At 40.9% G+C, this 72,089-nt stretch overlaps 2 protein-coding genes and 2 long non-coding RNA genes across 11 annotated transcripts; 3 read left to right on the top strand and 1 right to left on the bottom strand.

Annotated features, from left to right (window-relative positions):
• Positions 1-1,332: 1,332 nt before the first annotated feature.
• Positions 1,333-14,868, top strand: ifngr2 (interferon gamma receptor 2). 2 transcript variants are annotated; one of them, XM_036003825.1, is made up of 9 exons: positions 1,333-1,473; positions 2,640-2,748; positions 3,928-4,097; positions 5,513-5,658; positions 10,463-10,474; positions 10,563-10,704; positions 12,440-12,585; positions 13,685-13,842; positions 13,904-14,868. In XM_036003825.1, exons 1-8 carry the CDS (start codon positions 1,434-1,436, stop codon positions 13,781-13,783), a joined length of 864 nt encoding a protein of 287 aa, XP_035859718.1. In that variant the 5' UTR covers positions 1,333-1,433; the 3' UTR covers positions 13,784-13,842; positions 13,904-14,868. The 2 variants fall into 2 exon arrangements, with proteins under 2 accessions (XP_035859718.1, XP_035859719.1); XM_036003826.1 differs by lacking the exon at positions 10,463-10,474 and having other exon boundaries at positions 1,335-1,473.
• Positions 14,869-19,368: 4,500 nt separating this feature from the next.
• On the top strand, positions 19,369-28,365 carry LOC116043198. Its single transcript, XR_004103420.2, has 4 exons — positions 19,369-19,784; positions 19,837-20,482; positions 25,947-25,951; positions 28,354-28,365. It is a non-coding gene; the product is annotated as an uncharacterized LOC116043198 (long non-coding RNA).
• Positions 20,115-41,528, bottom strand: LOC116043194 (transmembrane protein 50B). Of its 7 annotated transcripts, none has more exons than XM_036003827.1 (8): positions 41,354-41,528; positions 40,264-40,509; positions 37,588-37,700; positions 36,498-36,565; positions 34,354-34,446; positions 22,823-22,880; positions 21,146-21,207; positions 20,115-21,105 (listed from the first exon to the last, which is right to left on the bottom strand). In XM_036003827.1, the coding sequence occupies exons 2-7, from the start codon at positions 40,360-40,362 to the stop codon at positions 21,162-21,164; spliced, it is 477 nt and encodes a 158-aa protein (XP_035859720.1). In that variant the 5' UTR covers positions 40,363-40,509; positions 41,354-41,528; the 3' UTR covers positions 20,115-21,105; positions 21,146-21,161. The 7 variants fall into 7 exon arrangements, with proteins under 7 accessions (XP_035859720.1, XP_031145571.1, XP_031145570.1 ...); XM_031289711.2 differs by having other exon boundaries at positions 20,115-21,079; positions 21,124-21,207; XM_031289710.2 differs by having other exon boundaries at positions 20,115-21,079; positions 21,118-21,207.
• A 9,248-nt stretch (positions 41,529-50,776) lies between these two features.
• LOC116043196 lies at positions 50,777-58,113 on the top strand. The gene is made up of 3 exons (XR_004103418.2): positions 50,777-51,005; positions 54,815-54,907; positions 57,589-58,113. It is a non-coding gene; the product is annotated as an uncharacterized LOC116043196 (long non-coding RNA).
• Positions 58,114-72,089: the final 13,976 nt, after the last annotated feature.

The following is a 72,089-nucleotide window of genomic DNA, read 5'->3' on the forward strand; positions in this document are numbered from 1 at the left end:
CTTTGTTTTTGAGGCCAATTTAGAAGTAGAATAAGGCATGGATACCCGACCCAAGCCCGACGGGTCCCGACGGTACCCGACGGGCCGGGCCGGGTTCGGACAGATATTTAGAAATGATGGTCGGGTTCGGGCCGGGCTCGGTCACATCAGCGCGATAAGGCATTTGTTGTAAAATGGTGCTACGGCTCCTTTAAGAGAGCTCAGTGTGTGTGTAAAGTGGGCAGAAGAAAGATAGAGAAAGAGTAAGCAGACGTGTAGATGCGACTGGAGCAGAGTTGGTGAATAAGTTGAAGTTTTGTACACAGTGTGTGTGGTGTCTGAGATAAACTCCAGACTGAAAACTAAGTTCATTCATCTGCTCACCAGAAACGGGATTTTAACCCCGACGTTATATAACGTCGGCCCTGGAGGTAACGAGTCTCCCCTGGTTTTCTGATCACGGTCGGAATCGAAGCAAGCAGGAAAGGTTAACACATTGAACATTTTAAATTAAACAGCTTATTAACGTGCACTTGTTCCCCCGTGTGCGCTGATGACCATCTGTTGACATTTCCGAATGCCTTCCAGTTGCTTAATAAAAGCGGGCTTTCCACACAAACAAACGTACATGTGTCATTAGTATGAGAAAAAAAACAACGAGATTTTAACTGTGTCAGGCATAAATATCATAATGCCTGACGGGCTCGGGCCGGGTTCGGTCACGGCTCTGTCGGGCTCGGGCCGGGTTCGGACGGAAAAATTCGGCCCGATCCAGGCTCTAAAGTAGAAACATATTGAACTCACTGTAGAGCACTTGTTGCTGTAAGAAATAAATTGTGCATTGCACACGTCTTTCTGTTCTGTTTCCTATTATCTGAAAACTGTGTACAGCAATGTTTCCTGTTTAAGTTTGAGGCAAATTTATTTTAAGTGTATTGCACATTATTTGTATACAGTTCTGTGACAAAAAACCTTCCCAGCCCTTGTCACATGACCAATTAATGTTTCCACATATCCAAATTTTTGCCTTAAGAGCCCACTGAAAATGTGTATTCTATTTGGATATACAATTTGTTGAAAAAAAAAAAAAAGTTAAATTAATAATGAATGTGATGTGTTTTATTTAGCAAAATTGAATTGTGTTATTCTATCCTATCCAAAATGTACTATATTTCTAAGCAGATTTTCTATGCTGTATTCTGATAAAATCCTCTGGGCCCCCCCTGACTGATTATTGGGCCACCCCACTTTATAAATCCTGGAATCGCCCCTGTTTTCGTTAAGGGGCGTTTCAGGAAGCTACCAAAAAAAAGGAACTTCCCAGACTGTCGTCAATTCCCCTCTTATATACTGTCTATGGTCAATTCCAGGTTTCGGGGAAGTGTTGTCTTATTGTTCAACAGACAGATAAACTGCTATGGTGTTCGGGGACGCTGTGAAATGACGGTCTTACGATGTTTTTCAGCGTCCTGTTCGTTCTAGTCGTCGTCCAAGGTAATTAGTTATCCTTAACAGTTGGAGTTTGGTTTTTAGCTAACCTAAGGTTACCTCTCGGTGCTAGTTGTGAGGCAATAGTCTGTGTGTGGGTGTCTGTGAGAACTTCTCCCAAGCTAACGCTCGCTAAAAACCATAGACTGTAAATAAAACTAGCTAAACACCCACACTCAACGTTAGGCTGCTAACGTTACCATTATAATGTATTAGTCTTATACATAGCCGCTCTTTATTATTATGGAAACAGCTGTTTAGATAGCAGGCAGACTCAATTACAAATGTTATAGTTGATTCATAAAGGGCATTGTGAATCCATTAAACAACACTTAATGTCATTAAAAGTTGAACTCTTTGAGTAAAACTATAATCTATATGCTTTTTGAACTGTTTGAGGACCACAATGGAAATAAGTCCTGGACTTTATTGTGTTTTTATCCTCGATTGTATTTGATGTAAGGCATTCTTGATACAATATAAAAACATAAATCAAATCAAATCAAAAATCAACAACCTCATGCTTGACTGGTCACCAACTACGCTTCACACTGGGGTCAGTAACTCTTAACACTTTGACACCAAAGTATCCGAAATGTCATTCCTAAGTGTCTAAGGCCTGTAGTGCTCCTAGGAAACAGAGATGGTTGATCTCTCCATTTGTAGTTTGACAAATCACACACTTTTCTTTCTTTCTAATTTAGTAAAACAAACGCTGATTGTTGCATCTCATACGGGCGAAAGTTTAAACACACACAAATGGCACTATAACAGCTCATTGGTTTAATTTATTCTGTTATATTTGTATAGTGTTATTGTTAGAAGATGACGCCCTTAATTATGCATAACTTTAAGCCTCACTATAATTAAATATAAAGTTGTCATGAAGGGTGAACCTAAGTTCACCTACAGAGACGAACCGTTTTGTACTATTTACAAACCTGTTAAGTTGAGCATTCTTACAGGGGGGGGGGGGGGGGGGGGTCTGTGGGGATTTAATCCCTTTTGGAGCCAGCCTCAAGTGACCACTCGATGACCTGCAGTTTTTTCTTTCGGATTGTTTTAATTTTCCAGCACCGGAGGTTGCTGCTTGGTATTCAAGCATAAAGTGTCAACAAATCAATCATATTCTCATTCGCTGCTCTATCCATGTCCATTCCCATCTCTCCCAGCACTGTCTGAGTCGCCACCGGCTCCACAGAACATCCATGTTGATAACTGGCTGCTGACATGGACTCCTGCCTCAGAGGGAGATACCACCTACACTGTTCAGTACAGCCGGTGAGCTCTTGATGCTGTGGTGCCTGTTGCAGTGTGGGATTCTACAACCTGCATGAGAAGAAAGACTTCCTTTTTCAGTGATTGTGAACATACATTTGGGTATCTGGCCTGGTAGACCTGCACGATTCGGGGGAAAAATATGAATCACGATTTTTTTAGCTTAGAATTGATATCACGATTCTCTGCCACAATATTTTTCTCACGAAGTGTAATGTTTATTGGACACGTGAACCATGACAAAACAAAACAAATTGGCAGTACCAAACATAGATTTTTTTGGCACCTATAGCACATTGCGCATCACCACAAGCCTGTAAACATAGAGGCTTCAATGAATAAAGAAAATATAGTCCATACTGGCCAATTAAGTACAGTAGGCTACCAAAAATACTGACATGTAACACATTGACCTAAATATGGCCCTGATACAGGCTCTATCTGAACTCCTTGAGCATGTCTTTACATCATTAAAACATGTCAATGTCAAATGCTTTCAATAAATTAATTGAAGGAGAGAAAAAAAAAAAAAATCGAAGTCATTTAAAAATTAAATCGCGAACGGGTGAATCGAGATTGCGATTTAAAGTGCAGGCCTACTGCCTGGATCAGAAACCATGGCAACAAGCCATTCAGATTTGGCTCCTCTTCCTACGTCCCATGCAGGCTCATTAGAAAATACCGCCTCCCCCATCTGAGTATCTCCACCCATGACTTAAGAACTACCTTTGCAAAGGTGCGCCATATTTTCCTCGCAAGTCAATCAAGAGTAGGCTGGGCTTTTTTCGGGAGGGGGCCTAAAAGACACAGTGCTAAAACTGAGCGTTTTCAACAGAAGGTGAATACAGGTATATTCAGACAGACAGTATGAGGGGGAAAAAAAATAAAAAATCAACATTAAATCATGTAAACATGTTTTTGTAGAACCCCAAAATACAATTCCGAAGCTGAAAATAAGCATGATATGTCTCCTTATGTTTTGTCTGGACATATGCCAGGCAATTATTGCATTATCTTTCCCTTCTGTAGCATTTTCATTTTTGCTTAGAGTAATTATTAATAAATGGTGACACAGCTCACAGACAGTATTTCCACACTGAATTGACATTTTAATGCAAAAATTGTTATTAACATCATGACAGATTGTGGACTGATTGTAAGTCTCCTGTTCCTTGTCCTCAGCTTTAACAACCGCAAGTGGACAAATGTGTCATCCTGCGTCCACATATCTTCAAATTCCTGTAATGTAACTTCCACCAAAGCTGAGGCCGAGCACGGCTGCGTCAGGCTGCGTGTGCGAGCAGAGAGGCGTGGGCTGCCCTCGCCACCAGTCGAAGCCTGTAGCAGACATGGTGAGAAACAATGAGCTGCCATGGCAACAGCCTGTGCAGCCTTTCATAGTTTGTGCAGACCTTTACAATTTAATGTCAAGGATGTGCCTTTCTCTCATGTAGTGTGATTCTAGGTGTTAACCAACCTAACCATGGTGTCAACCACAAGGTGTATGAACCACATCCATACGTCCTCTTCTCTCTCTCTCTCTCTCTCTCGCTCTCGCTCTCTCTCTCTCTCTCTCTCGCTCTCTCTCTCTCTCTCTGTGTCTGTCTCTCTCTCTCTTTCTCTTTCTCTTTCTCTCTCTCTCTCTGTGTCTGTCTCTCTCTGTGTCTCTCTCTCTCTCTCTCTCTCTGTCTCTGTCTCTCTCTCTCTCTCTTCTTAATGTTAAACAGTTATATGTACATATTTGTTTCTGTATTTATTGTTTGTTTATTTCATATTCATGTTTAATATATTTATGTATGCAGAAAAAACAAACAACAGAACTTACAACGGAGGACTTCGGAGAACTTTTAAACTTTCTTTTTTTTCAAGGCAAATTCCTTGAAAGTGTGAGAAGAAAGAAAAGAAAAGAAATCCCTTTCTGATTCTGTGAAGTGTCAAAAGCTAACAAACCCATAGCAAGCTTTCATAACTTAAGTAAAATCATTGAGTATGTTTACATGCACAATAATATTCCACTATTACGCTGTAAAGGCCAGTATTCCAAATTTGATACGGGTCATGTAAACAGCATATTCCGTTTGGATATTCTTTTTCCACATAGCATTTTCTGATTAAGACATGTGGGATATGGTGGTATTATTAGTATCAGTCAGGGTTTTTACAGCAGTTTGTGACAGTTTACAGCCTCTTGCCTGTTTACGGCTTACGGTCAGCTCTGTGCGTTGCTATGGTTGTTGTACGCAAACCAACCAGCCGACAGTTTGCAGGGTTGCGGTAAAGATAGATGGGCAAAAGAAAAGCCCACATCTTTGGTCCGGAGGAGAAACACAGCTACTTTTAAACATGACGAAAGACTTGGATATCCACAGGTTTTTGGATATGCAGAAAAACATCACAACGCCGACCTTTTCGAGAAGCTGGTTGAAGGAATAAAAGAAGGAGGCTGTGTTCTCACGGTCCAACAAGTCCGCCACCGTTGGAACAATTTGAAAAAATCCTGTTTTGCGCGGCTGCATGTTAACGGCAATATTTGTGAATTATTCACTTTCATTAGCCATGTAAACAGCTTAGTCAAAATATTGTCTTTTTCGGAATAAGGGCAAAAACAAGAATATTATGCGTATGTAAACGATTTGTAAGTTGAGGTATACAAGGTTTATTTTAGGTCCGAAAAGTTGTTTTTGTTGGCCATACTGTATCTCACAGATGGCTTAGCCCCCCCGTCCTGATAGTGTCAACACTCAGTATATGTGTTCTGCTCTTCCAGGTGACACCTGTACTCCTGACTTGAGTCTGATGCCAGGGCCCGGCTCCCTCACGGTTTATTTGACTATGAACCACAGTTTGGCCCAGGAATATGGACGCCATGCAAAATACAGGGTTTACTATGGCAAGGAAGGAGAGCCCCTGCTGGTGAGAAACCTCCCCCTCTTCTCATTTCTCATTGTACATCCTCGCCTCCTTGACTCGCGTCCTAGTCCCTCCCACCTGAGATGTTCGCCCTAGTTCACTAATTTTCGCGATACTAAATATGGCTGTTGTTGTGTAAATATTTTATGTTAGGAAAGGAAAATATAAATACGTTCTGCTTGATAGGGCTGCAGCTATCAATTATTTTAGTAATCGAGTATTGTACCGATTATTCCATCGAGTAATCGGATAAGAAATACTTTTGTTTTATTGAAGAGCAATAATGTACAATAGTTTGGTTTAATTTTCGGAAAAAGCAACATTTGTATTGCCTTCATTGCTTACAATATCATCTCTCAAAAAACTAGACTGTGGTCACCACTACGTATTTCCTTGTCTTTGTTTTTGGTAGTCGTCGTGTTTGGTGTAGTTTCATCATCCATACGACTCTGTGATTTACTTTTGTCAGGTCCTCTTCGTGGAATGGATGATAAGTTAGACTCAATGTTTTCTGTTGAGATGCTGAAGCACTGACGTCGTGCTATTATTGTGGTACGCTAGTTCAGTTTTTCAGTAGACACACTGTACAGAGTTTTCGTTTTAATTACGTTTGAACTGATTCCAAACTTTGGACCCTTTCTGTGGTTTTCTCCAGCCTGTCTCTTCTCTTAACCCCTTACGCTCTTTCTTCATTTTGTAATCCGTCTTCATGACGTGTCGCCAGCAGCGTCAGCCCGGTGTGCGACAGTAATAATCCTCCGTGCGGAAACACCGTGAGGGATACAACGTTGGTAACATTGATTAAACGAAGCTTCGAGGCAAATCATTTAGCATCGAGGATTTTTAGTAATCAAATTATTCGAGTTACTCGAGGAATCGTTTCAGCCCTACTGCTTGACATTCATAAAACTCCCAAGTGATTAGTCGAAAAAAAAACAACGACAAAAGATTCAGGCAGAGAGAGCAGAAATAATGAGTGGTTTGCAGGGCTACTATTAGCATAAGCAATATACAGGCTCAATAAAGTGTTAACGGTTCTTATTAACAGTCAGTTAGTCAGTAATACCCCGGTAAAACATTTAGTTAACCTAGTCCAACTCCAGCAAAGGGTATGGTGTTATTTTATAAGTTTTTACTGTGACTTATACACAGTGTTGTGTACGTGTTAACAGACAGGAAGCTAGATGCTGCTGTCATCTGCTTGCATCAAAACGGGAAGGAAGTGGTAAAGTAGTAAGGCCCGCCTCTTGATGCTTGCTGCTTCAGCATGACATGGCGCACAAACATGTAATCAGACAACATAGAAATGAGTTGAATAGATGGCTCCATTGTCACCGATACCCGATTCAGCCGTTGAGTCAGTCAGTATCAGCCCGATATCCAACATCAGTATGTGATTAGTGCGTCCTCGCTCATAGCTCCTCCTGCAAGCCTTCTCTCCTGGCTCCTTGAGATGCATTTTTAGGAATTGAGACATCCTTCAAGATGCCGCATGAGATCAGTTTTTCGGGTCACAGACTGGAGGACGGAGGAGAGAGGAGATAAGTTGAGGAGGCACATAATGGAGAAATGAGAAGAGCCCCTTGTTAGTTTAACACAAGTACACATGCTGTTGCTTCCTGTTGAATGTTTACTGTAAGTGATCCAACACTTTGTTCCCACTAAGTTTGTTCATTTTGGAAATGTGTTACTCACCAGCATTGTCAGGTCATGTTTGTAACCGTCTCCTAGCGTGCTAAACAAAAAGCAAAATCTCTTCTTCTAACTTTCATTTAGTCGGCAAACAACAAACCCGTTGATCACAGGCAACATGTGGGCGGCTCTGCCGGTTAAACCTCTGTTCAGTCTCTTCCTGCTCTCTGTAATAACCTACATTCATAATGTTAATGGGTCAAAGACGAATAAGGATTTAAAATTTGAAAATAAAAGTGTCAAAAAATGCCAACTCAAGCAATTTCTATTTTCATTAGAGTGTTCTATATACATCTCAACAACAGGAATTTAATTTACAAATGCAATTTAATTTTTTTTGATGAATCATGTGATTTATTCCATGAAAAATGTCCTTCCTGGGTAACGGGAATGGATTTAAAAAATATTTAAATGTCTACCTTTTTAGCATATAAATGTTTAGGCATATCCATAGTTACAGCTAATCAAACGCACACTGTTCAAAAAAACTAAGTTTTTAACACAATTAATATGATATATTTGGGTATTTATAATTAAATGGGCTCATCGTTTGATTTTGGTCACACAATATTCCATGCCAAAAACAGAAAAATTATGAAAAGAAGTCTTAAAATGCTTTACAGTAAAGGTTATCAGGTTATTATTGTATACTCAACTGAGGAAAACATGATTGTGTAATATACCATGAAAATCTGAGTTTAAACACTTGACTGTGTCATTGTTACTCAGGATGACATCCTGTTAGCCAGGAATGACATAATGCAAAAATGCCATAAAAGATTAAAGAAATACATATTATTTTATTAATATAATCTAACATTATCAACACAATGCTTGAAACGTGATAGATACTAATAAAAAAACTATTTTCATTAACATGTCCAATCTGGATAACAGAAGATCTTCGTTATCCAGGAAGGACAAAAACGTGATTTTCCCACCAAAACTCTGTCAAACATGGCATACTCAGCTAAAATATATCTTAGCCTTTAAAACATTAATGCCATATTTCACATGAAATAGGCATTTTTTTAAATATCAAAACATCAAATATGTTTTATTAGCGTTATCCAGAAAGACACATGATTTTTGGACATAGTTCAACAGTGACCGAAAAAGCAAAATATAAAAATAAACCAAAATCTTCTTTATGATGTAATATCATATTTCATGACTATGCAATTGCATTATGGGTAATGTATGGAGTTTAAGGTCTGTTACCCAGGAAGGACATTAGGGAAATCCAAAAGTAAGGACAAAAGTATTTCTTGAGTAACATTTTAAATAAGGGTAGGATTGTTACTATATTTGTAGGTATCACTGCAAACATCAACACAATTATGCCAAAGTAGATAATTAATGCTCTTATTATTATTATTGACATTTTTGTCACATTTTTATACTTAGATTTTAAGCCCGGACGTTACCCAGGAGGGACAGTTTGGTACTTCTGAGCTCAATAGCTCTTTGAATTTTATTTTTTTGCAATAAATACCTATTAAAGTGAGTAAAGAGGGGAGAGTTGAGTAATATAATGTAGTTTTTTAAAATTAATATTTATCTTTTGGATACACCAGACAGTCCAGGCACATTCTTGTGTGTTCTTCGAGTCAAGTAAAAAGAGTTTAGGGCAAAGAAAAGCACACTGACTAAAATAGAAACAGATTCTACAAGGTAAATACATTCAAATAAAATAAGACAAAAACAACTTAGTTTACAAAAGACTGCAAAAAATATAATAAATGATGAATACTGTAACTGGAGGATACAACTATGGGGGATATTGCATTTGTCACGAGAATAAATATTGTAAATATTGCACAGTAGTTCACAGTAGGGAGTAGTGAGGATTATTGCACTTTTTATCACAGTGAATTGTTCAGTGTTTTATTACGTTTTTGCCATCAGTCTGACTGGAATCCAACCAAATTCACTTTATAATTGTGAAGTCGTCTGACAAACAAAAACTTGCAAATGAAGATCAACAGCTGTATTGACTGATTAGCTCTATTGAAAAATGAGCGATCGCAGAGAGAGTTAGAGGACGTCTTAATCCATGGTTGACAGACGAGGGACCGGGTAGGTTTAAGCACCGGCATCGTTTTATTTCTGGGGCATTTTCAGGCCTTTATTCAACAGGACAGCTGAAGACATGAAAGGGGAGAGAGAGGGGGGATGACATGCAGCAAAGGGCCGCAGGTCGGAGTCAAACCCAGGCCCGCTACGTCGAGGAGTAAACCTCTATATATGGGCGCCTGCTCTACCAACTGAGCTATCCGGGCGCCCACCGGCATCATTTTAAAAGTTTTGAAAAAAACAAAAAACGATACCCAACCCTTAGCTCAACTTATCTCTACAGTATTATCTGGACACACCCGTAGCAGGTTGATACAAGTTGTTTAGCACCAAGTACATTTCTTGCCTAGCTGCCTGCATGACATGGTTTCATGGCTGTGTGGAACAAGAACTGCCTGTTAGAGTTTCAGGATGCTTCCAGCTAATGGCCAGTATTGGATGAACATATGCAATATCTTTAAAAATTGAGTTTACTTTCACGTGACAGTCCTCGCAAATCCCTAAATGTTACCAGTTAGAACAGAACCCAGTTGTAGTGTAGTGGCTTCAAATGACGACCAAAAAGCTAGTTTTTTACTGTGAACATTCTACTGTTCAATATGCTGCACTTATACACACAAGGAAGTGAACACGCTTAAGCATGACGGACATGTTTTGCATCTAGCGTCTCACGTTCATCTCATCACACAAGCTAGCGGGAGTACACAACATACAACTTCCGTGTCAGCTACTTCAAAATAAAAGCACTTCCTGTGACGCTTTGTAGTAGTACCGAATTACTGTTAAACAAATAAGGTTGTGTACTTTTTTTCCACATACATTAGCTGTAAATCAAGTACTGTAAGTAATGTAAATAGGGAGTTTTAACCACACTATAATTCAACATTTCCTTTGGACTGTTTGAAACTAAACAACACAAATTATTTATTCAAGTGACTAATGACTTTGTATGTATACATTTGTTTTTCTGTATTTGTTTATTTTATATTAACATTTAATATTTGTGTTTGTTTGTTTAATGTATGCTCCTTTCACCAAGGCAAATTCCACAGTAAGTGTACTTATTGTTGCAATAAAACCTTTTCTGATTCTAATATACATATGTTTATGTTCTCTAAACGCTTTCCCCTCTTCAACAGAAGTATGAAGATGCTGAGGCCTCCGTGACCATCTCTGAGCTGCAGGAGGGACAGCGGTACTGTGTACAGGTGCAGTACCGTTACTTTAAAAGTAGCATCGGACTGCCCACCTGTACCCAGTGTGAGCTCATCCCAGAATCAAGTAAGACCATGGTTGTCGTTTCTGCTGCTAAGAATGTTGTAGAGACATTAAACAACCAAATTAGCTGTGTTGCTCTTCTTTTTTGTTGCCTTGACACAGTCCACAATATAGAACAATATACAATCTATACAAAAGGCAGTGTGTGGCGGTCCACTCTTAAATCTTGAATATCAGACCTTCCTTGAAAGCACCAGGAAGGAAGAGATTGAAACAGTCACTGGACATGTTGGGATGTGTATTATGACCACACAGTCTTTAATTCAAAGTGAAGCTGCTTTAGAGCTGCAAAGGTTAATCAATAAGTTGTCTACTATTAAATTAATCGCCAACTAGTTTGATAATCAAGTAATCGGTTTAAGTTGTTTCAACAAATTAAAGTTCCTCAGGTCATGTTCAGACTGCAGGCAAAAGTGACCCAAATCCTTTTTTTCATGACAGTGTAAACAGCCCAAGTCACATAGCAGCCGGTCTTTTCCAGTTCTGATACAGTCATTTTTATTTCGGCGCCCATGTTATCCAATCTGTCTGTTCACACCGGGCGCGTAGCGTCCCAGTCGGCCTGCGCGCTGCAGCGATCGTTTCGCCGTCTCCTCTATTTCCCGCGCGAGACGCGAGCGTATATGTCAAGCCAGACAGGTAATCACATACAGGAAGACCACAGTGCAGCCGGGTACTTTACAAAAATAAAACACATTTCAAAATAAAACAGCTTTATGGTGATTTTGGCGGTCTTGACTTCTCACAGCGAGATCAGGCACACGGAGGGAGAGACCTCCGGACGGACAGAGAGAGTGATACACAGACACACAGACACACACACACACACACACACACACACACAGCCACATATAGGCTACAATTACCACAGTTTTCCTTACTCATCCTTTCTCTTTCTATTGGAGAGAGAGAGAGTTGAGAGGAGAAGGATCGCTTTGTGACCAGCGCGTAGAAATACGCGTCCGGTATGAATGGCCAGGCGTACGATCAGGCACGTATCTACTGTACGATTCGCGGGCTAAACGCTGACACTGACGCACACGGTGTGTTTTCACTGTTACTCGTTTGCGCATGCGGGTCACTTCTGAACGTAGCCTAATTCCACCTTGTTAAATGTGGATATTTTCTAGTCTGTTCACTCCTCTGTGACAGTCAACTGAATATCTTTGCGTTTGAGCGAGACGTCATCTTGGGCTTTGGGAAACACTGATCGTCATTTTTCACCATTTTCTGACATTTTAAAGACCAAACAACTAATCGATTAATTGAGGAACTAATCATCATGATTAATCATTAGCTGCAGCCCTAAGCTGCTTACGTGTTCCTTGTGATGGAATACTAATTAATGCAAGTTTCTATTTTTTATCAGTCAGAAACAAATTGTAGAATATATCCACAGAAATAGTCTCTTTGGAGTATCTTACGCTCACTCTAGACTTGAAATGTGGCTCTGACAAGTTGGTAGCAGCTTGTATTAAGAGCAATAAAGAGAAAAGAAAAGGCTACTTCCAAAGAAACCATTCCTGCAGCTCCTCTTCTCCCCATTGGTCTGTCTGTTTGGTTTGTTGGCACACACGATGTGAGGATTGTTTAGATTGTTTGGAGCATTCCTTTTTTTTTTTTTTTTTTAAACAGCAGCATGGTCATCGGAAGTCAGCACACGATAAGAGGTGTGTGTGTGTGTGTGTGTGTGTGTGTGTGTGTGTGTGTGTGTGTGTGTGTGTCGTACATTTCCCAGAAAAAGACTCGAACCAAACAGTGATACTAGTTGTGGGGCCCATCATGGTCCCGGTCCTCCTGATTCCTTTGATAGCCTACTTCCTCATCTGTAAGAGTGAGAGAATCAAGCAGTGGCTGCGACCGCCGTACGAGCTCCCAGAAGATGTGAGCACCAACACTGATAAACGCATTCACCACACAACACTGGGTCACACTGTGTGTCAGACAGCGCTACACATGGTCAGAGGTAAGACCGCGAGGCGCAGCGCAGGCAAACGGCATCGATGCTTCTGGAATTGGTTGCGCCTTGAAAGGTCAGCAGCAACTAGGGCTGCACGTAATATCGCGATATTTTCCGTGGCAATACTGTATTGATACACAGACGCCTAGTATGGATCTATTATTATATATGTGTTGGTCAATTTGTCTGCTTGGCAATCCCATTTTGCAGCAATAACATTGAAGTGAGCTGAACAAAGAGAGAAATGTATCTTTTTAGATAAAACAGATGTTGACAAAGTTTCCTTTTGGGGACATCATTTGAAATTGGGAAAAATCTGAAGTTGGAAAAAAGGTTATAAATCGCAATAATATCGTATCGTGACATAGGTATTGTGATGATATCGTATCGTGAGGCCTGTGGGGATTCCCAACCCCAAGAAAATGTGCCGTAACATTAAATATTGCGATAACGATCTTACTTACGATAAATAAGCCGTGTACTCAGTCACTTTCAATATTCTGCTAAAATACAACAAATTGCTTATTGAATTTAAAACGAAAGAAAGGAAATCGTTTCCAACATTCTTCTATTGAACAAATTGAACATTGAATTGAATATAAAAGGCACCACTTTAAATAAAAAAGAATGGCAGTTGCATTTTAATTTGCAGTTAAAAATTGATATATTGTGCAGCCCGAGCAGCATATGAGGTCAAAGTTGAAATAATTTGAACTTTGAGGGCAGCGCTCAGCGGCAACTCGGAGCAGCGTGCCATTCCAAGGCTAGCGCTTCCTCCGAGTGGTCTCCACAGCCCCAGAGGAAAACAGTGTTAGTTACTGCTGATCATGTGTAGACGGCTTAACACATAAGGTCAATGCAAACACAGGAAAAGGCTCACCAGCCTACTGACAGCTTTGAGTAAATATGACCTTATTCACAGAAGTTCACATGTAGTTATTAACAGTGTGCATATTGCCTACAGTGTCTTCAAGGTAACTGCTGTATGTGAATAAGGTTGACTTTGTTTCTTTTCTCCGGTAGTTCCTGGAATCATTTCCTGAGCATCACCTTCCCATCTCCAGCAGCAGCCCCACTGAGGAGTGCTGGGATGTCATTTCTTCCATTTCCCCTCAGGAGTGAAGCAACTGAAAGCAGCATCTGCTTCTGCACTACTCCTCCTGTTCGCTCTTGTTATTGTGCTGTTGTGGGAATCAGCCCTGAGCACTGAGGGAGACGACCTGCAACCAGCTGTCTACACTCCCTCACATTTCTGTCTGGTCTCAGGATAACAGACAATTTGATTTCTAGTTCAAACGTAATTGCTGGGAAGAGGAAGTCTAATTTGATCTACATCTGGCTTTCACTCTAGGAGAGAAAAGGGAGCAATGAAAAGACTGAACCACTCTCTAGATCACTCAAGTAAAAAGGCTCCACACTGTTATTACCCCCACTCTCATTTGGTTTAATATGGCCTCAAGTCATCTAGGAAATTGTAAGTAACATAAACACTGAGGTCCAAAGTTAATAAAGATTGTTACAGGAAAGTGTGTGCCAAATTGAAGTGCACTTTGCCAGCCTTGTCAGGCTATGGAGAGCCACAGTTGTCATTAATCAGCTCTTTAGAAACAGTTAAAGCCACACACAGACAGGATCGCACACAAACAGTGCGACCTCCTCTCACCTATACATTAGACCGTTCTAGGGAAGATCTCCACAGTGCCTTCCTTTGAGCCAAGAATACTGCTGAACATACTGCTGTACATTCATGTTTTATGTGCTACTTTAGTTTATTTGAAAGTGTATCACTCCCATTTCTTTTTGTTGCCCTATAGGCATTAATGAACAGTATTATAACGCTCACAGCATCAACTAAGTTTGGTTTAATAAAATAACCTACAAACACGCAGATACAATCCTTAGCTCTGTATGGCTATGAGGAGCGTTTGATAACCCCCAAATCCTTAAATGTACCAGTTGATTTAATCTGTGATCTGGGAGGACATTTTGTCTAAAACTCCTGGATATTTCTTGACACTTATGAATCAAGCCATTCTGCAGAAGGCTCCGTTCAGCGGAGGCGCTAATGTTAATTGTGTGTTCAGTGGTTCTGTACTGTAATTGTTATTCATTGAATATAGATTAGCTATAGATTTTCTGACTATCATGATGTTGCCCTTGTCCGGCTGACAATATTGACCGCATCCGTGGTTTTTCCTGACCTATGTCAACATTTGTTGACAACAAGTGTGTTCGTTTACTTCTTTGAACTTGATGTAATCCTAAACGTTCTGTGAGGCGGTGAGTTAAATCATGTGTATCAGTTAGTTTGATGTTGCAGTGGTCCTTGGACTTTTTCTGTTCTGACACTGACTCACAATAAATGACAAATGTAACGACTGAAAGCTTTGTGATTTGTCCCCATAAACAAGGATGTGTCAATTCATTGCAGGCCAGCTGGCTGGGTCACTCAGTCATCTACTTGTGTCTTTTATGAACATTTCAATGTTCAGTTTACTTAAATCACAACAAAACATTTAACCTCTTTGAGTTCCCGTTCATGTGACCTCTCCAACAAGTCCTCCAAACTATACGACGATATGGGTTGTTTATTCCTTCCCTCTAATACGACCTACGTTTTCCGTCCTCATATCTAAACAAGGCCTAGTTAAGTTTAGAAGAACTAATCCACCACCCCAACCTGCCTCCTTAGGTGGAATTTGGTGCTCTTATACTTTAATTTATTATACAGGAAAGGATTAAAACGTAACATTAAGTTACAGTTTAAACAGGCCTGACTCAGTTTATTAAAAGCTGGTTTCCAGCAGGTTCCTGTTCTGCAGAAACATAGAACACAGTTATGGCACATGAAGACAGAAATACATGTACAGGACATTAGTATGGGCTAGACAGATAATAACTAAAACAATACAGACAATCAATTAATGCTGTGAGCACCGAAAACAAGTCTATTCTCCTCCATTGTACTGCGATGCAGACCTTTCTGAGACAAATAACAGCAAAGCCCTGTAAGATAAACCTTTAATACTCCCCGAAGGGAAATGTGGGTGTCATAGCAGCAACAGCAATGAGAATGAAACAGGACCTATCCTGAGAGAGAGAACTTAACCAAGAAAATAAAAATAATAAACACTGAGCAGCTGACCCCAGATATCTGCTCTGAACAGTCTGTCAGTCTCAGTCTATCAATAGATATAAATGAATACATGAATGGGTCCACGGGGGATTCAGAAATGAAAGGTCCAAAGTAAGTAAGAGACAATGCAGGTCTTAAAGGACTCCTGTGGGGGTCAAGGTTCTGGAGCCTGATGGCTACTACTGGCACAACGGACTGGGCAAGGCGCCACGTGGTGTGGCGAGGAGGGAGGAGTCTGTGGCATTAACATGCTCTTCGTCTTCGCTAGCTTGAATAGAGGCAATAGGAGGGGTTCTCCAGGATAACGCCCAGCTTCCTGCATGGATAGATGCCACCGTACTGTAGGCGAATCAGATACTTTTTCTTTTTGTAATTTGATGAACTGTCCCTTTTAAATATATAATAACCAAAAATAATCTTTACCTTTGGGTACAAAATCATATCTACAATGTTAAAACACACACACATATTTTTATTGCAGTGGATTACATAAAAATAAATGAATTCTTAATATGTTTGGAACTGATTTTTCTACAATTCTTTAAGATCCGCCACCTCAATGTTTACAAACCTTGTTTTTGATGGAGCTACAATTGGATTGGCTACAACACTGATGCTAAGTGCCCTCTCTGTTGCATCAAATGAAGCGCTGTCTATTCACAGGTACACTGTGTAACCAATCAGGTGTTTTGAGCACACCTCTTCACAAAGGTTGTAGCAGCTGCAAGTAGGCAATTATTATTATTATACAGGCAAACAACGTGCATACAGATGACACACCAATTTTAGATAGACTTGTTTTAACCAAGCGGAAACTTCCGGGTCTGAAAAGTGAAGCCAATGCTGAAGTGCCTTAAAGCTGCATTCTATCTCATTTCCAGTAGGGGGCGACTCCACTGGCTCCAAAAAGAAGTCAGTTTCTATAGAAGTCAATGGGAAAATGACCCTACTTCTCATTTGCTTTATTACCTCAGTAAACACTTTCCTAACAAGTTTATGGTTCAATCGCTAAACGTCCTTGTTTACCTGCCGGCAAAACTTCGCTGGATGACTCGTGTCAGTCGGTTGAAAGTTACAAGTTCCCCTTGTGAGCGTTAAGGCCCAGACACACAGAGCCGATGGCCAAACATCGGCAGAAAAGGCAGTTGGACTGATCAGTCTCCCCAAATTGGTCCAAAAAATGCCTCGGAACACACCAAAGCGACGAGACGTAATACGTCTCCATAACAGCAGGCGGCGCTAATCTGTATTGTCACCCAAAAATGAAAACTGGCAGCTGATTGGACGAACGCGTCACGTGGGTCTGGTTTCTCCGGAAATTCAAAGCCAGACTGTCATGGCGGCTTGTTCAGAATACGATCTCATATTGGACTAAAATAGTTCACCGAAACGTGTTTCTGAAAACATTTTGAGAGAAATAGGCCATACAGTTGCTGAATCTGTCTTCATTTCAGATCAACAAAGGTCAGTTTAAAAGATTTTCATCAGATTTTGAGAGACTTTAGTCACGCTCATCCTGCTCCCCATTTCCGGGTTAGCTCTCCACCAATCAGATGGGTCATTTGAGTCATTGAGGGGGCGGTGATGGCGCAGTGGATATGACACATGCCTTTGGTGTGGGAGACCTGGGTTTGATTCCCACTGCGATACATCAACCAATGTGTCCCTGAGCAAGACACTTAACCCCTAGTTGCTCCAGAGGCGTGCGACCTCTGACATATATAGCAATTATAAGTCGCTTTGGATAAAAGCGTCAGCTAAATGACATGTACTGTACTGTACTGAGTCCGACTGCCGGCAGTGCCCGCCCCGCCGATTATACATGTCAAATCGGCCAAAATGAAGGCCGACAGCCCCTCGGACGGACGACGGCAGGGAACACACCGAACAGACTCGAGTCACAGATTATCGGCTCTGTGTGTCCGGGCCTTTAAGCTTAGCACAGCGCCACTGAATCCATAGATGACACCGGCTTTGATGCATCATGCATGATCCAGCTCCGCCCTTTTGTTCAAACATGGTCACTTCTGGCCTCTAAATACCAAGAAGGCGATGGCCAAAATGCAAACTTTAAGTTTTAAAATGGACTACTACTACTACTATTTTAACAGTCCATGGTTTTAACTAACTTCATTATGATTCATGTTGTATTTATTTATGTATTGGTCTCAGTAAAGAGAAGGCAGTTTGCTCATTTTAATTGGAAATGATCAAAGCGTAGTGCAATTACTTTGTTCATGATGGTGGAATAATCGTGTTACACGGCTACAAAAATGTGGACATCTATTTTTATTTTGTTCATTCAGTTGTTCTAAACTTATTTTAAAGCTGCACCAGTTAATACCTTTATATTAACAATGGATTAAATGACCATGTTTAATGTGAACATTTCAAAATGAAATGCTTCAATTGAGATTTATAAAATGCTTCCTTTTATACTTATGAGAAGCCTTTTGTCTTGGTTTTGGTTGTCGTTTGTTGGTGGTTACACAAATAACCCTAGCAACAAGCTAAGCTAAGCCTCACTAACTTATTGGCACTTTAGCTTATTCACCATAACCCCCAGAGTTAGACAAGTCCATACATACCCTTCTCATCTCCGTGCGTGCTGTAACTCTGTCTGACGCCCCCAGCATTAGCTTAGCCTAGCACAGATCACGCAGGTAACTGGTTCCAACTAGCCGACTGCTCCAAATAAGTGACAAAATAACGCAAACATGTTCCTATTTACATGTTGTGATTTGTATAGTCACAGGGTGTACAAATAATGCCATGATCACCAGTCACGTTCGCTACTAACTAGCTATTCACATTGGTTTTTGTTGACGGAAGTAACTGTGCTTTTCGGTGTTGCGCTAATCACTCCGCCCAAGTAGCAGTGCTTCCACTTTCTGAGAATATAGATCCCATTTAGTATACGGTTAGAATATGGCTGTCTCATGTGACCTTATTATTTGTACACCCTGTGACTATACAAATCACAACATGTAAATAGGAACATGTTGGCGTTATTTTGTCACTTATTTGGAGCAGTCGGCTTGAAACCAGTTAGCTGCATGATCTGTGCTAGGCTAAGCTAATACTGGGGGCGTCAGACAGAGTTACAACACGCACGGAGATGAGAAGGGTATGTATGGACTTGTCTAACTCTGGGGGATACGGTGAATAAGCTAAAGTCCCAATAAGTCGGCGTGTTCCTTTAATACTGACACATTCATTTAGAACTTCAAACAAACTCATACATCACTACCACACACCTACAGCACTACCGTAGGCATCCGGTTACCAAAGGTTAATTAATGCCTGGACTCCCAACCTGAATGTGAGACCTGTGCACCGCAATATGTGACATTTTTATTAAATATTTCACATAATTATATCCTGCCGGCAAGGAAATACATATACAGTGTGTAAAATAACAATTTTTTTGGTAACTTCAATACATTTTCCTTACTAGTAGAAAACATTTCAAAGTCATTCTGTAGATCAACAATGTGCAGCTCCAGCTGTAAGCAGTGAACACGCTATTTAAAATAAACTAATACTGTATAGAAATTTATAGGGTTTGTAAAGTCAGCGTTTCAATAGGTCATGATGAAGGGCTGACAAGAAATACAAATGAAGGTGACTGCCTGAGAGAGCCTGTCCTTTTGTTACGACAGTTCATTGTAAATATATTACAATTGAGAAAACACACAGATGCATTGGGCTCAATACCAACTGACAGCATATAGCCATGGTGTGCTTCACATTCAACTCACAACAAAAGCCCTAATGCAGTACATTCAAATAAACAATACATTTTATTTATATAGCACCTTTCATACATAAAATGCAACTCAAAGTGCTTTACAGAGAAGACAAAAAATGAAATGAAAGTCCACAAATATACTGCGTCTGGGTTTCCTCTTAAGTCTATAGAGTAGCCACTGTATTTGATCTGGTAAATTCTTTTTTACTCCTTCCAAAAACAGTACTTTAAAAACTGTACACTCTAGTGCTACAGAAGAATACATTTATAGATTTATAATTAATCTAGGATAAGGTCAATCTTATAGGTAATTTATCTCACGTTTAGTGAGATACTTTTTTGCTTTTTCCCTTTCCTTTATTGTGTTATACATCTTTTTGGTTTTGTACAGGACATGAACAGCGGTCTCCTGGGTAAAAGTCCTGTTTGTTTGACCCATCCATCCCGACCTCTTCCCTTCACAGACTTTGATTAGGACTCAGGTCAGCTGATCTGCCTCTGCCCATTTAAATCTGTGGGTCAGCGCTTGAGTACGGTCTGGCAACTTTGGCTTTTGGACAGCATTCTCCAATTAAAAATTGTCTTTATTTTTCACATTTTAAGCTCTTGATAAGATACAAAAATGATTAAAAAAAAGTTGAAGGGAAGATGGGAAATAACAAAATTCCAAATCCCCTAATTTTTCCATCGTATTTTTACTCCACCTTACAAGCTTTAGAGTAAAAGTCCATCTTATTACGTTGAAAAATTGTCTGATGCACATGTCTATATGTGATATTGTAGCAATTAGTGTAAATTAGTCCATTACAAGTCCTTTAATGCTGTTCCTACAGCAGTCTGACTTCACAAGATTTGTTCTATACTTAAAAACTGAAAATGCTACCAAAAACAATCAGAATACTTGCATTTCACTTAACACGACATGTTCTGGTAGGTGATTATCAGTTTCAGGACAAAGTACAAGAGGACAAAACAGACAATGTAAAAAAACACACTTCCTCCTGAGACACAACGACCGAGACTAATCTGTCAACTAGAAACTGACCCCAATATGAATAAGACCCATGAAAAAAAAAAAAAACTCATATCATCTGAAATACATTATAATAAAAATAAGTAGAGACAGCATGGTTCCCTGTGTGTTAAGAAGCCTCACATCCACTTCAGAATGTACTTCTATCATTCAAATCAGTCTGTCCCAAAACAAATGCTGTTTTCCCTTTCTGTTCACTACAGTGAACTTACACTGTAACCCTCAACACACTGAACAAATGCTGACATGAGTTGACACATGACACTTAAGATGCCTCTGAGATACAATAACAGTGACATGGACCTGGCTTCTTAGTCCTCGATAACAAACAAAGGAATTCCCTCATTTATAACAGATAGTATGAGCAAAACCAAAGTACGCAAATGTATCCAAGGCAAGGACAGAAAAACTATTTTCACATTAGGAAACACATGAAAAGGGATGCAGAACTATTAAAAATATCTACAACACACTATATGCCCGATGTGTGTGTGTTGGTGAGAGAGAGAGAGAGAGAGAGAGAGAGAGAGAGAGAGAGAGAGAGAGAGAGAGAGAGAGAGTCGGTAATAAGACAGACCCTCTAACCCCATAAATCTTCAGTCCGGCCGAACTTGTAGATCAGAGTGCTGGAGAGAGAGAGAGAGAGAGAGAGAGAGAGAGAGAGAGAGAGAGAGAGAGAGAGAGAGGAAGAACAGTACATTAGGACACATCTCTGCAGCACAAACAACAGAAAAAATCAATCAGGATAAGAGCTTCAGAGGAAGTGCTGGGCTGTTAGTGTGCTTGAACAAGAAAACAGGTTACTATAGTAACTGCAGTACCCTGTTTATTTATATATATATATATTATGGGTGGAACTGTACATGTATTCGTATTGAACCAAAATGGTACGGGTGTCTCGGTTCGGTACATGAATTTACACGGAGAATACACGGTATAAAAATAAATAAAACTTGCGTGCAAATGAATTAATGTAATGTGGAACTACTGTTACATACGCGTTTCTTAGGGACACCTAATCTGTAGCCCCGCCTTAGCTCTGAAGCTCCCAAGCTCCGCCTACATATCGAGTCGGTCCCTTCTTATATACTGTCTATGGTCGGTCCAGTGAGTCCACACGAAGCAAACTAGTCCCTTCCATATACAACCAAACACGGATGTACTGTAGCTGGATCCCTTCTTGCCTCGACCACAAATGGCTTCCAGGCCCATTTGCTTCGCTGTTTGCTTCGCTGTCTGCGCCGCTTTTAGCTCTGCCGTTAGCTCCGCTGTTTGCTGCTAGCTCCGCTGTTAGCGTGTGAAGCTAACGCCACAATTCACCAACTGCTCTGTGTAACCGAAGCTGCTCTTTTAACACCCCTGCTCTGTGCATTCACATACGAGAGCAGCGCTTGTCTCCCATATCACACTACTAGCTGATTGTCTTATTTTGTTTACAAGTTCCAGATGGAGTCTGGAGATGATGTGGGGTAGCCTACTTATTGTTTACTGTTTACATCTTACTTTATACACTTCAGGCTGTTGCAGCTAGCTCAGGAGACAGACTGTAGGACACTAGGTGGTACAGCCTGAGACAGCTAGCTCAGGAGACAGACTGTAGGACACTAGGTGGTACAGCCTGAGACAGCTAGCTCAGGTGAGAGACTGGATGACACTAGGTGGTACAGCCTGAGACAGCTAGCTCAGGTGAGAGACTGGATGACACTAGGTGGTACAGCCTGAGACATGCACAATAAAAAAAATTGCCTTCTGCATTTTTGTTATGCTTTTCCCTCCATTGTACCGAACCAAACCGTGATGTCTGAACTGAGGTATGAACCAAACCGTGACTTCAGTGTACCGTTCCACCCCTAATATATATATAGGAGAAACTGTGATTTGTCAGCTATATATATATATATATATATATATATATATATATATATATATATATATATATATATATATATATATATATATATATATAGGAGAAACGGTGATTTGTCAGCTTGGACCTAGGGCTGGACGATTAATCGAAAATGTATCCACATTGAAATTCTGAAGCTGTTACCAAGGTATTTTTCCCATGACGATTTGAGAGAGTGCAGTTTCATTGGGTAGACTTTTAGTGTCCAATATTGGGATACTTAATACAAGTTGCTTAAAATGCAAATGGAAAAAATTGGCTACAGACAGGCGATGTTTTAATATTTGAATACTGCTTACTAAGTTGGTTTTAGTCCAGTTTCTGGTTATACTCACCTAAAAAAGATGAAGCCGTTCTGAAAGAACACAGCCAGCCCGGGTGCCACTTCTTTCTCTAGGAATTTAACAAAACAAAAGCACACAGTCAATAACACAACAGTAACAGTAAGCAAAGGGATTTTGAAACGGATGCTCGTGTGTGTGTGTGTGTAAATGTAGTCCTTTAAGGCAGAGATGAAAGATGACCCTGTTCTGTCTGCGTGACTGAGCATTTAGCTCCTGTTGAATACGTCTTATGGGAAAAGGTAAGTCACTAGATAACCGAAGGTATCTTTGACGTGACTAAGTCTCTCAAAATCTGACGAAAATCTTTTAAACTGACCTTTGTTGATCTGAAATGAAGACAGATTCAGCAACTGCATGGCCTATTTCTCTCTTAAAATGTTTTCAGAAACACGTTTTGATGAACTATTTTAGTACAATATGAGATCGTATTCTGAACAAGCCGCCATGACAGTCTGGCTGTGAATTTCCGGAGAAACCAGACCCACGTGACGCATTCGTCCAATCAGCTGCCGGTTTTCATTTTTGGGCAACGATACAGATTAGCACCGCCTGCTGTTATGGAGACGTATTACGTCTCGTTGCTTTGGTGTGTTCCGAGGCACATTTTTGACCAACTCGGGGAGACTGATCAGTCCAACTGCCTTTTCTGCCGACAGTCGGCCGTCTGGTTGGTATGTAACTACTAAAATCCAGAGTCTTCTAAAGTTGATCTAAAGTTCAGCTAAAGCTAATATGAGGCTTCAGCAGTCAAAACAAGTTGGTGCCTTCTAAAGTTACAGTCTTTTTGTGTTTCCCCTGGACAGTGTTTCCTTGCTGAGCCAGGGCAGAGGGACACGTCCTGGTAGTCTTTGAGCGTGCCAGTGGCAGTTTGTGAGATGCGGTTGAAAGCTCAAAGAAAAGACTGTAGTGTGTAGGCTCACAGCTTCAGAAAAAGCCAGCAGGATGACGTTGAGTAAAGACCTTGTTGATGTAGGTACCAAGGCAATAAACCTACACACAACTACCAGGGAGAAGAAGCCAAATCATTAGTGTAACTTGGGACTGCTGAAGCCTCATATTATCTTTAGCTGTACTTTAGAACACATTTGTACTCAAAACTTCATGGATGAATCATCACCGCCACCAATCTCTCACTGGGGTGTTAACAGATTACATGTAATCAGGATATTTTGATTACAAAAATAAGTAACTATACTGAGCTTGGATAACATTTATAAAATGGGCAATTAAGCTATAGTTACATCTAGGAGTACTTGAGTACATTTTTATTATATCTTTAAAATTATTATGCCCGCATGTTTTTGTAGGGGTAATTTGATTTGACCAATTCTAAATGCCAAGTGTTCTACTGTATATCACAGTACCTTATTTCTCTCAGGTTGCCACTTTGGTTAATGGTGACTTAACTAATATTTGTTTTAATGGTGATTTATTGATAATGGATTATTTCTTTTTTTATTTACATTGAAAATAGAAGATGACGTTTTGAGTAAGGGTTCCTCTTGTGTTACAAAAGAAAAGTTCTCCATGTGGCCTTTGGTAAAAAAAAAAAAAAAAAAAGACAGCATCCCACAGTACACCTGTACTGTAGTTTGTGCCAGTACTGATTTTGTAAGGGCAATTTGATGTGACCTACTGTAACTGCATTATGTCCCAGAATGTGTGCATGTGTCTCAGCAAAACTGCACCTCTAGCTAGAAGAGTGTTGTGGCTGTAAGCAGTCCAACAAATTGCTGCCGCGAGGGACTAAACACTGAGAGATGCATAAACACACTGCTCAAGATTGTATTGCAATGATTTATTCCTCTTCTTCCACACGTAAAATACAATTAGCACTGCGGTAAAGTAAAGTAAAGTTACCCTGTGAATAGAAATAATTGCGTTAAGTGTGGCACTAATTGTATTTTACGTGTGGAAGGAGAGGAATAAATCATTACATACAATCTTTGAGCTCGTCACAGTGTGTTTATGCATCTCTCAGTGTTTAGTCCCTCGCGGCAGCAATTTGTTGGACTGCTTACAGCCAACATTAGTCAACAGAAAGTGTTGGCTCCCAGTCTCACCCCCTCTCTGTCAAAGCCCAAAAACCCCAGGTGAACAGGTGAAGCAAACCAATGTTATCACTTCCGCTCAAACCATGATGAAAACGCCGACCACCTACAATATAAGTGCACAATGTACTAATCAATAAATAATATAAATGAGACCATAAACAACATCCAATATGTGGCTCCTACACAGAGCCTTATGTGAAGTTGCGCTCAGATCCTCATCGGCAACCCCAAACAGGGCTGCTGGGGGGTTCAGAGTCTGAGAGAGTGTTTGAAATACATCCATCTAGAATGTTTCTAAGCTGGGGCACAGCCATGACATCAGTGATGCAGTGGCTCCCTTACTTTAATCACATCTGGGCTTGACCTCAGGGTCCGGTTTACATCATTTCTCTTTAGGGATGTGGGCTCTGTAAACTATTTTAAATTGACTTAAAGCAGCCATATTATGCTCATTTTCAGGTTCATATTGTATTTTAAGGTTGTACCAGAATAGGTTTACATGGTTTAATTTTCAAAAAACACCATATTTGTGTTGTACTGCACCGCTCTCTCTCACTGCTGCAGATCCTCTTTTCAGCTGGTCTCTGTTTTAGCTACAGAGTGAGACCTCTTTTCTTCTTCTTCTTCTGTACTATCTTTGATTGCACTCGCACATGCCCAGTAGCTCAGATGTAGATCATGTCAGCTAGCTAGCTCCATAGACAGTAAAAGAAAGGCTGTTTCTACAACTTTGGTCAGTTACAAGTCAGGATTAGCTGGGAGACTTTTAAATGAGGGTGCACATGGAAGTAGTTCTTTTGTAGATTATGGTGAACTTGTGTGTGTTGTAGCAGTGCTTCGCTATTGAGAATAAGGTAGCATGCTAACGCTAACGCTACGAACTAATGGTTGCGGTTAGCCTGCTCGTTTCGGCTTGTGACATCACAAGCCGTGCCGATTTTGAACAGCTCACCCAGAGACTGAAGGCAGGCATCTCACTCTAAACAGCATGGATGGATTTTTTTCAAAGTTTGTATGTGTGTGGAAGCACCAGAGACACAAAAGAACACCCCAAATCCCAGAAAAAGTGATTTTTTCATAATATGGGCACTTTAAAGAGTGACAAACACAAATACAATGCACCCGGGTGGACAATCTTGAGAATGTCATCCCATATGTTGTAGGAGAAGGTGAGAAGCTTGCTCCCAAGCTGCTTCTATTTTGATAAGAGGGGGCACATTTCAAGCCTGATATGAAATCATAGAACGGATCCTGATCCTTTGGATGCAATAACTCTTTGAACGTACAGTATTTGAACCCTACTCTTTGTTGCTCACTTGTTTCTTTCTTTGTTACAGGCTTTTAGAAGAGTCACTACATGTCTTGGCCAGTATGTTGTTATTTTCAGAATAAGTTGAGCTTAGGGTTAGATGGGCCAGATGGTTTGTTACACAGATGTCACGTCCTCCACCTCTGCTTATCCTTTCCCTCTCTCTCTCAGTAGCTGCGTTCGAAACCGTTCCCTTGTTCGCTCACTATTCCCTGTCGATTGTAGAAGCAAGAAACAACCTCAACATTTGAAGCAAATTGAAAATAATGGCCAAACAATGGAATTGCAATTACCCACCTCGGGGGTGAAGCTGTGTTTTGGGGGCATACTTTTGGTGGAAGACTAAAATAACAGGGAAAGATGCATGACCATTGTGAAAGATTGTGTCCAAATTGATCGGCATTAAAGTGGCCACAGCTAAGTCAGCCCTGAGAGAAATAGTTGGCTCTTTAGCTGCTTTATGCTAAACATAACAGCTGTGGCTGGAAACAAGGCTGGAGAGAGCTGTGAGACTGAACCTAAACAGTAAAGTCTGGGATCGGAAAACCAAATGAATGAGCTGTAAACTCTCCAGCTGAGAGGGACTGCAGTCTTTCCCTGCAGGTTCTTCACTATGAGTGACCCCCTTTCCTTTGACATTAACAAATGTAATCTATTATTAATATTAAAATGTATACAGTTAAAAAGCTTATCTTGATGAGAGTCTTGATGTGCATATGATAAGGTTTGCTAATTTTAAAATATCACTGACTGACATCAGTGAATAGTTTGACTCAAATTACAAAGCATCAGCATAACTAATGTGTTCCTTGAAATTAAAAGTGACCTTAATTTAATGACAGTGCGGACAGGGCGGTCTCGTCTCGTGATGTTTTGTCTGGTCAGGCTTTCTGTCCGTGTCTGCAGCTCACTTCCCCCTGGCCATGTAAAGTCCTCTTAACTTGCCTGTGCTCATCTGCATTTGGGTCCTTCCCCTGCTTCCTGCTCTCCTAACCGTGACAAAAGCAGGAACAAAGCCTGTCACAGCAGCGTTACTGCTTGTGGATGTAGTGGCTACTGGGAGCCAAATGATGACGGTCAATGAAGAGAACTGAGCACCTTTCAAGCAGGATGTGCAAGGAGACAGTAGTCTGGTGATGTGTTAGCCATACGCTCTTGCTAGGCCAATTATATATCAAGTTGTCTTTCTGTTCCCTTGCAGACGGAACAAAAACTTTTGGAAAAAATAGTAATTTGTCAAGTCACTCTCTTGCTCCGTGCATGTCAGTCAAATCTGATAAATGTATTTGGCTTCACAAATTGTTCATAAGGACAAACACATAGGTCTTCCATTGGCCGAAGTAAATGCCATGCACCTTTAATCAGTTTTTGTAGGTTATTTGTAAGAATCACAGCCAAAGCAGGGATGAATCTTAATGTCTCCCCAGGTCAATACTTTACTTTAGACTATTCCCAAAGCATCTGCCAGGGACTTTGGACCTTTATCAACTCTATTCCCTTCTGAGATTCTCTTCACAAATAGGCAGCAGTTTGTTCAGCCTAAATTGTTGGAACTTTTATCAGAAGGTGAAGATGGGACAGAGCTGTGCAATAGAGCAAAGCTTTATATTAACAGGACAATCTTTGTTCCAACACGTATCTACTGTGTGAGACTGAGCTCTGAGTATTGACGGAATGAATGAGGCAGCATATACAAGCAGCTGAGATAAGTTTACTGTGCAGGGTGACTGTTCTCACTCCTCCTGAGTGAGGAGAGGACCGATTCAAAAAATGAATTCATGCAAATCAGGGATGGGCCCTGGTCTGTTTCAGATTGGACCCATATTTGTGGCCCAATGAAGACCTCTCCAGTCCTCTATAGTCATCTACATTCATTTTCATACTCCTGGGTACTTTGGGGTTTTTTGGCTTTTGATGGATAGGATAGCTGAAGATGGGAGAGTGGGAGAAAGAGCGAGATGACATGCAGCAAAGGGCCCGGGGCGGAATTGAACCCGAGCCTCTGCAGTAAGGACTGAGCCTTAGTACATGGGGCACACGCTCAACCAGGTGAGCTACCAGGGTGATACAAAAGTATCTAACTTTTATTATTTTTAACTTTTTGGTACTATAATAATAAAATCATTTGCTATTTCAGTCCAATATATGGAAAATTGAAGAGAGATAAACAAATGTCAGAATTGAAGCTGAAAGTGAGATGAAATGTATCTTTTTAGCTAAAACATAAAACACATCCATAAATTGCGAAAATGTCTAAAATTGCAATAACATCGTATCGTGACATTAAGTATTGTCTGGTGATTCTCAACCCTATTAAAGGCTGTCAGTGAGCACTTGTGCCCTGTATGGAAGCATCAGCTTTGTTATATCTCCACCTTTTTCCTTTAATTTGTTTCCTCTCCCTGTGTCCTGCTGTCCACTGATCACTGATTTAATCTTGTGCACATGGCGATAACTTGTACTTGTTTGAATGAAGTGATGGCTCAAATTACCTTTACTCTTTCTGTATGTTAATGAGCTGACAGTGCTGCTGTAGTGCCTCATATGTGATTCTGTACTTAATCCACGAAGTGACCGGACAAGTGCTTTTTTAAATTTGAACTTCATTACATTGAGCCATTCTGCTGCCTTGCCATGAAGCACCCTCACACCACAAGACAACACGTAACGTTGCTGTGGGAGAACAAGCCGACAATTACCTCCAGTCTGAGCCAGGAAATGTGATTTTTCAAGCTAGCGACTGGCGTAAAAGGTGAAAGCTGTCTTTTGCCCAGGCCAGAGAGGATATAACATTTTGTCAGTGTAATAAGAGAAAGGTCATCAGACATGATGGAGTGCAGTGCACAGGCCTCATTTCTCAGCATCAAGATAGAAAGAAGGTTAGAAAAAAGTGAGATACTCAAGTTAGCTTTACCTGCTGAAATCTTCTATAATGCTGGCAAATCGGGATCTATGCATGTTAGGGGTGTAAAGAAGATTCACCTATACAAATCAGAAAAAGCTTATCATGGTTTAATGTACCTAAACAACGATCAATCATCACCAAAATTCTCATGGCCATATCTTGTCATGTGTGTCTCTATTTCGCTCATCTTAAAATGTTTCTTAAATAGTAGAGAAACTTTTTCCTTACAATATCCCTTAATGAAGCAGAAACGCTTAATGTCAGCTAACGTCCATAATATTTGGACTTTGGGTTCGATTTTTTGACAGTTTTCGTGGTTATGAGGAACAATATGAGAGAGAATTTTGGTGATGATTGATCGTTGTTTAGGTACATTAAACCACGTTAAGCTTTTTCCTCGCCATAGGCGTCAATGAAGAGAAAACGTGAATGTGAGATAACTTCTATAATCGTTGGATTTCGGTTTAGTTTTTTTGACAGGCTTACGTGTTCATGACAAGATATGGCCATGAGAAATTTGGTGATGATTGATTGTTGTTTAGGTACAATATACCACGTTAAGCTTTTTCACGTTAAGCGTTTTAGAATGTCCCGAGCAGAGAGACCCCAGGAAGAGTGTGATGACAGCAAACGTCTCATCTGCCCCTTTTGATTGACTGTCTGAACTTTTAACCTCACACAGTCTTGTTTATCGTTCTGCCAATCAAGCTGGCTAGCTAGCGTTTAGGGCTGAAGCGATTCCTCGAGTAACTCAAATAATTAGATTACTAAAAATCCTCGATGCTAAATGATTTGCCTCGAAGCTTCGTTTAAACAATGTTACAAACGTATCGCTCACGGTGTTTCCGCACTGATGATTATTACTGTCCAGGGCTCTAGAGTGCGACCAAAATTTGTAAGGGTGCGACTAAGATTTTTCCTAGATCGCACTGGTGCACCTAACGTCCTCGCATCCGCTGCCTCTCCACTAACGAAGCGATATTGTTTATATCGATATGGTTTAATGTTGCGTTACATGACCCATTTCTTCTGTAAAGCCGTGCCTGTGTTTGGATCTCTCCTCTTACTCTCCACGCAGCCCCGCCCCCATTCACTCACACATGGCTGTTATTGCGGCCGCCACGGCGAAAAACACAGAATAAGTTATTGAATGGAACTACGGTAACTTCAGTTCGTTGAGTAATAGCGTGTGAGATGGAGCCTGCTAGATCTGGGCGAGAGATGTGACCCATGGCCACATTATCATAATTCATAAAAATGCAGCGCAGTGATGATTCAGACATTTACACAAGGCGTTTGTAACGCCGCTGACCCGCCAAAGCGCATTCGACCTGTGTTGGTCGGAGTCAAACCCGGGCCGCTGCGTCGAGGAGTAAACCTCTATATGAACTACTGAGCTATCCGGGCGTCCTCTTTCTCTTTTAATCAGTCTGTTATTGTTGTTGAAAACAAGTGAAGGAGCTTTCTCAGAGATATGTTTTTTAAATATATCCTAGGCTATTTATTTCAGATAATTTACATGTGTTGCAGCTGTATATTTTCAAACTGGGAAGGAAACCCTGTCTTTGCATTTTATTTTAATCACAATCTGTTTTAATAAAAGAGCTTGTGAAAAGTGGCTTTGACTTAAAACTGAACATTTAGCTCACTTTGTAAAAAATACAGAGATATGTATCCATTCAGCCGAAAAATACAGAGATATGATTTTTAGTCCTGGACTAGTGGAAGATCTGATAAGAATCAGTGTGTGTGTGTGTGTGTGTGTGTGTGTGTGGGGTTGCAGTTTGGAGGATTTGATGCTAGGGAGTGTGGAAAGCTGGTTTAGCCAAGGCCAAAGGGGAAGAAGGCCAGATTACAGGTGTTGGCCATCTGAGGGGCATGCGACAGCAAGAGGGGACCCGCTACAAGACTTTGAGTACAGTATAATTGTGCTTCAAATAAAAAAAATATTTACCTACTCCTTATTCTTGTTTAAAATCATTTACATAATATGTATATGAATGTATATGGAGCGTGATAAAAAGGTGACCTTGAAATTGTGGTGTTAACGGCGACGCGAGGAAAAATTTGGGTGCACCTAAATTTTGTGGTGGTGCACCAGTGCAACCAAGGCAAAAAGTTAGTCTGGAGCCCTGCTGTCGCACACCGGGCTGGCGACACATGTCATGAAACTGACGGCGCAGTTTACAAAATGAAGAAAGAGAGCGTAAATAGTGAGGGGCTAAGAGAAGAGACAGGCTGGAGAAAACCACAGAAAGTGTCCAAAGTTTGGAATCAGTTCAAACGTAATTAAAACGAAAACTCTGTACAGTGTGTCTACTGCAAAATGCAACTAGCGTACCACAATAATAGCACGACGTCAATGCTTCAGCATCTCAACAGAAAATATTGAGTCTAATTTAATTATCCATTCCACGAAGAGGACCTGACAAAAGTAAATCACAGAGTCGTATGGATGATGAAACTACACCAAACCAGTATGCCTTAGTTTGAGGTTGTTATTGCATTTCAGAAAATGTTTTCTTTAAAAACAATGTAATATGGCACTTAAAATGTTTAGTTTTTGGAGAGATGATATTGTAAGCAATGTAGGCAATAAAAATGTTGCTTTTTCCGAAAATTTAACCAAACTATTGTATATTATTGCTCTTCAATAAAACAAAAGTATTTCTTATCCGATTACTCGATTAATCGATGGAATAATCGGTAGAATACTCGATTACTAAAATAATCGATAGCTGCAGCCCTAATTTTAAAGTATGTATTCACATCTCGATGCGTGTGTGTGTGTGTGTGTGTGTGTGTGTGTGTGTGTGTGTGTGTGTGAGTGTAAAATGCTCTAACTTCTAGCCTGACAGCCGCTAATCATTTGCATTCATTCAAACTGTATTATGTGTTTGTGTGTGTTTTGTTGGCCATATGTGATGATATTAAGCGTGATGGTTAGTTTTAGAGACCTCCTTCTCTGTTGTAGTATATAAGACAATAGAGCATGTGACGAAGGAGGAAGTGTGTCTTTTTCTTTCCTTAGGATTGGCATTGTGTGAGAGACAGTCTGTTTTTGATAACTTATATTTTAGCCTTTTTGCAGTGGCAGTTTAGTCTAGCTTTTCCATTAAATCATTTTTATTCTATTTTAATCTTTTCTAACCATTTTATTGAATACATGTTTTGAATAATTTCTGATTCTGAGTCCAATAAATCCATTTCTGATTCTGATAAAAACAAGTAGACTGTAGTCTACTGAAAGAGCGGTTTCTTCTGTTTTTAGACATCCTTAGCTATCCCTTGCTATTTCTAACTATTACTATTAGTATGTGTTTGAATGTGCTAAGCTTAGTCTCTCAAGAGAGAGACTAGCGTTAGAAGTGTTAGGACATGGAAGAGGATATGTTTTGAGTGAGAGAAAATGCCGTCTCTCCGAGGAGAGAGCACTCAAATCACTTTACACTACAGGCAGCATTCACCATTCACACACACACACATTGATTCCCTGGAGCCCGAGGCTGCCATACAGGGGCCACCTGCTCATCAGATAAACATTCAATGACATTCACACACCATCTGCAGCAATCTTCGACATGTAGACTGCAGTGGCCAGCAAAAAAACCACACACCTTCTGTTTGGTAGACGACCGCTCTGCCTTCTGAGCCACAGCCGCAGATGATACTACTGATTTGCATGATTGTTTGTGTTATAACTGCTTGCAATTTTGTGGTTACTGGCATCCCATACAGAGTGCTCAAAGACACCAGAAAATGACATTTAGGGCCCTATTTTAACGATCTGAGCGCACAGCGTGAAGCACCTGGTACAGGTGCGTTTAGGGCGTGTCCAAATCCACTTTTGCTAGTTTGACAGCGGAAAAAAGGGTCCGGGCGCATGGTTCAAAAGGGTTGTACTTAGTGTCTTAATGAATTCATAGGTTTGTTTTGGGCGTAACATACAATAAACCAATCGGAGAGTCATCTCCCATTCCCTTTAAAAGCCAGGCGCGTTTGGACCTTGGAGCATTGCCATTATGATGGAGGATTTGCTTTTGCATGTGTGTGTGCTGCTGCGCTTCCCTGTGTGTGTGTAACAAGCATAGTGCGCACGCTGTGCACGAGCCTAGGAGCATTTTACTAATGCGCTGTTAAAATAACAATAAAATGCTGCGTTATTGACTTTAGATTTTAGATTTTTTGAATTGAGGTTTTTGTTGGTCAATGGTGCGATCATTTCCCGCTGCCTCAAGATAGCAATACGCCCAGAATGCACCTAAACAACTGTAAGACCAGCACGCCCATGGGCCACAGATGGGCGCATATGCATTTGCTATTTAAACAACGTGGGCGCTGGACGGGAAATTAACAACTGGGTCGGTCTTAAACTAGCAAAGACACTTGCATCGGGCTTTGATAGATAGGGCCCTAATCTCACTCATCCCAGCTGCGCTGCTGCCTTGCCCAAATCCTTAATCTTTTAAGGAAAAACTTTTGCTCCATTGATTTGCCGGTCCAGTCAGAGAGACTGAGGGGAAATTATGTAAAGTTGAAGGTATTTTAAAACCCTAAAAGATTCGGGGCTGGAGCCGCACAAGGCACCCCGTCGCTACAAGAGTAAGAGATACGTAGATCCAAACAACATTCTGTTTACATTGCTTATGTTGTATTATTTTATAATAAAGTACATGTACTGAATAATCCATCAGCTTGTTTCTTTGTGATTTCACATCACTGTCTAACTGGCTCACTGTCACAGTAGGTCCAGTAGGTTTGACTTACTACCTGCTTGGCTGTCTGGGTGCTAAATTGGCTAAGTAGTCTTTTGTAAGACCTCTTTACCTCTTACACAGGCTTTTGATTGACCCGTCTGCACTTTATTTTTTTATGTATTACTTTGTATTTTTTAATTGTGTATTGTGTTTTTAATATGTATCATCTTATTTTTTATGCAGAGCATTTTTTGATTTTTATCTGAGATAAGCGCTCTATAAATGCATTTAGTCATTACTTACAAATTCTAAAAAAGCTAATATAGATATTCATTGATGTGACAAAAAGTTCAGTATTTATATATAGAGTATAATCATTAAATGTCTGATATTGATGGAATCATCCAGAAAGCTGAAGTTACTTTGAAAGATAAAATATTTGGCCGGTACACAAGTATCAATGGAAGTACAAAAAGATAAGCAGGGACAGAAGAAGTTGTGAAGAAGGAATAGTTGGAGAAAATGTAATAAATGTGTTGAAGTGGAGGGACACTCACTTGGCACCACGTAGCCACCGAACAGGATCCAGATGGAGGCGATGAGCGAGCCAAACATCATCATGAAGCCGATAAACAGCCAGAGACGAGCTCCTGCAAGCATAGCCGCGCTAATCACTTTCATTGGCTCACCAGGTAGTCTCCACACCAGAGGCCTATACTACCAAGCAAGATTTGGGGTTACCGAGGTAGCTTCAGGTTCAACCCAGGGTTTTGTTTATCAATACGGCCGGTCACTTGTTACCGGGTTACATCGTCATGGTAACTTATGCTGAACACCTAACCTGCTAGGGAGTAGGATTGGGCATCTAGAACCGGTTCCAACATGGAACCGTTACAAAATTTACGATTCTAATGGAATATTTTTTTTATTTTCATTGGAATCGTTGGGAAAATTTGGATTCAAATCGGATCATCCAGATTTTACATGCACAAGTTTTGGTTTCCGTAGCGGCCACCGTACTTCCAGGTGGCGCTCTAGTGTGGCTTTATTTTACGTTGAAAAAAAGCATGTGACCCGTTTCAACTCAAGAATCGGAATTGGAATCAGAATTGTTAAAATAAAAACGATGCCAAACCCTACTCGGGAGCGGGTTATGTTGGCATTGTCAACAAAACCCGTTGACATTCCCAGATGGGTATCTTTATGAAAGATATAGATTTTCAGCGGAGAGAAGTATGCATCTTCTTGAGCCGTATGTTGCCAATGCGACACACATTGGTTTGAATTATGTTTTTATATTTATTTTTTATTTGCTCCCACGATCGCTTACCACTGCCAGGGTTGTGGAATGCATAAGTGTTATTATGTTCACATCTTGTTGTGCCTGACTGATGGGGCAGTGATATTGATAAGCCTTGTAACTTACACATTTACAGCGTCTGCCATTTTTTGCCAGCTTTCGTTCCTGGATTTAGCAGCAGCGACTGTATTCCTTTTGCCTGTATTACGTGTCTGTGTTCTTCATATTTCTGTAGGATTATCGTTTGCTCTTCTTGTGTAAAATACTCTACTGGGTAGACTTGTCCATGTTTGTGATTGGTCATATGGTGCAAACACCGCCCCTTTTATATGAAGGCACTCGTCGCTAGATTGGGAAAACCTGGGTTGATTGAACAAGTTGATAACCACCGCCGTGTTGACCTTGCTTCGTAGTATAGGCCCTGACAGCTTTGTGTGTGTGTGTGCGCACACACACACACACACACACACACACACACACACAACACACAAAAATGTGTCTGGGAAAAACTGCTTTTTAATCATGTATTGGTAAGAACTGGGTGTATGGTCCAATTATAAAATTGATTATTATAACAATGTGCTATAATGTAGACTACTGCGGCCTCTATTAACCTGCAAATTAATGATATAACCGTCCCATACATTTGTATTCATAGAAAATTGTCATTAACTTAAACCGACCTCAAACCAAACCACTTTTCAAGCGATTCCCCTGTCACAGACAAATTTCTAATATGGGAACGAAATCACGAGTCTTTCTAGAGTCGAGGCGTGCTCCCGTCGTCTCAATTGTTTAGTGTATAAATGAACAAATTAATGAAAAAATGATGCTATGTGGCAGAAAAAAATGCTGCTACGTTACTGAGTATAATTGTGACATTGTGTAATTTACAATTGCTCTCTAACGTATCATCTGGTGTTTCTGGGCGTTTCCCGTCTTTGCCAGAAGTTTCAGCAGCTAAAGGGGTTAAATTAGGGCTGGGCAATATATTGATATTATATCGACATTGATATATGAGGCTAGATTTTGTCTTAAATTTTGAAAATCGTAATATAACATAAGTGTTGTCTTGTCCTGGTTTTAAAGGCTGCATTACAGTAAAGTGATGTCATTTTCTGAACTATCCAGACTGTTCTATTATTTGCCTTTGCCCACTTAGTCATTATTTCCACATTACTGATGATTATTTATCGCATTGTGCAGTGCACGGTCACGGAAGGCTTGTATCATGTGGACGCGCCAACAGTGTTGTTGTCATTACTTAGAATTCCTCATGGGGGCTGCAGAAACTACACACTGTAGCTTTACGTTCATTGTACTAAAAAGCAGTCAGCTGCAGCACATTTACTGGAATACATAAATAGATGAACAAACACACACACATTTAGAGAAACACACCTGTCCTGCCAAGGCAGCCCTCTCCATATGTGTCTCCCCTCACCTGGCCATTAGAAACTGCATTTATCCTAAAATAAAGACAACGACAAACAAGGCAGTTAAACAAAATAGGAATAGGTCCTAAATATTCACTGTTCTACACTACAGAGTCAGTCGACCTGAGTACTTTCTAATGTTGGAACTGCAGAAAAAAAAGATGCTTTTATGTGATGTTAAGAGATATTCTCAGTGTTGCCTAAAGGGATTTTCAACCAGCTTTGTGTCATACAATGTGGGTAGTATGTGTAGTTTGTGAACTATAGTAATCTTCCCTCCATCACGACAGTGCCCAGATCTCACTTTACAGATCTCACAACACAAAACTAAACAGTAGAAATTGTTACGACCTCTTCTTTTGAGTAGCGGTTTGTTGATGTTAGGATGTTAGTGTAGTATCTTTTGAGTATTGAGCTGATAGAGAAATACGGACATGTGACATGAGGGGGTGTGTGTGTGTGCAAAGCTTGATAAGCCAGATAACTGGGCGTAACAAAGTTCAACAGCCTTTGTTATTTTCACTTTCCAGAGCCTTCTGTTTGATGATGTACTTTTCCTCACTTTCACTTTGAACCACAGGTTTGATCCAGTACAATATGCTTGAAGCAGCCAATTAAATACGTAGGCCTGTTTGATTTGTATTCTATTTCGATATGTGGATACATTTACAGTTTATTAGTAGCCTTGGTACCTCACTACACTGAGAAATAGACCTTTTCACTATAGGCATTTTGGCTTATGGCAGGACATGCTATAATATGTTTTGTTTTTATAACATACAATATTTTCCCCCATAAACATACAAAGCAAATCCTCTTCTTAACTCTGCAAACGTGCATGTTAAACACATTATTATTATTAGGGCTGAACGCTTTGAAGACAATATCTTATTGCGATTTTTCTGACAAACGTTGGGTTTGCAATTTAAATTTCTATAAAAAAAAAAAATTCAAATATTCTACAAATTTAGCTGATTTTACATAAGTGGTATACAGAACATTACTCAAGAATATCCAAATAGACAGATTTTCAACCTATAATGTCCAGCACTTACATGAAGAATGCTATGGTGGAGAAGACGCCACATGTGTGGAATGCATGGTTCATCTGCTCCTGAGATGGATACATCACTGCTGCGTCAATCATGATCCACCAGCCTGTGAAGAACTGGGAAAAGAGAATACAGGGTTAACATTTGAGGTATCTGAATGCTTGAGACGCAGTATCCATTACATGACTCTTCTTACATTGTAATGTTGGAAAAAGCTAGTGTCAAAGACAGAGAGAATACAGAAAGACAGAGGATTACAAATGGCAAAGTCCTAAAAGCTCCTTTTAGGACTTGGGGGAAGAAACTGAGACAATATTAGAGGTCACACATCATTCTCATTTTCAGGTTCATACTTGTTATTTTGGGTTTGTACTAGAACCCAGTGTACATGCTTTAATGTTGAAAAAAAAAAAACATTATTTTTCTCATACTAGGTCTCATACTAGGTCTGAATATACCTGTATTCACCCTCTGTCTGAAACGCTCCTTTTTAGCGTCTGTCTCTTTAAGACCCCCTTGAAAAAGCACAGTCTGCTCTTATTGGTCAGCATTTCTTGGTCTTCTGCATCTGCGCTCTCTGCACCGTAATTGCAGCCGGGAATGACTGTAACGACACTGTAAAGCGTCAGATATACTCGCGCTCAACACCGTGCGCGGGCCTCCGTAGATGGCGCGCGCTAAGAGCATGCACGGAGACGTTTCTGCTCAACGCATTGTTCGTTGCACTACTCTCTGAAACACCAGGAGGCGTACAAACAAAATAATCTGTGCATAAGCAAGAAATAGTAGAGAAGAAAGCTGAAGTAAAGGAAATCAGGCTGCCTGGCAACAGTAGTAAAAACATCCCTGATAAACACTGACGTACCGCGAAACATTACATTTATCTATTCTAAGTATTAAACGTGACTGTCGTTTATCTCCAAATCAAAATGACTGTCTGTCTGTAACACTGTTAGGAACACTCTTCCCGTGAAGCTAGGGCTGGATGATTAATCGAAAAATAATCGTAACTGAAATTCAGAGCCTATAACCGACGTAATTTTACCAAGTCGGTTATTTCGGTCTTTTAATCCTATTAATATTTCCCCGGCCGCCCACTGTGTGTTAATGTACTCTTAAAACATATTACTGCCGCCACGTGTGTAGTCACATGACTCCGCCCTGTCCAGTCTGCGACCATAGGTGCTTTCCGATCGGATAGTACTTTTACTTTTTAGAGGAAAAGTACACTTCTAAGCAGTTCTAAGAACTACTCTCACCCAAAATCTTTTTTCCCGTTTGCATTCCCACTGGCCAAATGGCATAGGGGGGGGTAAGGGAGCAACGCAAGCACGGCAACGGTCTTTATAGCATCGTCACTAGACCTTAGCGCCACATACAACAACAACAAATGATGCTAATACTTGTGCACTTTTCCTATATTAAATGCACGTCCATTCTCGTAGTAATTCACGTAATGTTTTGCTCAACACAGACGGGGCTTTATTATACTCAGAACAGACCCCGCCTCGCCTGCAGCTCTGTGGACGTGTGTGTGTGTGTGTGTGTGTGTGTGTGTGAGACGGCCGGCGAGCCGCAGGACACGCTTGTGGAATTTAACTCCGAAAAGACAGTTAACCACAGGTTCCCGTAATCTTATGATGGACATTTATTATTTATTTTCTACATTTTTAGGAATTTTTTTTTTTTACATTAAAACTTAAATAACTTTTTTATAAGACATTTTTATTTCATTGTAAAATCTACTGTTGTAGATTTTAGTTCAGTTGTTTGAAATATTTAATAAATAATCATTAATTGCTATCTGTGTGCTATTTCCTTATTTTAGAATCACAAAGATAGGATTATGCACTCTTTCATTAGACAAAATAACCGTGAACATATTTACAGTATAGGAAAAGAAATTTTTTTTTAAATAATTGTAATCGAGGTAACTTGTTCGATTAATCGTGATTATGATTTTAGCCAAAATCGTCCAGCCCTACGTGAAGCTGTTTTTTTTAGCTTTGACAAAACGATCTCTCATGTTTTTCCCCACTCTCCAGCAAAATGTTTCTTCTTCTTCTCTCTGACCACATATGTAAAGCTGTTTGACTCCCTGTGGTCTGTACATGAAGAATCACACAGAAGTTTGTAGAGGCGAAGCTGCTCCGCCAGCCTTCCCAGCCGACTGTGTTGAACTGAAAGCACAGCGGGCGTAGTCACAAAAATTCAGAGGTGCACGACCACGCACCGCGACAGCATGCGGAACCTTTACGCTGGAAACGACAGCCGCGGTGACGTCATTTTATGGCGCGCGCACCTCATGCCGGGAACACCCCGCAGCTACCGTAAACCTAGCTTAATGACACGTCCTACCTGTATAGTATAGTTAGTCCTGATGGCTCGTTTAAAGGCACAGTTTCTGAATACATTTGTTAATTAAGCGTTTCAATTATTTAGTAGTTCAGTATTTATACAGCACCTCCACTTGCTTTATAACCAAAAAGACACGGAAATCTCACTTTTACAATACGGCACCTTTAAAGACACAACATTGTTTTGGAAATAGCAGTCAGGAAAAGCAACAACCTATGATATTAACAATGCTGCTCTCTGCATACACTCACACAGAGACAGTCACACTCCAATATTTCTGTTGTTAAGTTTTCTGTCTCTGTCAGTCATTCAGCCACTGACCAGAACTCCAGAGACAATAGAAGCCACTGCGTTCCTCCTCTCCCCCCAGTCGATGCATTCACACTCTGGCCAGCGGAAGCTATCCAGAAAGCCTGCCATCTGCAGCCCTCTCCCTGTCCTTCTTCTTTTTCTCTGATCCTTCTCCGCACAGGTGAACCAGTCCTCGTCCTGCCTCCGTATGGGTCAACACCTGCTGTTCCTCACAGCTCTGCTTCTGGCTCAAATCAGAGACTCGGTCAGAGTTGCCTGTAGATGATGCATACATACATGCATTATTAACATCTTCTGTACACAACCATTGGTCTGATGTGTAACTGTTAGGTTTCTCAGACATGGAAACAGACCTAGGTTAAGTGTGCTATGTTTCAGAGGGGTTACTTACACAAATGTGCCCTTACTATAAGGACAGCTGGCACTGAATCCTTTGGTAATTTTGTTGTTGGCTTGCTCATCACCACTTATATTTGGTTCGGACAGCTTGTCCTTTTACCAGTTCTTCATTTTCATTTCAGCATAAAGTCAATCTAATAAACTGCTGTTATTAAAATAAATTGGCATACTCAATTATTGGTTGGTTTTCACAAATGTCACTAAATCAAATAATTATGAGCGGCACAACACGTTACATATATATATGAATTACTGCCAAGCTTGACAAACACACCAGAACCGGCTGATAAATGAAGCTAGCTCTAACGTTAGCACAGCAATACTATTTCTTCGTCCACTGTTTGGTAAAAAAATAAAAAAATAAAAATCTATTATCCATTATTGGCTTGATAGCAGTAACACACACACCGTCCCTGGGTTGTGTCCATAGACTTTTTTGTTTTGTTTTTTTTATTAATATTAACAGTCCATGGTTGTGTCAAGGCTTTATTGATGTTAGGGAGCTAACTACGGAAGCTAACATCACGTTACTAGTCCAGCTGAGGCAGCTTTCTTGTTTACAACGATAACGCGGGAAGCCAGCTACCGGTTAGCAAAACGTCAACCATGAACGTACTGAGTTTAAACGTAATAACCATGGCAAAGTAGTAATAACCCATAATGACATGTTTTATATGTAGGGTTACGAGTAATTGCCCACCTTGTCAAGAGCCCCGAGATTGCTTTCAGTTTCCATTCAAAAAACAACAGTGGCTGCTTCTGCTTCTCCTTTTCGTCTTCTTCACCGACTTCTTCTTCTCTTATTTAATGGCGGATTGCAAAAAACTTTTAGGTACATACCGCCTCCTACTGTACAGGAGTGTGTTACATCGTGTAATTTTACACAGGCTATTTTAAATTCTACTCATCAACCCTGTGTCTTTTAAAAATAGAATTAGTGCCTTCCTGGTGATTCTTATCCCCTCTCCGTCTCCTTCTGATCCCAGTATGCCCGTCAGATTCCACTCCTGCCCTGCCTCCTGAACCCTATCTTTAAACACCCGTCTTTCCACCTCATTCAATGTGCAGTACAATATGCAGCACGGTCTATACACAGCAGTTCGTGTAATTGTCACGTTATTTTTAATCTATTGATTCGTGTACGACAACAAGTTTATCCCGTTTTTTTTCGTGGTGGCCAGCACGAAATGGGAACCATCTATTCAGAGGTTGGGTTTAGGAAAAACACAACGGGGACAGGACACCTCACACGCCGGGGGACGCGCGACAATAACGGACGGTTGGGATTAGGAAGACAACGGGAAACAAAACGCCACACGCCGGGCCACAATCCCCGGTCTCCGGGGTGAAAGTCCTGTATTGTTTGACCCAACCTGATGATTTTCGGCATTTCATACTACTCCCGTATTCGTGCTGTGCTCACGAAATATGCTTCCCATTGAAATACATTAGTTTACATTTTCGTGCTGGCCACCACGTAAAAAACGAGAAAAACGTCCCGTGAACACGAATCAATAGATTAAATAACGTGACCATTTCACGAACTGCCAACATGTTCCGCATTTTCTTTAACCTCACAGTTTTCCCTATTACTTTTCCCCATTAAAACAAGGTGCCATTCAGTCCTGTGTGATCCACTCTGATTCTTGTCATTATAATTTCCTCCCTCCTCCTCCTTTCCCTATAATTCTTTATACTGACAGACTTTTGTATTTTATAATATCACCTATCTTTTCTGTCCTCCCACCATTTCTGCCATATATCAATTCCTTTCTTCTTAACCACAGCTTTTCCTTCACCTTTTCCAAGTGGAATTGGAACTGTTATTATTATTATTATGTTACTTTAGTAATGCCTCTTTCGCTAGTTTGTCTGCACCCTCGTTCCCTTTCACCCCCTCATGAGCTAGCACTCAGGGAAAACTCAGATCAGAGTTCACTTCAGACGAGATCTTGGTGGACCAGCTCTGATTGAATGTATGTTGCCAGGGAAACTTAGATGCTGTTCGTGAACCCACAATTGTGTTGTAATTCTCTATGCTGGACTTCAGTAAACTTTGCTTAACTGAACTCTTCGTCTCAGATTGATCCTTGTGTTCTGGTAAACTTAAAGGAACACACTGACTTATTGAGACTTTGTCTTATTCACTGTATCCCCCAGAGTTAGATAAGTCCATACATACCCTTCTCATCTCTGTGTGTATTGTAACTCTGTCTGACGGCTCCACCTGTAGCTTAGCCTAGCACGGATCCTGAAGGTAATCGGCTCCATCTAGCCTACTGCTCCGAATAAGTGACAAAATAATGCCAACATGTTCCTATTTACTTGTTGTGATTTGTATAGTCACAGCGTGTACAAATAACAAGGTCACATGAGACACAGCCATCTTCTAACCGTATATAAATTGGGAACTATATTCTCAGAAAGGCGAAGCATTGCTACTCTGCTCGGGGCTTCTCAGGTGCTGCAAACATATCACTCCGCCCAAGTAGCAGAAGTTTTTGAGTTTTGATTTGACACGCCTTAAAGTCTTATTTTAGATATAATTCCCTCTTCAGCACCCAACAAAACTGAACATCTAAGCCACCACGGTGTAATCTTAGCAAACTGTGATGAAGTTCTATAAGTAGGTCATCTCTGACAGATGTCATTGACTGTATGCTTTCTATGACAGCTAAAGAGTCTGTGTATAATACCACCCTATCAGGTCTGACCTCTTCAACCCACTGTAGTGCAATGATGGCTGCCACTATTTCTGCTGTATATAGCCTACAGATAACTGGTCAGATAATCTTTTGGAGAGATTTATTTTAAATTCTGGGATATGTATACCAACTCCCACATATTCCTGTTTGTTCTTGGATCTGTCTGTGTACATTTTTAGATAATTATAATAATTGCTTCTCAGGTAAATGCTTGTTTTAACTCCCACTTCCTCCATTCTCCATGTTCTTTTGTTTTCCAGGATATTGATATCTGCCTTTACTTTTGGAAAAAGCCATGGTGTAATGTCACTAACTGGGTTGGTCGTGGTGAAATCTAAGGCTTCCATTTCATGTTCCCTCACTCTCTTTTCCCTCGTCCATCTGAACCCAAGCCCCTGAAACATGGAATACTCCCAACATTCCTGTATTGTCTCTTTTGTAGGATTGTCTTTCCCACTTCCTTTTAATTGGATCCAATTTGCGAGCGCAAGTTTCTCTCTTCTTAACTCCAGTTGTGTCTCTCCTGCTTCTGAGTATTGTGTTAATGGGGGTTTGCTTGTTGATATCTTGAACCCCCACGCATATGACCACTTCTCTACTTTCCTTATTTTCTAACACATAAGACACATTCCATCCTCTCACCCAAATAGCCCCATCGTCCGCATATAGCGCAGCTTTAATGTATCCAAGTTTGAGAAAATATCATTTATCATGATGTTGAACAGTACAGGGCTAATCGCACTCCCCTGGGGAATACCATTGTACATCTAAATCCATAGACACCTCTGATCCAACCTTACCTCAAATTTTTGTTAAAAAGTCCATAATCCAATTATACAACCTTCCTCCAATACCCATACTACTTAGTTTAATAAGCAGCCCTTCCCTCCACATAGTATCATATGCCTTTTCAATGTCAAAATACACTATTGTCATCAGCTCTTTCATTTTCAATGCCTTTTCCACCTCATTACTTACTCTAACTATAGCATCTGTTGTGGAGCGTCCTTTTCGAAATCCACTTTGTATATCAATCAGTAATCCTCTCTGTTCCAATATATGTGATATCCTGCGAACTATTATCCTCTTCATCCTTTTGCATAAGTGATATGTCAAAGCTTTGTGCCTACAGTTACCAGGATTAGCTGGGTATTTACCAGTTTTGTTGAATGGTATTATTACTGCACTTTTCCAACTCTTCAGTATCATCCATCCATCCAGATTGTATTAAAGACTCTTACTAACGTAAATTATTCTACTGGTAGCTGTCGGAACATGGCATAACATAATTGGTATATATATATATATATATATATATATATATATATATATAATATACCATCCTCCCTCTTCAACTTCACGTCCTTATTCTCTCTGAGTGCAATATCTTTCTGTTGCTTATGGATATCAGTAAGGTGATCACCCTGTGTACTGCCACAAATGCATCAGGGTTACACCCTCCCTTTCATCAACAGATCCTCTGCCTCTCTGGGCAAGACTTAAAAAAGAATGTAAATTACATTATATAGGATAGTAAAATCTTGTTTGTTGGTTTCCTAATACATTTTACAAAAATGTATTAATTTGATATGATTTTTGTTTACATATGGTTCAAAATGCTTTGATTTGAACAATACAAAGTATGTTAGTTCAATATTATTGAATCAGCTTAATTAACTGAGCAGATCATTAAAAAAAATGTCTTATTGTGACACAGGCGTCACATTAGGTTTTCCATGACTCGTTTAAGGTTGATATATGTCACAACGATATTTACGGTGTTTGGTGTTTTAATCCCCCAACGTCGTCTTCCAGGCAGCGCTGCCTGGAAGGCACTTGGATTAGGCAATGGTTATGGTTAGGGTTAGGCTTGAAGTCGACGTTGGGGGCTTAAAACACCACCGAGCGATATTTACCTAATGGGTTTTATATATATTTGTTCAACAAATGTGGACAGAACAGGTTAATTGTAATATATGACTTGTTACGTAAGCATTAAAATCTTTAAATGACTTGAATCTTACTTTAGAAACAGAAAAAATAAAGCTAGTTCTGTCATATCTGTTGACCACGGCCTTCTTGGAAATGTTGTCATGGAAACACAAATTGACAAACTGTCATATGACCGCCACCAGGATGTTCCATCAGTGTCACTTAGGGGCTTCATGAGTTAAAACCAAGGATAAAGCTGAATGAGGAACTTTCCAGAACATTTAAAGAGTGTGTGACATGTGTGTCACCGTGGGTCCTTATGGGTTAATAACAGTTCAGAACCAGAAAATACAATAAATAAACCTTTTCAGTCAAATCTTAATTTACTTCAAGATCAAGAATGAACTTTGAAGCTCAGATTATTGCCAGTTTATTACATTGTATATTACATTTGTGATATACATGAGATAAGAGCAATAGGTAACATAGCAGCACACAGCCTCTCCATTTACACACATACATCCAGTTATCATTCAGTAACACACAGATCCATATACAGAACATACACACAAAGATATTGCACATTCCTCCACGTAAAAGCCACAACCATAAAAATATATCCTGGAGAGAAGATAGAGGCAGCATGCCAATTCTTTTTCCAGCGATTCTGGTCAGGTTTTCAATTTGTGATTTGAGTTTAACAAACAGGTTACCATAACCAATATAATATTTAATGGCTGCCCTGTAGAATAATAAGGTAATGCTTTTATCCACTCCATGGACCCTGAGCCTTCGAAGAAAATGCAGACGCTGACTGATTCATGGACAAACATACTCCGCTTGATGAGCCCATTGTCACTGAGAATCAAAGTGAATAAACAAATATGATAATATGGCACGTAGTATGTATAGATGGGTAAAACATCCAGTGCAGTAAAAGCAAGTAACAGCAATGGAAACATTGAAATGTGATGATCTGCTGAAGTTGTTTGTCACAATGCAGTGTGTGACATCTATATAATAAATAGATGTGATTTTAAGTTAATATAACAGTTTTATTTTTGAGGAAGGTTGATTTGTATAGCACTGTTTAATACAACAACGCACTTTAAAATGAGTAGCAAAGTAATGACAAATCAGACGTAACATAGCAAAACATACAGCTACAGGAAAGAAGAAATGCAGAGAACAAGAAATAAATACATAGACATATCAATGATTAAGATACAATTATCAAGAAAAAAATACTTTACTAATTTAGATTTGATGAAAGCTGTGTGGAAAAGAAGAGGTGACTTGTGACCTGATAGTAGGGATGGGTATTGTTAGGATTTTATCGATACCGAACCTGCTTATTGATACCAATACTTATACCCTTATTGATACAACCTTCCATAATTTGGTGTAAAAAAAAGACATGACAAGAAGTGAAAAGATTCAACAGTTTTTGTAATTTTACTTTTTTGTGGAAATAATGGAAATTGTTTCCTGCGTTTCCTGTATATATAATGAGGGAGGAGTAATTGCTACAAATGTCTGGTCTAACAACCATAAGAATTACAAAATTTGTTGTATCTGGTTGTCAGAACAGCACATACTAAATTCAGCTGAGCATAATAATAACGCTGGATTTATGCTTCTGTGCTAAATCCACGCCGTAGGTACGTACGGTAGCCTAAAGCTGCATTTATGCTTCTGCAGAGCGTTCGCCGTAGCCTACGTAAGTGGCCTGAAGTTTATACTTGTGCGTTGGTGTCTGCGTCGATCTCTTTAAGAGAATAGCAGGGCCGGCATGTGTGTGTGCGTGGGGAGTGTGTGTAGAGTGAGTGAGAGAGTGATGGTGATTAGCTTCGGTGCAAGTAGCAACTCTAGAGTCATAGTGAGAGAAACAAAGTGTCTCCCCTGTTCTTTCTGACCACGGTGGGAAATCTGGAGCAGGAAAAGTTAACCCTCTCCTTGATTTCATGTTAGTGATTGGAGAAGGAGAACCAGGAAATGAGACAGGGTAAATGCAATGTTACTAGCCACGGCCAATTGGAACAATCACAGTTGTTGCAGTCTGTGTAATTTTTGAGAAGTGCACATCAGGCTACGGCGTAGGGTCCGTATCTCCACGTACCTACGTACTTACCCACGGTGTCGATTTAACGCAGAAACCTAAATTGTCGTTTAGGTATGAGGAGAGTAGTAATATACATGCGGCATTGGGGGGCAGGGGGGTAGGGGGTGCGCGCGCAGCTTTTTCTAGCGTTCTGATTGGCCGAAAAAAAAAAAGTTAAAATAAATGAAATCGATATACCCCGGTTTGTTGTCCCCCCTGTGCGGAAGGTAAGTATGTGAGAACCAGAGCCGTTACTGCATGGAGTGGTGTGTTACAGTGTGGTGAAGTTTTAAAATCCTGTATTCCTATAAGGGAGTCTGGCGCGGGGGTTAGCATATAGCTACCACCCCAGTCTGTATTGACGTTTCGCCGTCTGAATGCGTGATGACGTCGTCAACGGGTCCGCAACAGTGTGACGTGTTGGAGTTTATTTAGATCCAGGTGTTAAAACGCAGGTGTTAGACCAATGGTTAGGGTTAAAAAGTCATGGGCCCCCTATTACTGTATGACGGTCATAGAGGAGGGGTATGTAGGGGGTATAAACGGCTATGTCTAGGCATGTCTGGTCACTTTTTTTACCTACTGTTTTTAGCTAGCTAGCTAGCTTGTCAGTTCGGCTTGCCACCTTCGATCATCTCAAACAGCTCAACGGTGCCTTTTTATTTTCAAAACCTTTGAGGAAAAAGCAAGAGGGAAAAACGTCCTACAGTCATGTCTACAAAAGGTGAGTAATTTAAAAAAAAAAAAAAATATATATATATATATATATTTTTTTTTTTTTTCAGCCAATCAGAACGCTAGAAAAAGCTGCGCGCGCACCCCCTACCCCCCTGCCCCCCAAAGCTGCATGTAATATACTACTGAGGAGATACGGACCCTACGCCGGACCCTACGCCGGTTCCTACGCCAGACACTACGGCGTACCAGTTTAGTACCAGTACCAGTTTAGTACTGGTTCTTGATAGCCATCCCTACCTAAGAGGGCTGCTGGGTTTGAAAACTGAGAGCATGTCTGATTTCCATTATGGAGCCATTCCACTGAGAGGTGAATAGTTAGACCTTACACTGAATTCTAAAAGGTAAAGGTAGCCTGTGGAGCTTTGAAGACTGGACTGGATTAAAAAATGGGCAGGATTAATTGTATGGAGCTAAAAGAGTCTCAATAAAGATAAATGCACACACTACATTCACATATGCACACACATGATTCATACATGCACACACATGATTCATAAATACACACACAGGATACACAAATGCGCACAAAATTCACAAATACACACACAAAATTTAAAAAGCACAGAAGATTCACAAATGCATACAAAATTCAGAAATGCACACACAATTCAGAAATGCACACACAATTCAGAAATGCACACACAATTCAGAAATGCAAACAACATTTACAAATGCACACAAGATTCAGAAATGCACAGGACAAGATTCAGAAATGTTTTTCTGATGCACACACAAATATATCTTGATTTACAAACTGCTTGCGGTCTGTGAACTTTACTGCATTTGTGTGTGAATTTTGAGACTGTCCTGACTTGGCTCAACACACAAATGCATTTTTTTAAACAGGGAATGATCTACAACCAATCAGATATCTCCCTTGTTTTAGCCAATCACAAGAACGCACCCCACGTGGGTGATTGTTTACTTATAAGCCAATCACATGAACACGTTCACACAGCGCTATATGAATGTGGGTGGAGTCATCCATTCTCGTAGTAATTCACGTAATGTTTTGCTCAACTTTAGGAGCTCCACACAGTCTGACGAGAAAGCGGCAAACTCCATACCCAGTGAAAGTCACCGTTTCTCGGTTATTGGACGAAAGAGGCTCGGGGCGCCGCAGAGCTCCGGAGCTGGCTGGCTGCCAGCTGCCGGCATAACTTTCGTATATTTACAGTTTGAATTTCGTCACGCCACTTATAGAACATCTACCCCAAGGTCTTATAAAGCTAACTATGGTGTCCGATTTCAATTTAATGCATTTTTGTGAAAATTAGGGGTCTCCTTAGGAGGAGCTGCTAGCTAGGCTAGCTATGTGTCCCATTTAATCCTATGGGAAAGATCGTTGCTACACTTTTGGCATAATTTTCGTATATTTACAGTTTGAATTTCGTCATGCCACTTATAGAACATCTACCCCAATGTCTTATAAAGCTAACTATGGTGTCCGATTTCAATGTAATGCTTTTTTGTGAACATTAGGGGTTTCGTTTCAGAGGTCTAAGAGGAGGCTAGCTAGCTCTCATTGATAGAGCTCCATCCAGCCGCAGGCTCTATCAATGAGACTCGCGGACAAGAGGCGTTTATTTCCATGATCGTTTGTTTAAATAACTCAACACACATATCCATTATGAGATTAACTGGAACCTGTGGTAAGAGATTGCGGGCGTAACAAGCTCGCTGACCGTGCTCTCACTCACACACAGCGGCCCTGGAGCTCTGTCAGGGCAGCGGCGTTTGGTAGTCCATTAACCCAAAAAAACGGTGACTTTGCGCGGGTATGGAGTGCCATGGGCTGCCAGCCATGACGGAGCTCCATCTACCTCCCAGCAGGCCGGGCGGAGAGGCAGCAACACAGGCAGCACCAGCCGCTAAACTCCCGACACACAGTCGGACAAAATCTGCAATTAGCCATTAATTTTTGTAAAACGGCCCATATTTGACCTCTACATAGTTGATTTCTCGCCTAAAATGTTGTCAGAAGTGAATTTAATGATGAATAAGATGGTGAAAATTGTTAAAAATGTCCCGTTGTTGGTTGTTGCAAAAGGACCATGAGAATGGAATTGCAGTAATCGGGACAGACAGAAGGTTTTGGTCAGATGACCTCAGATCTCTGACAGTATATGGGGACAGGAGGCCTGAAATATCAGATGGGGAGAAACCATGTAACATTTTGAAAACATCAGGATTTTAAAATCAACTCTACTGTTCATTGTCATATGTCATATTTCTCTCTCTCTCTCTCTCTCTCTCGCCTGGTTCTGTGTGAGGTTTCGGTCTGTTAAAAGGAAAGTATTTCCTCGCCACTGTCACACCAACAGTTGCTCTTGGGGGGGAATTGTTGGGTAAATTATAGAGTGTGATCTAGACCTACTCTATCTGTAATGTGTCCTGAGATAACTTCTGTTATGATTTGACTATAAATAAATTGAATTGAAATTGAGTCCTTGAAGCCTCCATCTCACAAGGGAAGGCTGAAATAAATACAGATATGGTGTAAGTAAAACAAAACTTTCCCAACCTTTACAATTGCTTCTGTCCACAAGATTGACTGAGCTACCGCCTCCCACAGGAATAACCACAAAAAATCCAGTTAACACATTTCACATCTTTTATTTCTTTCGACTGACAAGAAAAAGGAAGACAGCTGTTGGTAAATTCCTTCTGTGCCTCCTCTCAGAGCAGAAGGGGTGGGACAGGGTTGCTGGAGGAGGGCTCAACTTGTTATTGAGGAAGAGATCCAGTTGCAGAAGACAGCTGAGTACTAACACAGACAAAAACACATTTGCTCCTGATACACCACTGAGGCTCCACTTTTATTCTGTGCCACAAATCTACAACCCTCAGAGAAATGGTGTGATTGATCATCAATGGTGAGTCCTTACTGTTTACAAGTTTTGGCATAAGTTGTGTGTTTGAAGCAATCAGGATAAAAATTCCTTGCACTGGGACTTGAGACTTGAGAATCAACACTGTTGAGTTGTACCTGCTGTCTCTCAGCCACATTAATTATTAACCTGAATCAGGCCTTGAAACCAAATATTAAAGTGTTTTTTTAAATTTCTTTTAAATTCATTGATATTTTGCACTGTGAAGTATCTCAGCCAGCTTTACGAAAAAACATAGACGCAAACTGAGCTTTGTTTTCATTGGCTGTCACAGTGACTCAGCAGTTTTCTGTCAGGAAGTGGCATACAAATACAGCAGGGCTCTCGTCTCCTGAGTAGCAAACATGGTAGCAAAAGAGTATATGACAGGCCTTAGTGTTTGTCACTAACAAGATAAACAGACAAGTTTTATGACAGTTTGTGTGTTGTAACTTCCATAGGGCCTTTGGCTCAGGCAGTTTCAACTTTCAACTTAAAATACAATGTGTCTGTGGGTTTCTGCATGCCGAACATAAAAGCTGAGAAAACTCAATATGTCAATGCAACTTTAAAGGTCCAATATGTAATACTGACAGCTAGTGTTTAAAATAATTACTGCAGGACAAATTCAAAATACTGGAGAGAGTCATCTCCCCGTCCCCTCCTCCCCAGACTCGAAGTTCATGTTGGTTGCCAGGCTGAGACCGCAGCATTCAACAATGTTAGACAGCGGAGTAGCTAACGTTATGCTGGCTATATTGTCATAAAAGCCCGTGCTCACGCGGAGCTCTGTACCCAACTGACAGGCACACTTTTTCAGCTTAGAATTACAGTAGGAACCGCTAAAAACCCAACAACCTCGCCGTCCTCTCCACACGCCAGGATAGGAACTGCTAAAAATAGCACTAACTTGCCGTCCTATTCCACCCGACTGAACACACTTCATTGGTTTAGAATTGCGGCAACAATTGCTAAACACACTGCAAACTCACGGTCCTCTCTTCCCGATTCACAGCCTCCCTCTCTTAGCTTAAAATAACTCACCATTGTACACGTTGTAAACAGCTGTTTACTCCGGTAACGTTAGCAGTTAGCAGGGTTAGCATGGCGTCATTAGCCAGGACCAGTCTGGATCACTTTACTGGCTGTGTCTCAATTGTTTTTGCGAGTAACCAACTCGGGTACTCAAGCTATATAATTCAATGTGAGTACACAAATGTTTAAATTACATAAAATGCCCGTCCCTTGTAGCTGTGATAAATTAGCCCGAAGCTAATGCTTACCTGTTCAGGAGTAAATTAGCTAGCCAACTCAGCGTCCTTTTGGGCTCTAAGCTATCTCCATCTTTCAAATAGATCTCCAATATTTACCCGGGGTTTGTTACATCTCTGGTCACGCAACTGTTAGAAACACGCCGTTTTTTTATGTCATGTAGAATCTATCTCCGTTGATCCTGTTCGCTTGTGTGCTGCTTTCATGGCTGTACTAACGTTACAGCAACAGCGTGCTGGGTTTACGTTTTTACAGTTATATCTGGCAACCCATCCTGGCTGTCAAACTGGGCCGTTGATAACAACACACAGGCCAAAACATAAACATAAATTCCGTCATGGAACGTAAATTTCAAAAAGAAAAAATACTGACATTAGCATTGTTGTCAGAAAAGATAGTATTTCAGCTTAACATGTTTCCTTAATATCTGATGAGGCATTCATTGGTGTCATTTTTGGATTTATTACAAATATATTACATATTGGTCCTTTAAAAAAGGTTTTTGAGTTTTTAGTTAGAAACTGAAAGTTAGATTTTTAATCCCTTAAATGTGATGTACATGCAAAACGTTTTTTTTTTTGATACTATATTTCATGTAAGCTGTTCTCTCTCTCTCTCTCACACACACACACACACACACACACACACACACACACACACACACACAGTATACCTCCTCCTCTCCTCAGGGGCTCTCTCTCTGTCTGTCTTTCTCCTCAGGGTCTGTCTGTCTGTCTTTCTCCTCCTCTCCTCAGGGGCTCTGTCTGTCTGTTTTTCACCTTAGGGGCTCTCTGTCTTTACGACAGCCACATCCTGCTTGAGCCACTCCCGCCAATACCGCTTCTCTCCATCTAGCTGCTGCACTAGTTTAGCGTTCCCAGTGACAGATGAGCGCCGAAGCAATGCTAACATGCAATTACAATGCTCTGTGCTTTTCTCATGCTCATGCACACGTTTGGGGTGTTTCCAGTCAGAAAAATCACTTTCTTGGTAGAAAAAAGCACATAGGCAAAGCAAAACATATTACATGTAGATGGTGAATAGGTGATCCAATCTCTGGAAACTTCTAGCACAGCAGATCATTAGTAAGGGAGCGCACCTTACCACCCAAACACCCATCACGGGTTGAGGCTAGATATTTGCTCTTTCTATTATGAAAGGCAGCAGGTCCATGATCGATAAGAACAGCACGAGCATCCTCGTTGATTGCCCCCACAACGCCGGGTCAGACACCTGATTAAACCACTGCTCGCTGCTGCTGCTACCGGTACAGCTAGCAGGTTGTGCTGCACTGCTAACACTAGCCTCCTCGGGTCCCTGGTTAGCTTGCTCGTCATGATCTACCACACATTCTTCACCCTGATTCTCCTCCTGGGCCTGGCTACTTTTGAAGAATGTTTTGATAGATGGAACCTGTCTTAATAAAGACGCCTCCCTCTCCTCTTTTTCTCTCACTCATTTTCTTGACCTACAACGACTGATCCTACAGTCCGCTCAATTCAGCGCAGAGTTATTTGAAGACTGCGCAGGGGCGGGTTGTTACGTCAGTGCTTTCCACACCTGCGCTTGACCAATTATATAATTCTATTTAAATGAATACAAATATCAGCATGCTTTTTATTGGTTATACATGGTGTCATTATCTGAAATGTAAAGAAAATTCTTCCCCTCACTTGGGCCCTAAGTGCGCATGGGCCCGTGCCCATAATGCCCATTGGGTAATCCGGGCTTGCCTACAGGGCTGCATTAGATTGAGTGATTGTTTCGGTGAATTGACACGGGCGACAGCTTTGCCTTTTTTTGGCCTGCCCGTGTTTATTAATAGTAAGTCTCTGGCTTCATGCATAAGTCGAACCTGTGTGCTTTCTGTATTTCGGTAGTTTAATTATAGAGCTAGTCAAATCCTATTCTTGGAGTGAAATTCCCTGGGTGGCGTTGCCGGTGTCTTCCTTGGGTCTGGACGTTGAGCGGGCCCAAAAGGCGCTCCCACCTTCTCTCCCACCTCCTACACTTGCATAGATTGTCATTCAGTTCCAATTTTCAACAATGTAACTTGTGATGAGCAGGCCAGCGCTTTGCATGGCCGCTCCGCCACCATCGCTGTATGTGAATGGATGAATGCTTTGTCCCGTGAAGTAGAAACCTACTATATAAATGCAGAAGCCTACATTCACCACTTAGCATCAGATAAGTGGTTCTTGAGAACGCTTCCAACGGGCACGTCTACTGAAAATGTCGCAAGCAACAATACTGGGAACCAAACAATAGGCCCGTTCCTAACAGGCATGCGCTCCAAACGGGCACTGCACTAGTCAAATGTTAGATGGAGCAGATTTTTACTGCACAGCTGTATTGAATTACAAGAAAACGTTCACTTTGTGAATGGTTCATTCAGCCTTAAATAGCTCACTCACATGTTTGGGTGTCAGGGCTATTTTCATGACAACAGCTATATATAATGCACTATTTCTGAAATGTGAAAATAAATTATCTTTCCCTACATGGTCAGTGCTACACTGAGTTTAATTTTGTTCTTTTTGTAGCCTGCAGGTACGTGGTGCTGAAGATCCGGGCTGCAGTGAGAGGCGACGTGCAGCCAGAGAAAACAAGCACCACAGCATGTAGCCAGGCTAAAGGTGTGTTTGGTTCAGATGATCCAAGAGTCCAAATCAATGAGCCCTGCTGTAAACGTATTTGAGTCGTGACTCGCTCGGGTCTGTCACCCGTGTCTTTAAATGAACCCATGAGTCGCAAGTCTCTAGTATCACTAACTCGGATCATTTGAGTCCTACTACAATTCAATCTAAAATGATAACAGCGGTACACACAAACCTCTTGCAACATTAGCTACTACTAGTCCTAGCCATCGTAGCTGCCAAAAAGCTTTATAACTTACAATTTCGTAGGCAACCACAACTCCACAAGTCAACTCAAGCGCCTGAGTGAGCAGAGACAGTACAAGATTAGGAACTCCCCACAGAGCCGGAAACATTGCAAGCTCGCAGACCATGGGACTCATGAGTCATGAGCTCTTGAGTCCTCAAGTGAGTGAGTGAGTGAGTGAGTGAGTGAGTGAGTGAGTCAGTCAGTCAGTCGCGTGAATCAGCCGACTACATTGTCATGAGTGGATCTGTAGAGCGAGTGAGGTCTCTCCTCGAGTCAGGGTGAAAAGCAAATCCACAACAAAAGCCATTCTTTCACTTCTGAAATAGCATACAATGTTCTGCACGTAGCATAGGCCTGCTGTAGGTTTGGTGTATAACTGTAGTATGTTAAAATGCAATTAGGTCGAGCAGACATTGCAAGCTCGGTAGACCATGGGACTCATGAACTCTAGAGTCCTCGAGTCAGTCGAATCAGCCGGCTACGTTATCGTGAGTGGATCTGTAGCAGACGAGCGAGTATAGTCTCTCCTCGAGTCAGGGTGAAAAGCAAATCCACAACAAAAGCCATTCTTTCACTTCTGAAATAACATGCTTATAGGTTATAGGTTTGGTGTAAAGATGTAGCATATCAAAATTAGGTTGATCGATTTAAAATAAATAAATAATTAATGTATTTATTCACTGCGGGCATTTCTGCATGTCTACATTGAAAGCCTATATATTACTTAGGCTACACTAAGTTTAGACAATAAATAAACAGTCTGGCTCAAAATGCTTTCTTTCCCCCCCAGATCTGAAATAGTGAGTCTGCACTGAGTGAATCTACAGAACTTCCTACTACATTAGTGGTTAGAGACAATGGGCTAGGACTAAGTTTCCTTGGCGATTTAGCAATACTGACTCAAGTGGCTCGCACAATTTATAATAAAAAATCATAACAGAGAGTTTTAATGAATATGGTCCTAGGTGTGAGGCATTTTGTTGGTAGGATTACACTCTGTAATCAAGACATTTACAAATGCAGGACATATTTAGCCTTTTGGTTAATGATTTTTTTCAAATAATCCCCTTACCCAGGATCAGACCAGCCACAATGCTTTGACTGTTTCTCCAACCCGTTCTCATTCCGAACTCGTAAAATAAGGATGTTTGGACAGTGGCTGTCAGTGGCTGTCAGTTGCTGTCAGCGTATGCGACGAAAAAGGCGTCTTTTAGCGTGTTTGTGTAACGCACCGGGGAGAGCAGCAGTTTGATAGGATTTAGAGAGTAGTATGTAAGGGCGAATTTCCATGTAAAGAGGCTTGTTGGGGTGGTGGATGGTTCAAACACAGGACTTTCATCCAGGAGAGCGGGGTTCGCGTCCTGCTTGTCACGCTTGCTATAGTCACTTTTTTCTTTCCTTCCGCGTGTCACAGAACCGTACGCCCACCCACGACCCTTTCCTAAACCCAACCGTCCCGTAGTTCCCGCGTGTCACGGAACCGTAAGCCCACCCACGACCTTTTCCTTAACATAACTGCGTCAAAAGGGACGGTAATAGTCCCGACCAAGCGTGTTTACTTAAAGCGCTAAAGGAGACTTTTAGCGTTAATAAGAACGATAAAGGCACCTGACCAAGCGTCCATATTTTACGAGATGAGTGTGAGAATGTGTTGGTTTCTCACTAAAGTTGACAGTGGATTACATTTGAGGGCAGACATGGTTCTTAATTCTCTTTCATCCCATTTTATCCTATCTGTGGAAAAAGTACTAATGTGTCTTGTTGAACTTGTTCACATTTGCATATGTATGTGTACAGACACATACATATGTGTGTGCTTTTCTGAAAATGGAATTTAACCCAGAAGCTGCTAGCCTGTATAATTTATTCCCTGTCAGTTGGTCAGCATGTAATTTGGCTGCAGGAGTCAGACACAAACCCCCACAAATCCCACTGGCATTATTTTACATGGTTGCTAATTGTCAACCACCATGCCTCAGTGTGGCTCATCAATGTGTTTTTAGCAGAGCTCTATGGCACAGAGGAAAAGGCTTTATCAGGCTTTGGTTACACAAGCTATACTTGTTGGGCTTTAGGAAACGCTCAATTCATTGACAGCTATGGTCTTTTAATGGGATTTGTAGACAACAAGAAAAATATAGATTATCATCACCACACACCAAATCCTTGAAGTTTTCAAACCCTTGTTATTCCACACAGAAACAATGGTCTGTGAGATCAAACTAAACATAATTCCTTTTCCCTCAAACCAAACCAAAACCCAAAGAAGTCTGTTTTGGAGGAGCTTATGAGCTTTTGTTGAGCTTTGGAAATCTGTCTGTTTTTTGTTTTTTGGATTTAGTGGCAAAAACTGCAGGATAAACATTAAACCCAGTTATCTGCCTCTACATCCCACCTCTGTCTATGTCTCTGCCTCTGTCTCTCTGTGCAGGACAAATGGATGGCAGGATGAGCGCTGATGGGTCAGCCTTGATTTCCCAACCGACCCAGACAGTCGATGTCCTGCAGAAGAAAGACTGTGGATCCTGAAACTAAACCGAGAGCTGGAGGGTAGTGTGGAAGGTCTATAATGAGGAGACAAACACATAAACACACACACACACACACACACTCTATGTGGTTCTTTCCAAATGTAATGAAATCATCAGTTCCTCCACAATCTCGCCACACAAACACAGGCACTACCATTCATTAAAAACTCAGACAAAAAGATTTCAAACTGCATTGAACTCCCACCTGCTTCCAACTCTCGGTTTCCTTCATCCAGTGGAGACAGCAGTCCGAGTTGGCAGAGAGAATGAAAGCCTGATCACCAATTCCTCAGCAGAGGAACGGAACAGTCTGGATAAATATTAAAGACTCTGCTGATAAAGCTGCATCAAGTCATGTATTCGTAGACCTGTTCTTTTTCTCTGTCACTGTAATCATTTTCAGTAAAAAAAGAGCATAGTCCTTGTGTTCTGTGTGTTCCTGGCTCTACCGTGTGCGTGTGTGTGTGTGTGTGTGTGTGTGTGTGTGTGTGTGTGTGTGTGTGTGTGTGTGTGTGTGTGTGTGTAACCGCAAACTCTTGGAAATATAGTAAATATAATAAGACTTTTCTGCGGGCAGAAATAGAATAGCAATAGCAACAGAATTGCAGGGATCCTTTGTGAACCACTGACCACTTTTCACATTATGCTGTTAGATATGTCTACCCTTTGTTCATTTTCCCTTTTGACAAAGGAACATGTGAGCAATCCAAACCACCATAATATTTGATACATTACTTTTTTCAATTGTTTGGATTTGCTCATTGCTCAAAAATAAAACAGACCACACATTGTATACCTAAAGCCACATGCTTGCAGATTGGTCATTGGTCTAGAAGATGGAGGGTGAACAGAAATAGATGTAAAACAATAGATGAAATATGCTGTCATAACTAGTGGGATAACCGTCCGCCATCTTACCTGGGTACTATTTACAATCGCCACCTACGGGCAGCAACTATATTATCAGCTGTTCAGCAGCTAATTGGTTTACCAGAAGGACAAAAAAGAGGGAGGCTGGCATCACTTTCCACTTGTCAGTATAGATGAGACATTTTTTTTCATATTGATTAAAAAACTACAAAAGGTCAGTGAACTACATAACTTCACCATTAGCTACTAAAGGACCAGCTGAGTTCTAAGTCAAAGTTATTGCTGATTGCTAGCTCTTAAGAGCATCGATCTGTTTGCTCAGCAGATCATTTATAACCAGCAAACATTGTTTTGTTTGCTATGCTACCTTAGCACAAAGGTTAGTAACATTAACGTTATAACAAAGTTATTAATACCCTAACATTTGACCGCTAAAGAGCAGATTCCATGTCAATTAAGTGTAAAGATACAATGTGTTAACATTGGAGAAGGACTCGTCTTTACTCCTAAATTATATAAATACTAGTTCTAGAGGGCACAGAAACTCTCCAGTCTCCTCTCTGTCAGCTCCGCAAAAATGATGCTCAATTGTCTATTTTACAAATATTAGTTGTGCATTTGATTGCATGTGTCTACACGTCGCTCATCAGGAACGTAGCCTGAGCTAGCTAGCCTGCTGGCTCAAGTTTTCAAATGTAAACATCAGAGTAAACACAGAGGAAAAGGTAGAAAAGATTAACTCAAGCTAGCATAACCATCTCTATGGCCATCTTATGATTATGAGTCGCTCATCAGGACAGTGATATCAACTCACCACTCTTTATCTGACTGCTAGCCTGGTCTGTCGAGTTTTCAAATGTAAACATCAGAGTGAACACGCTTGTGTTTTAAACAGACAGTAATAAAAAACTATTTTTTTTATATATTTATACTTGTGTCCTTCTCTCTCTGCTGGTGTGGCTGGGGATCTGAATCAAAAATAACTTATCATTTACAGACTTCCAATCTGTTACATAAACACAGAGGAAAAGATGGCTATCAACTACGACATATGGCTACGATTGGACAAGCAAGACCATCTCTGCGCTCATTTAATTGCAATGCAGCCCTATACATTAGGGCTGCACGATATCAGGAGAATATGTAATTGCGATTGTTTTGACTGATATTGCGATTGCCATATAATGCACAATATTGGAGGGAATGATCATTTTGTATCATTATTCTCATTTTCTTTGAAAAAAAATTACAAATTTATAAAATTAAAATTATTATAATGTGGTTTTTGCAAGGATCTATACCAAACAAAGATTTTTTCTTTAGTCCGTAGGATACGATGTGTAGGCCGGGACATCTCTGCAGCACCACAATACTTATTTCAGAATGGTTTGACACATATTTTTCCTTAAAGTGCTCATATTATGCTCATTTTCAGGTTCATAATTGTATTTAGAGGTTGTACAAGAATAGGTTTACATTGTTTAATTTTCAAAAAACACCATATTTTTGTTTCTCTTTTCTCTTTTCACCCTGTGTGTTGAGCTCTCTGTTTTAGCTACAGAGTGAGACCTCTCACTTCTGTTCCATCTTTGTTGGGAGTCGCTCATGCTCAGTGCCTAGGTAAGGACTACTAGCCAGTCAGAAGCAGAGTATGAGGGCATGCCCTGACAATAACTAGGTAAGGACTACTAGCCAGTCAGAAGCAGAGTATGAGGGTGAGCCCTGACAGTACCTAGATAAGGACTACTAGCCAGTCAGAAGCAGAGTATGAGGGCGTGCCATGCTAGCAGCTAGGTGAGCATTATAACATGTGTTCCAAAGTGACCACGTTTGTCTTTGAAGTAAAGGCTGGACTACAATAGAGCTGTTTGGAGCAGTTTGTGAACAGTGTTTTCTGTTGGAGATGGTAAGTCCCTTTGGGGTGGACTTTGGGCTTTTTCACTTTGTAAACCTATAACATGCACAAAAAAGATATATAACACAATAAAGGTAAGGGCCAAAAGCATAATATGAGCACTTTAACAAATATTGCACCCCCCCTGCAATTTGGATATTGCACTAGTCCATATTGCGATTTCGATAAAATTGCGATTAATTGTGCAGCCCTAATATACATCTCTGGAGTCACCATTGTTGATGACTTTCTCCTTCAGTTCGATCTCACCAAGTCTTACTCAGTTTTTCAGACAAATGGAACAACATACGATAACGCCGGGGATTTCCCCGCGGATATGTGCCAAGGGAAGTCAACAAGCATGTTGAACAACTTATGAAAACTGAAACAAAACCTGTAAGCTATTTCGAATAAAAAATGGAAGTGTTCCTGCTGCCTCCTCACCTTTAATCTGTGTCGGGTCCCTCTATTGCCACTTGAACTGCAAACTGTGACAGTTTAAACAGTCAACGTTTCTCTCTGTCCTAGCCAGACTGTAGTCTCACCTCTTTTGTATGTCTGATAAAACAGTGCTGCAGACTTTACATAATGCTTTTACCAATTACATTTTAAACACTGCAAACTGTGGTCAGACGAAAAATAACAGAAAAAAACAGCTATTACATACGTTTCTATTCCCTTTTGCCATATTTTGCTCCTCTGAATTGGGCTGTTTAAAAAAAACAATCGTAGCCTAAACATTTTTTTTTTTAGCGGTGCAGCCTTTTTTTCCTCTGTGCATCTATGTAGTTAATATGGACAAATGCAATTTGTATGTGTGAAGCATAAAGAAGAGTCAAAAATCCTAAGTGAATGTCCCACAGTCCTGTATTCTCATTACATCTCACAGTCAGACCACAAGGTGAGGATATGCATCCCTGCAGTTTTGGGATGAGAGTATCTGTGGGCTCTTTGTGTTCTTTATTTTCTAATTATAGCTCTTTAGCTGAGAGCCAGTTTGTGTCTTACACCTTTGGAGTGAGATAACCTTTCTGAAGTGTTAGTCAGTGTTTCTTCTCACCTCTGAGGAATGTGAACTTGATGTTGTGCTGCTAGGGAAACTGGGATGTGGATCCAGTAGCCATTTCAACAATTTATTAGAGTTAAATACAATACAGGCATTAATGACAGTGTGTGTGTGTGTGTGTGTGTGTGTGTGTGTGTGTGTGTGTGTGTGTGTAAAAGAACCTAATATTCCATATCAAGACACTACATAAATCAATGAAGTAATAGATTAGCATTTTTCCATATGCAATTCATGCCTCCATCATCATGGTAATCTCAGTTGTGCTGACAATCCAAAGGGATTTATATCCAGTATGGAAATAATTAACTGAAATTTGCACTTATGAAAGGCAATGCTACCACATTTATATTTATTACATATATTTAGTATATGGAGAAGTTTTGCCTGGGGGAAGGGCTTGCAGGTCTGTCATTTGGGTTTTAATGATGTATTGTGATCTTAACTCAAGGGGGTAGCCTCTGTTGCTGTCCTGTTAGTTCTAGCCAGATCACTTTCTAATAAAATTTGAAGTGACACTAGCCTGTTCTTGTAATGATGGACTGATGTATTTACTACTTGCCATATCGATTCATCTATTTAAACTGCACTTGGTAAGCAACACAGCCTGTTAATAACAGTACTAGTGACTGAAACTCAGCCCCCTCTAATCTTCTTGATACAGTTGCACCTCTTTCTACCTGAAGGAGAATGGAATTCAAATGACATGAATTAAACTGGAAGCTTTCTACTTTACTTTAGCCATCTGTTAGCTGCTCACCTTTACGGCTCATGATTTTTAAAATCTCTTCTGCAAAAAAACATCTGAGATTAGATACATTTGTTTCTTTAGTTACTTCTATAAAAGCAGCAGTGCAATATTCATGTTTTGAATCCAACATAATCTCTTCAAAGAGAAAGAAAAAGGTCCAAGGCACTTTTCTTGTGAAAGAATTAAAAAGCATTTATTTAGATGAATATTTCATATCAAAATCTTACATTAAAAATGGAACTGGGCAGCAACCCACGTGTATCGGCACAAAGCAGCAAACAAAGGTTTGGATCTCTAATGATTCTCCAAGCCTTTTTCTTGCAGCACCTGGTGTAAATATCCTTTAGGCAAGATAGAGCACTGCCTTTTGTATGTTCTGCCGAACGAACCACTCTCTGAAGAGCCTTGCGGTCCTGTTCTTCATAAAGGGGGCATAGTTAATTCCCTGCTCCTTCCCAAAGTCAACTATCTCTTTCTTTAGTCTTGCTGACGTTCAGGAGCATTTTGTTGTCCTGACACCAAGCAATGAGAACACAGAGAGTGGAAGGCAATTATAATAATTGTTGATAAGAGCAATCCTGGAAATGTACTTCCATTGATATAGACTACCTATATACGTATATGAATCAATATCACCCCTGCTACTTCACATTGTGAAGTGTACATTTGCCGGCAGGTTTCATCATATGTCTCTTATTCTTGCGTTGCTACTCTACACTCAATGTATTTCAGATTCAGATACCAATCGGAAGGTCGGTCGTTCAATCCCTGGCTACATGTCGAAGTGTCCTTGGGGAAGACACTGAATGCTGCATTGGATTATGAATGTTTATCTGATGAGCAGGTTGTACGGTAGCATCGGCCACCAGTGCATGAATATGTACATGGAATTCTGCTATCCGTATTTTTTCCCCTACGCAATGTCAAAATGTGTGCTGTGAAAAAGGCAAAAGGCACACCCCAGGAATACCACAGTCAGTGCTGATGTAAGTGGTGTCAAACCAGACATTTTGCAGTTTTATTCGATGACACACCTGTTTATAAAACAGCCAAATGTAATCTCCCTAGTACACGACACACACACACACACACACACAGTGGATGGTGAGAAAATTCATTTCAGACAGAGTCAAATAAAACAGGATCAGATCCGTGATGCTCAGTATCTGCAGGTAATATTAAAAGACAGGGTGGAACAATTACCTCTTTATCTTAAATCTTCTGGCTCTCTCTCGCTCTCTCACACACACACACACACAAATCAATAACACATGGACAGATGACCTTAGCTAACTGAATTTCGAGACAAGGTTACCTTTAACCAAAAATAATTATCGTTTGTTTATATATATATATATATATATATATATATATATATATATATATATATATAAAAAAAAAATTTGTTTTTTCAGAACATAGATGTGTAACCAAAAAGCATCAGAAATTATTATGCCTTTCAGGGACATCTGAGAACAATGCTCTATTGCAGTAAATGCCCTGTTCTTGTTCACAGTTCTACAGAACACTCCTCTGGCACATCAGTGGTTGTAATGAAATATGGACAAGTGCTGGGACATTTGGTAAAGCCTATTTACTTCTTTCTACACCATTCTATCCCCATTTTCTACAACAGTGATTCCTAACCAGGGGTACTTCTGCAGTTCACCAGGGATACGTGTAAAGAGTGGAGAGTAGCTGAACTTATTTGAAAAAATATAAATAATGATTTGATTTAAAGAAAATATCACCTGTAACACCTGAACACTACATGTTGCAGTTATATAAGAGTGTGTGAAAACTAGTTAGCAAGCGACAGGTAGCCAAAAGTAATGACTTAACAGTTATAATAGTTAGCTAAAAGTAACATTAATGGATAAATGGTTCAAAACATTCAGCTTCACTCTAAGTAGTAGTAGGCTAGCAGGTTTGTATCAGTATGATTGCTGACCAAACTGACCTTAACATTGACATTTCCATTTTTATATAATTGATGTTTTGGAACATAAATTGGGAATTGATGAGTTCATCAGACAGGGGGCACTTCAGACTCAGACCAAAAAGGCTGGGAACCACAACATTCACCCCAATACAATAAAAACAATAACACAAAAAATGTTTTGTTTGTAAGAAGAGAGGTCATATATATTATCATATCATATTGCTGATATCCATTAGTTGTGTTCAGCTTCCATTCTGAATTAAGTATTGTGGTGCTGCAGAGATATCCCTGCCTCCAAATCCTAGTCTACAGACTTAAGAACAAATCTTTGTTTGGTACAGATTCTTGCAAAAAAAATTGCACAACGTGATCATTTCACTATTTTTCAATAAAAATAAAAATAATGATGCTAAAATGATCATTCTCTTCAATATCGTAAAACATATCGCAATATCAGTTAAAAAAAAAAACTAAAACAAAACGCAATTATATATGTTTTTCAAAACATTTAGCCCTAGTATATCTTCTATCATACATGATTTACACTGACAGGCTACAGCTTATGATCACAACCCAAAGGACAATATTAATGTAGTCATTTTCAAACACATACATTATATAATTATTTTTAATTAGCAGGGACACAGCCTCACATTGCTAGACCTTACTCCACATCGATGTGCTACACCACGGACACATTCTGGGATAGGAGGAAAAAAACGCTCTGTGTTTGTATTTCTTTAAACCAATCACAATCATCTTGGGCGGCGCCAAGTTCTAGAAAGCAGCGGTGGCTCTGCTAAATAGTTTAGGTAAGGAACTTGTTTTGGCGGAACATTTGCACAATACAGTAACATGAGCTATTTAAATTAGCTGGATACATGGTTAAATGTCATTGGCTCTTACCAGTGCATCGCCATGTGTTCTTCGTACACAGCAATCGCACCAATTGGTCCCAAAACATCCCAGTTAGAGAGGAAATGACGTAAACATATTCTTTGTAAATCTTTACAATCATTCCCCGAAAAAAACAAGCAGGCCTGCCTTGTTGCACCATCCCAATTTTCTTCAAAACTTGACATTTTTAGCGTGTAGCTTGCTAGCTCAAAGTTGGTTGTTTCCCAAGGCGAACAGAGTTTGAGAGCGGCAACACACAGAGAGCGAAAGGTGATTATTATAAATGCTTGATAAGAGCAATTGTCCTTCCGTTGATGCAGACTACCTATACTGTTGTAATAGTACAATTGTACATTTAATAATATATAATTGTAATAGTACAATTGTACATTGTCTCATCAAGGTGGCTGTGGCTCAAGTGGTGGAGCGGTCGTCTACCAATCGGAAGGTCGGTCGTTCAAACCCTGGCTATGTGCATTGGATTATGAATGTTTATCTGATGAGCAGGTTGTATGGCAGCCTCGGCCACCAGTGCATGAATGTGTGTGTGAATGGTAAATAGTTCCTGTAGTGTGTAAAGCGCTTTGAGTAGTCGTTACGATTAGAAAAGTAAATACAGTCCATTTCAAAGTCACTGAGTATTCTGCTTCTTTATATATGTATACCCTTCCTGGCTTTTTTTGAATATCATAACATTATATAATAGTTTTTTGTTGATCTGCTAGTCACAAGACCATTGTCTATAATTTCTCTTAGGATTATGGTGATATTGTATGATGCCTCTTCCCCTCAAGCCTTTTGACTCTGTGCATCACAGAGCACTGCGCTTTATCATAGTAGATAAATTCTTGACTTTGCCTACTAGGGCTGCACAATGTATTGTTTTTCTATTGTCATCACAATATCAACTTGTGCAATATATACATCGCAAAAAGGCTGCAACGTATCGCAATAGACACTCCGATTTTTTGTTAGTTGAAAGAAAATATCAGTAGAAAACTGTGCATAAAAATGTTACTGTCATTCTTATTTTAGGCCTTTTATATTTAATTTAACGGTCAATTTGTGCAATAGTAGAATGTTGGAAATGATTTCCTTTCATTAGTTTTAAACTCAACAAGCGATTTGTTGCATTTAGCAGAACACAAAAGCAGCAGAAATGCAGAACTAAGTACACTTTAATAACTGTTAATTTATCGCAAATAATAACTGTGGCCAAATGGCCCCTGAATCGTTGCCATGCTGGGTACACGCCTTCAAAGTTCTCCCATTGTGTTTTTCAAAACAAGCACATGGCCAAGAAGCCAGCCTACAACAAGGCACGGCTGGCAACCACTAATCACCGCCTCCAGCTGCCTCTCGTTTGCCTTCGTCAGGTCAGAACAAAAGGAGCCACGCCGCCCAAGGCAAGTGAGTCTGTGTTTGCCATTTAAGCTAACCACTGCTCTGTTTCCTGCACCCAGAAAGCCCGTAAACTGAAGCCAAGGAAGACTAGAACCGAACAACCCATCAAACTTCACTGGAACTTAAAGTCTCCTGTCTCCTCCTTGCACAACTTCACCGGTGAGCCCCTCTACTGCACCTCGCCTACCCAGCTGAATTCCCCAAGACCTAACCCAACCCTGCACACCAGCCATGCCACGAGGGAGCTACACGCTGCATTGCTTATTTTGCTGAATAAAGAAAAATAAAGCACCCACCTTAGTGGGTCTTCACTGCGGTTTGATTCTGGTCCATTCTTGTCCCGCCACATAACGTTATCACGTATTTTCCTCATATTGTGCAGCCCTATTGCCTGGAAAAGTGGGATGGTCCTCCCTATAAAAGACAAAGAAGTTGCACAGTACATCATCAGCCTCATTAGCTCCGCTCCATTATAACGTCTAAATACAGTAATTACAATGTCAGGTCGCAGGACATTTTGAAGCTGTACCACGCGTCATACTGATTCAGTAGGAGGACAATAGGGTGATAAAGTGAGCAGCAGCAGCAAACAGCGCTGGCTTGAGCATATAGTATCAGCATTGGTTTAATTTAGGCATTTTTCACAATTTCAGCAGTTATAGTAAGAAGTGTCAGGTTATAAAGGCCAGCTGTATGAATATGATTGGATGTCATCAAGGCCAAGCAGCTTAAGAATGAACCACTGATGGAGAAGATATAAGGCATATTATAATGTATGGCGTATATGGGAAACCTACAGTACATGTGAGTTTCACAGACACACTGCACTGCTAACATGCATTGCTGAATGCATGTAAGAATTTGGGATTTGGTTTATTAGGGGGCTTTCACAACTGCCTCATTTAGTTTGGTTGAATCTCACTAGAGTTCGTTTTCCCCCTTGGTGTGGTTAGTTTGGGCAGGTGTGTGAATGCAGCACTACACTCAGATGCTCACCAAAAGCGGACCAAACGAGCCTACCCAAAGCATCCTTGAAGAGGTGGTGTCAGTACACTTTCAAACCAACTCTGGAGCGGTTTGTTTGTTTGTTAGTTGACAGTGCATTATGGGATAAGGACAAGTCTGCATTTTAGCAACATAGCCCCATGGCAACGAGCGGACAAAGTTGGAGTTGTGAGGAGGTGCAGAGCCTCATAGAAATTTGGTCTGATGGCCATATTAGGCCCCAACTTTTGAAAACACTTAAGAACAGCTAAATCTTCTGTTGGAATTGTCCCGTGTGTTAATTATGACCAATCGAAGACCAGAAAAATGTTTAAAGACACATCCGGCTAATGATGTAAATGTTATCACGTGACTTGTGTTGCTGCATTTTAGTTTGTTTCACCGACTCGTCAACTGATTTGGACCGGAGCAAACGGTGTGGTGTGAAAAGGAACCGAAACGGTTGAAAAATGCTACAATGTAAAAAAAATTGCACCTGGTAGGGACCAAATGAATCAAACTACACATGTGAAAGCACCCTAAAGACTAATGTTTTTCACATTTGCAATTAAACAGAATGCTGGGAAAATACAAAAAAAGGACAAATGAAGGGTAGATTATAAGACAGTTTGAGTCTTCTTACGGTGTTGAATTTGGGACTGCCTCTCACAATAACACCTCTGAAATGTAAAATGTCCTGCACAAAACACTTCTGATGGAAGATGTCTGTGCAGTAGTGCTGCTCTTTCCATTTCAGCACATGAAATGTTGGCAATGTGTAAGAAAATGTACCTTAAAATTCTTTTCTGTGGTTGCAAAAACATCTTGATATAACATTCTTCACAAACGGGTTAAGAGTAGAGAGGTCAGCATGCGGCCTTTGAATCAATTCAGGGTTGTCAATGGTGCGTGTCATGTCACAGTGTACTGCAATCTGCATGTTGTTGCAAATACCCCTATATAATAAATATAACACTGTACAACGCTGCCAGGTTTGATTTAAATCTACTACATTTACAATCATGCTTACAAACAATAAGAGCTGCAGAGAATGAGCATTAACAATTGTTACAAGAATGACACAGTTTAGTGTGTCTAGGGTAAGCCCATTCCCTAACATAAAGTGTGCTTTGTACAGAGAAGGCTGGCTAGCAGTGGGTTGTTTGTGGGCTTACCTCCAGTCAGCAATCACTATGCTCCAACCGAGAGCAACCCACGAGCGGCCAGCCCAGGTGGTGCCATTTGACGGTTCTTTTCTTGTTATTGGTTGGTCCAAAAAGAAATATAGCTGGAGGTATTAGGCACAGAGTTCTCAAGGCCAAAGTCAAAGGTTGCTCCGGTGTCGAGTCGCTCACTCCCAACCCAGGATACTGCTACCAAGCAGCATTATCACACCTGAGCCACAGGGTTAATTGCTAAGCCCCACCCACTACCTGCCAGCCAACAAGACAGAAGGGACTACTAATAGAGGGTTTTCCCGACGCCTCATCAGACCAGAAGTCGCCATATTGGAGGTACTCCGCATCACAACAAAGCGCAGGCACTGAAGTAGATCCCGAACGCCGTCAAGGAAAATGGTTAATTGTTGCCGTGTTTTAGGTTGTACCAATAGGTTAGACCGAGAAAAACATTTGGAATATTATCGACTTCCAAAAGTTATTAAAAACCAGGGAGAGGAATGCCAGAAGTTATCAGAGGAAAGGAGGCGCTTGTGGTTGGCAAAGCTCAAACAGGATCTACGAGGGAAAAATCTGTCTTGTTCAGTCTTTGAAATGAAAATAAAAAACTATTGAGAGTCACTTGGCTACACCTTGAGTATCGCAATGATATCATACAGTTAAGGTTAGGTTGATTAAAGACGTTATTGCATTACTTACTTTGGCCTTCACAACACAACGGTCGTTTATGACTTGGTACTGCGTCTCCCTCACCCATCCACACACCATCTGGTTATAAGCCTCCAAACTTTTGTAGGAATTAAGGTCTTCTGCTGTGTATGGGCTTGGCAAGAAAACCAGGTAGTTGACTATATCGGGATATGCAACTGAAGGAAGAATCAACGGGTTGCCATGGATCCAAGAAGAGGGAGCCAACTTGTAGGGATCTGCACCGTCAGTAAACTGTAATTTCTCAAAAATATTGAGCCTTTTCTTGTGGTCCAAGTCCTTCCCTATATGCCTTTGCATCTTGGACGCGTTTTGATAAGCTTTAAAGTATCCAAAGCGCACAATACTCAATTACTCCATTCAGCTGTTTACACCGAGTGCCTCCAATATGGCCGCGCATCCAGGTTACCCAGAACGTGACGTCGGTGAAAACCCTAATACAAAACACACATTTTAAAACATTTGTGTTGATAATTTTTCCTTAAAAAAAAAGACAGTCATGCAACAAGTTTACATGCACGTACTGAAAGTAACCAGGTTACTATCAGCTTTCTGCCGTGACTTGGTTTCTTAAATGTCATGCATTGTATATGATGTCCACCTTGTCACACCCACTCAGTCACCTGTTCCCGTACAACAAACCAATGGCGTGAGTCTCCACATCAGTCCCTCTGCAATAAAGACCGGTAGTATACCCCGTTTGTTACTGATTGTTTTAATACAATATATTTATAAATTTGTCAGGGTTTTGGTATTTGTTCTGTTTTATTGTGTAGTCTTGTTTCTCTGTTTTGCTTGGTTTCCTGTTTTATATCTTGTCTCCCTTGTCTTGTCTAGCTTTCTTCCTGTCTTTGTTTGTTTCCCGCCTTTTTTGATTTGTTCCACCTGTTGTGTCACCTGCCTCTCGTTTCCTCATTACCTTGTGTATTTAGCCTCTCTGTTTTCCCTTGTCTCTGGTCGGATCATTGTTTTGTGTTGCGTGCCTTTCCCTGTAAGTTTGCTCCAGTTGTTTCTCTGAGTTTCTTTGTTTTGTTTGCCAGTCTCTGTACTGCCGTTTTCTGTTATATTAAATCCTGAAGCTCGCACCATCTCCTGTCTGCTAGTATCTCTCTGCAATTGGGTCCTGAATCTCTCGCTAAACGTGACAGAATGATCCGACCAACTATGGACCCAGCAGAATTCAAGCCAGTTTTTCATCCACTGGACTCGGATGGAAAACTTTTGATTGGGTTTTACCGCTCCCTCCATGAGGAGAACCCCGCCTTCGCTAGGCACCTTATGGAGGTACGTTGGCAGGCCACAGCACAGGAGTTTCGCCTCCCCGTCTCCATGCCTGTTTTTTGTCCTGAGCCTCAGCCGACCTGTGTACCTGAGCTAACCTGTGTATCTGAGCCTGAGCTGACGTGCAACCCTTCTGTTCCCGAGCTGACGTGCAACCCTTCTGTTCCCGGGCTGGCGTGCAGCTCTCCTGACTCCGGGCTAGCTAGTAGCCTTCCTGAGCCCAGGCTAGCTAGCAGGCCCCCTGAATCCAGGCTAGCTAGCAACCTCCCTGAGCCCCGGCTAGCTAGCAACCTTCCTAAATCCAGGCTAGCTAGCAACCTTCCTAAATCCAGGCTAGCTAGCAAACCCCCTGAATCCAGGCTAGCTAGCAGCCTCCCTGATTCCCCGCTAGCTAGCATCTCCCCAGAATCCAGGCTAGCTAGCAACCTCCCTGAGCCCCGGCTAGCTAGCAACCTTCCTAAATCCAGGCTAGCTAGCAAACCCCCTGAATTCAAGCTAGCTAGCAACCTTCCTGAGCCCAGGCTAGTTAGCAGCTCTTCTGAATCCAGGCTAGCTAGTAGCCTTCTTGAGCCCCGGCTGGCTAGCAGCCCCCTTGTGCCCAAGCTAGCTAGCAGCCCTCCTGAGTCGAGGCTAGTTAGCACTCTCCCAGATCCCAGGCTTGCTAGCAGCCTTCCTAGTGTCCCCAAGCTGCCCAGTTTCCCAGCACTGCCCAGCTTCCCCGAGCTTCCTAGCTTCCCCAAGCTTCCTAGTGTTCCTGAGTCGAGGCTAGTTAGCACTCTCCCAGATCCCAGGCTTGCTAGCAGCCTTCCTAGTGTCCCCAAGCTGCCCAGTTTCCCAGCACTGCCCAGCTTCCCCGAGCTTCCTAGCTTCCCCAAGCTTCCTAGTGTTCCTGAGTCCAGGCTAGTTAGCACTCTCCCAGATCCCAGGCTTGCTAGCAGCCTTCCTAGCTTCCCCAAGCTTCCTAGTTTCCCCGAGTTTCCTAGAGTTCCCGAGTTTCCTAATGTTTCCGAGTTCCCTAGTGTCCCCAGGTTGTCCTTGATCCTGGATCCCCGGCTGGCTAGCAGCCTTCCTGATCCCCGGCTGGCTAGCAGTCCTCCTAATCCATGGCTGACTAGCAGCCTTCCTTATCCCCAGCTGACTAGCAGCTTTCCTGATTCCCGGCCGGCTAGCAGCTTCCCAGAATCCCGGCTGGTTAGCAGCCGCCCCGAGCTTCGGCTGGCTAGCAGCCTCTTAGGTCCCCAGCTGGCTAGCTGCTCCCCAGATCCCCAGCTGGCTAGCAGCTGCCCAGAACCTCCGCTGACGTGCAGCCTTCCAGAATCTCCGCTGACGTGCAGCCGTCCAGAGTCTACGATGACCGCTCTGCTAGAGTCTTCCAGTCGTCCAGAGTCTTCGATGACCGCTCTTCAAGAGTCATCGATGACCGCCCTTC

The sequence above is a fragment of the Sander lucioperca genome, chromosome 8 (assembly GCF_008315115.2).
Source record: "Sander lucioperca isolate FBNREF2018 chromosome 8, SLUC_FBN_1.2, whole genome shotgun sequence".
Classification (NCBI taxonomy): Eukaryota; Metazoa; Chordata; class Actinopteri; order Perciformes; family Percidae; genus Sander; species Sander lucioperca.

What these genes read in the sequence shown, in the direction of transcription:
- ifngr2 (XM_036003825.1), top strand. Translation starts at nt 1,434, where the DNA reads ATGTTTTTCAGCGTCCTGTTCGTTCTAGTCGTCGTCCAAG. An exon ending in TGAGCTCATCCCAGAATCAA is followed by an intron (nt 10,705 to 12,439) that starts GTAAGACCATGG and finishes TACATTTCCCAG; the next exon opens with AAAAAGACTCGAACCAAACA. An exon ending in CGTACGAGCTCCCAGAAGAT is followed by an intron (nt 12,586 to 13,684) that starts GTGAGCACCAAC and finishes TTTCTCCGGTAG; the next exon opens with TTCCTGGAATCATTTCCTGA.
- LOC116043194 (XM_036003827.1), bottom strand. Translation starts at nt 40,362, where the DNA reads ATGGCAGGCTTTCTGGATAGCTTCCGCTGGCCAGAGTGTGAATGCATC. An exon ending in TCCACCATAGCATTCTTCAT is followed by an intron (nt 36,566 to 37,587) that starts GTAAGTGCTGGA and finishes TCTTTATTTTAG; the next exon opens with GATAAATGCAGTTTCTAATG. An exon ending in GGGCTGCCTTGGCAGGACAG is followed by an intron (nt 34,447 to 36,497) that starts GTGTGTTTCTCT and finishes CTATGCTTGCAG; the next exon opens with GAGCTCGTCTCTGGCTGTTT.